The following is a 68,422-nucleotide window of genomic DNA, read 5'->3' as shown; positions in this document are numbered from 1 at the left end:
TAGACTGTTGCCTGGATGAATCTGTTTGTGGCTGCATGGGCTTTTATCTCCACTGCTTCTGGGTTTGGAATTGTTCAACTTCAATGCATCAAGAGTTTCAATGTGCTTCTGGACTCTCCCCACCTTTAAGATGTCAATTCCAGAGTTAATGACTTTACCTTATTGGCTTTACGAGGAATGAGAATCTCTAAAATGTGTTACTAAAGCTAAAGAGGAAATTAAAAATCCAAAAATACCTGCACCCTTCTCGGCATTTTTAGGTCTCCCTCAGCAACAATTCCATCCAACTTAACTAATTTTTCCATGAACATTTCAGTCAAATTGTCTACATTCCATTTCCGAGACTTTCCCGCCTCTAGAAGCTGTTTCCAAAGCAGTGAGCTAGCGAATTACAGTAAAAGAACAGTTTATCAAAATCTTCAACTCTCAATTCCTCGATGAAACAATTCTATGTTTTCTTATGAAAAAAATGTACCTGCCCAGCAAGTTTATCCACTTCCAAAACTGATTTCCGCCAATGATTTTGAGGCCTTCTCAACTTTCGCATTTTTTAACATCTCTAGACACCTTCTTTCCCTGCTTACAATGTCCTCAACAAGAACTATTTTTGATCCATCTCTAACTCTTTCTGCATCAAGATAGGCTTTGGAACTTCTCTCCTTGTTCTTGAATATCAGCTTCTGATCCTGAGGGTGCAAGCCAGTGGTTCTGCCAACATTCTCTTCAATTCCCCTGCAAAATAAAAAAAATAAAAATCAACTTCCATTAGAAAATTCGACTCCTCTCCATTACTTGAAAACTCGGAATCAAATTCTTAATTGAAGAAAGACTAGAAGTATCAATAATTCTAATTACCAAAGCTGGCTTGGGAAACTAATACGAATATCGTGGAACGAAGAGCCATACTTCACTCGAACTTTAATGGTCTGTATTGATACAGAATTTTGATTCAAATCCCGCTTCTGAACCAACATTCCTCCTGGCCTAATTTCCAATTTTGCAACACTCTGTCCGGCTCCATCACCTACAGAATTCTTTTTGGACAGCGAAAAACATGCTGCTAATCTTTGAATTTTTCGGATTCATGTATTCTTGGTTCTGATTCCAAATGGCTCAAGATAATGAAAATCAGCAAGAGAAAAAAAAAGGCAACAAAAGTTGCTTCAAAGTTCTTCCCTTGGAGTAGGGGAAACCCGGAAGTGAAGAAAGAACCTTTGGCCTTTCAAAAGATCTCTTCTGGGAGAAATGGAATGGAACCCAGTTGTGACCCACTGAGATGGAAGAACATGGTGTGGAAAGGACTAAACATTAGACAAAGTCCCATCACAAGCAACTATAGACTTTTGTTTATGTGAGAGTAAAGCAAATAGTTTTAAATCATTGTTTGCATGCCTAGAAAAGAAAATAATTGTTTGCATAATCTAACAGTGATTAAGAAAAGAACGATGAGAAACGAAACAACAAAACTAACAACGAATCGTTTAATAATAGAAACAACAGAGAGAGAGAGAGAGAGAAAGAGAGAGAGTACGGGAGAACTGAGATCTCCAAAAAAGCATTGGGAAGAGGGAGGAAAAAGAAGAAAGAAAATGAAAGGAAACCAGTGGCCAGCGAGAAAGAGTGAGTGAGTGAGAGAGAAAAATGCGCAAGGAAAATATTGCGTGAAGAAGGTCCAGAGGGAGATGGATGATATCTCTGGCTTCTCAATAAGGAAATGAGAGGACATGAATGGAAATAAAATGGGCTTTCATTTTCTCCAACTGGAAAGTCTGTTCTACACATGCTCAAAAGGACAGCTCTACTTGGAAAAATCTATGGCCAGTTGGCACCACCTGTCTGGTTGCCTAATGGTTCGCTCAGAGGGACACTGCTGTCATTTTGTTACAAGAAAAAAAAATATATTAATACGTGAAATGTAATTATTGTGAAATTAATCTTCATAATTTCCTGGATTTGAATTCCCATCATTTTTGCAGCTATGCCTAAAATAAATGCGCTGTGTACCTCGCCTCTGTTTAATGTGAGAATGGTGGACCCAATTGCATCGAGGCATAAGTTAATTATGATTTTATCATTGCATATAATAAAATATTTATATAATATAATTAAATTTTTTTATTTAAATAACGTGAATGATATACTCTACACAACTTAAATATTGTTATTCCTAATCATATCCTATGAAGTGACACATTATAACTAGTTATCATTTAAATAGTCGGTAGAAAAAGCTTCTTCAAAATGCGTCACAATATCAACTATGACGGAGAATGACAACTTGAAAAATACCATTCCTCCTTAGTTAAGATTTAAGATTATATATCATGTCTTATTTTATATCAATACTAAAATCGAAGTTTAATTGAGGGTACAAGTTAGAATTTGATGGTTCAGTCAATAATTAGTTTTCGTGTTTTCAAGTATAGATTGAATAAAAAAGAAAAAAAATCGATGTTTTGAGATATAATTGAAAAGTGCTGAACAGATACTTTTAACTGTATTTGAATTTATATGCACGTAAGTGGGGACATGATGGCTTCATTAGGGATAGAGATAAACTGCCGACCGGTCAGGCTTGTTTTAAGCAAATAACAGCCCAGGAATAAAGTTGTGACACGTAACGTTCTACTCAATGTACTGTGTGAAATCCCTCCATCAGATTTATTTCCCTATATTTTTCCTCCCCACTTTTTAGATATAAACAAGTTAAGATTGTCTTTAAATGTTGAAATTAGTTGTGTTGAATTGAGTTAAAATGATAAAATATTATTAAAATATTATTTTTTTAATATTATTATTATTTTAAAATTTAAAAAAATTAAATTATTTATTATATTTTGTATTAAAATTTAAAAAAATTATAATGATGAATTGAGATAGATTGATAATCCAAACGAAGCCTAAGTCGTCTATCTGTCCACGTCAACATTTTGTCACTCATTGGACATATATGGTCACGTGATCCACAATTTAACATGTCCAAAAACATACGTGTCGAATGATGAATATATCAAAATTAATTTTTTTTTTTTTTAAAAACACTTGGGTTTTAAAGTCAAAAGGTGGAAATCTCTAAACGCCCAACCAAGTGGTTGGAATTTAAACAATTTAAAGCAAAAATCTTGAACACTGAAGTCAAAGTGAAGAGGCTCCACAGCTGAAAACAGAGGTTACATTCTTCCATCATCGATATAGCCAAGATGAAGGTGAAACCATGGACAGCAGTGCTCTTCCAATCTCCTAATCTCATCTACCGCATTGTAAAGAGAAGAAAATGCCCTTTCTACCTCACTGTTCTTTCCCAGTTTTAGATCTGATTGGCTTTGCAGGTCTAATTATGTTACCAAGGAGGATCAATACTATGGGAAGAATGGTTCCAACAAAGTATACACTTCCATATGATGCAAGTGTTTCGTGCAGGCTTAATACCTGTCCAATAAAAGCACATAGGCATAAGAAACTCGAAAGCGACAAGCTTTACTTTAAATCCCCAACAAATTGTTCGGGTGGCTGTGCTTGTGTGTTGTGTGTGTGTGTAGAGAGAGAGAGAGAGAGAGAGAGAGAGAGAGGAGAAGAAGAAGAAGTTACCATGAAACCAACACAGGAGTAGTTCAGAACCAAAAGTGTGCAAGCAAAGTTTAAAAACACCATTAGCTTCTTAATCAGACCAGACACAGCTTGCTGCCACCTGAAAATGACTGTTTGGATAGAAACAAAATAGTACATGAAAACAAAGAGTCAGTTAATTATCTCAACAAATGACAAGGAGATAAGTGGTGACTTATCAATACCTCTTGAACCAGCAATCATCAATGCTGACTGAACAAAGAAGATGATGTACCCAGGATATAATCCCTGTAATTTGCACAGACAAGGAAATGACAGAGTCACAGAGGTTAATTGGTGTAGAATTTGAAATTGAAGACGAAAAATGCTTTCACACTTCCATTGATAAACCTGAGATGGCAACTTGATCAAATAAAAGGAAAGTTTCAAAATGAAACATGAAAAATTTCTTAAGGAAACAAAGTATGAAAACTAGTCAATGACTGAAACAAGATTATGGCACAACATTTACCATAGAATTACGTTAATTTGCAATCATATGCTTACTGCTACATCTACCATATAAGGATGCCTGGATCAAAGAAGTCATTAATCTAAAACATGCAAAGGTATATGGCAAACAGGAAGCAACAATTGGAACAAGATGAAAATCCCATGAAGAGAACAGCTGTTGAAATGACTCGATAAGGTGAAAATGTTTTGTACAAGAAACATAAATGTTCCAACATAGAAGTATATTCAATTGTTTGAAAGACCTGAAAAATATTGGCCCAAATATAAATGTGAGATAGAGCCAGATTGGCAAGGATTTGTTTTTAATATGTAAAACAAGAATGGCAAGGAAATTGAATTGTCTGACCTCAAAAACAAGGGCAGGAGATAAACAAGATATTAAGGAGAATCAGGATAGCATAAGGCTGAAATTGTACTCACATGCCAAACAGCACTGACAGTCTGTGTAGCCAGCAACTGAAAGAAACCAGGCTTTTTCCCCTTCTGAACGAGTCTCTCATAAACATCTACATAAGCACACACATTAGATATTCTCTTTAAAGTCCTCTCTTTGTTTGATGTTCTGATTCTTTATCCCAAAAAAAATGTTCTGCATGCCCATATTAAAGGGAATAACACTTACGAGAAAAACTTACAATGACGCAGCCAGGTGCTGACTTGTATATTCCACACAAGTGGCAGCTCCACTGCACTCTTTGCCAACTCAACACCTAGAATGTCAACATTTATGGCACGATCCCAGCGTGGCTTTGGCGGAGATGATTCGGTCCAGCCACTGAAACCCAGGCCAGAAATAATGATAGAGGCCTCTGAAATTGACCAGATGAAGTAGTATTTCCAGCGTGCTGTAAAGCCAGACATGTACTGGTAAAACATCCGTTTCCAGAATCCCCATTCTTGGTATATGGGATCGGTAAACCGGGACAAAGGAAACTGAGGTACCAGGTACAGATACAAGGCCATGCAAAAAGCAGCTTGAACAAGGGCTCTAACTGTGGCCCAATATGGTGATGGCGACGGTCCTTTCTCTGAATGGCTCCAAATCTGGAAATATATAAGAAAAGTGAGAAAAGAGAGAATAGAGAAGCTAAGAGAAGCTATTCTCTATAACAAGAAATACAGAAACACTTGGAACATGATAGACCTACCCCCTTTCCTTCGGTCCAGTCAAGATAATCCTTTATTTCATATACTGGACCAGCAAAGTGACTACCACAGCAGAGGCAGTAACCGAAGTACTCGATCAATGAGGGCAACTCAATCAACCTATTTTTCTTCTGAGCCTCACGCAAGCCTTCCTCTTTTAACAGCCCGTCATTGTAATTTATTGCACACGAAATGGCTTTTAGAGTTAACACCATCAATGCTCCTAATTTCAGCCGACATATACATGCAGCACAGATGAGTTTTTATGCAGGTGAAAAAAAAAAAAAAAAAATTTGAAGTTGATCAACATATGCCGGTGTGCAATTCAGAAATCAAGAGAAGGTTGGTAAATTTAATAAGCACCAAAAAGGATCTTGAAGTTATCAGTCACTACTCAGATAACTTCTAGTTTTCAACAGAAGGCAATAACACTAGTCACAACCCAGGAAAAAAGCAGGAAAGAAAAGATGTTATTTAGGTGACAGTTATGTGTCATATAAATGAACCGGATGCTTATAAATCACATTTATCAAAACAGATCGTATTTACCATAGCAATGTAACGTGATAATACATAGATTATCGTCTTTTCACCTCTAAGGAGAAAACGAGAGACAAAAGACTGAAATTGGGCTTACCAGTGCCATCAATACCTCCTTCCTTCCATGCATCACCGCTCATATAATACACGTGGCTACACACGTATACGACCAGTCAATAATTCCGAGATAAAGAATCATATCTTGAAGAATTTGGATTCTAAGTAAATGAATTAAAAGATATTTTTAACCATCCCTCATCAATAAGTGAAAGTCAAAATCAATTAAGCAAAACAAAAAGAAAAGGCAACAATATTTTTCAGTTGATAATCTTCAGCAAAACTGAAATAAGATCTAGCAGGCAGACAATAAATCTTGTCTCACTAGGTATGTGTGTAGTCCATAGATTCATGCACGTGGAACTGACAGCTCGATTGTCAAACATCAATAAAAGACATGAAACTTATGCAAGCATCTAAGTAAGTTTTACAACAACAAACACAAAACTGTTGTAGGTCATATGCATGCAAAAAATCATGTGTGTGGACAATCCTTCATCTTTTTTCAGATATGATGTTAGATAATAGATACCATGCCTCTCATGGCTTCCATGATTGGCAAGGTAACTCGACGAGTTGAACAACTTGAGCAATAAGTCTGAGATGACTACAATAAGAGCGCCCCCCCCCCCCCCCCCCCCCCCCAAAAAAAAAAAAAAAAAAAAAAAAAACCCAAAGAAATGACATATTCCAGTTACATTCCGCACAGGAACTGTTATCTTTGCTTGGACAGGAAAATATAAGAATAAAGTTAAGTTTTTTCTTGCATCTCCACATAACAACAAAATCATTAGATGAATTGAATCCAGGAAAATCATTTGCCTTTCTTTTTTTATGTTGAAACAGGACAAATACCATGTCTAGAAATTGAGCCGATGGTTAAAGGATGGAAAAACCAAAAAAAGTGATGCTATATACTACACCATTATCCTAAACTCATCCCATTTTGTAAATGTGGCACTTTTCATTACCATTGGATCATCAATTATATTTTATTTAAAAAATATATCAAAAGTTGATGGACAATACCACTTCGTGATAGTGGGATAATTACGTGGTAAGTAGAATTTTCCTTCCATAAAATCTACCTCACCATCTAGGAAGCAAGCATTGTCGATTCAAAACAAGTCCGACCAATTCATAATTCAATAGAATACCAACCAATCAAGCAACCAAATTCTCAAATTAAACATCAATAAAATTTTGCATCGAAATTTCCAATAAATGCATGCTAACCAGAGCAACTAAAACGCCATAATATACCAAAATCTGCGAAAGTAGCGTCATGGACAAAGAAAAGAGCTTCTGATGCTTCCATAAACTAATGTCAAATTCTGTCCTTCGACGAGCCGTGGAAATTACAAGAAAAAAAGGCTTTTGAATGACATTGCAAATCGAAGTTTCAAATATTTCCGGACTTAAGAATCATTTGAAGGCAAATTTAAGCAAAATAATAAGTACCAGCCAATAAGATAGCCGAATCCCAGGAAGAACGTGATGATGCCACACCGGGAGCGAAATAGGACCATGGAAGCGTAACCCAACAGCATGGGGACCAAAAAATGCAGATTGGAAGAGAATCCGAATGAAAGGTAGGAGAGCACAGCGCCGGAGAAGGCCGAGTAAAGGTGCTTGCCTACTCGACCCGGGACGAACCTGCAGAGAAAGCTGACGGGTATGGTGACCGCGAAGCAGAGGAGGAACCGGAGCACCGAGACCGACACCCCGATCGCGGCAGCCATGGATCCCATGTCCAGGTCCATGGCTAATCAAGTCCACTAGGTTTGGGCCGGAGTCTGAGCGTGACTCAAATTCGGGTTCCTAATCAAATCTCTGTGCTTGGATTTTGTGGAGGGACGACTCTAGAAAAGTACGAACAAATATATAGCAGCAACTATATGGTTTGATCCGTATACTACAACTGTCCGAAACTACCGCAATAACCCTGAGCGTTTGTCCACATCGGAGTTCGATTGGTGGCCAGTCGAGGATGAGGATCTCACGGGCAGTATATGCGAGTGGGGAATGTCGCTTTCGTCTTGATGAAACTTCGAAATCGTCGAAAATTCGCTCTCAAAAACCAAAAACAAAAGAGAGTGCCTTGTCGCCACTCCCTCGTCCTAGCCCAGGATTATCGCCGGCAATTCATTCTCACGTCGAAGAACTAGAGCCAGGGCTATATTCCCGAGAAGCCGTTAAAGTGATGGTCCCTCCACCGCCGCCCGCTCCTCAATGGTGAGCTACTCACGTTCGGCCCACCGTACAAAACTGTAGAATTCTTGATGCTACAGCTACTGAGCAACTACTCTACTCTACGGATCTTTTCCTTCGCTAAGACTGTTCTGGCTCTCCAACTACCTCCACTCTCCATTAAGGCCTTTTTTGCATTAACTCGTATCTAATTATCTCATTTAATTATTATAATTTTTTAAAATTTTTAAATAAAATATAATAAATAATTTATTTTTTTAAATTTTTAAATAATAATAATATTAAAAATAATTTTTTATTCAATTTCTTTAAAATAATATTTCAACTCTAAATCCAAACAATGGTAACTATGATAAAAACAGCCATCTCTGTTCAAAACCACACTGATAATTAGAATGCAAATTAACGGTTTGAAAATTGTGAATTTAAAATAAACCATAATTTCTTTAAAGGACTCTTATAACCTAATAGTATTTCTTTACGGTGTCGGTCACAGATATTTTCTGGGTCACAGTAGATCAGTTTACATGTTAATTCATACGCACAAATATCAGTATAACCAAAAAGAAAATTACTATATTTAGATTCAAAATTCATATCAATTCATCTTATTTTATTATTATAAATTTTTTAAATTTTTATATAAAATTTAATAAATAATTTAATTTTTTTAAACTCTAAAATAATATTAATATTAAAAAATAGTGTTATAAAAATATTTTATTTTATTATTCACAAACAATTTCAACTCATTTTTTAATCCAAACGGGGAGAGAAGTGCTGAGATGTAAAAAAAAAAAAATCTTATAAAAATAAATGCGTAAAATAATATGATTTCATATAATATATTAGATTCATTTTAAGATTAAAAATAATAATTTTACAATTTGACGTATAAAGTATTACAGTTTATAAGATAACTTTTATATAATTTATTTATAAATAAAGCATTTGTCTCTCAACCTTGCAGGATTGACAACCTTAAACCCTAAATATTGAAGTAGAATCGCAGATGATGTTTAGCCTCCGGACGACGGATTAGAACAAGCTTAAGAAAGACATAGTTAATGTGTTAGGAATTTGGACCTATCAAATTCACCCCCAGGATCTACTTTTTAGTGAAATATGCAGAAAATTAGAGAAATAATAACAACACAATAATTTACGTGAAAACTCCCAAAAACAGGAGAAAAACCACCAGACCCAAAGAAGAAAATACACTATGTGAAAAATTATTACAATCACAAAATTTTTCTCCTCACCCCAAATGACACCCACAAAGCTTTCTCACTAGTAAAACTTTAACTCTCACCTCTTTCCTTTTTACAAGAAAAGGCTAATAGAGGATTTTTCTTATAATCACAAGTTACTAATTAAGCTTATGACTTTGTGTAATTAACTAAGAGGCTAAACCTCCTTTTTATAGGCCATGGGGCCCCCTCCTTATTTTTCTCCCACCGATGTGGGACTCCAAAGGAGCATAAACCCAACAATCTCCACCTTACGACTTTGACCGATCCCACAGTCACGCTCCACCGCAATGAAGATCTTCATAACTTCTGTTGTGATGCTCCACCATAAAAGCATACACACTCAGAATAAATCAATTCCAAGCATTTCAATTTCGGCCCATGTCGAAAATAACCTTACTGAAAAATTATGGTGCAACTTCCACGTTTGGCTTTCCTGGAAGTTCATCAGCCATCGACATAAATTTCCACCACACACTCTGCATTAATGCCAAACCAATGCCTGTGTGCAAACTTGTGAACCCACTAACATTAACACATCCTCTATCATGGCAACTTTGGGAATTAGCGGCATGCCATGAGGATGTACATGTCCCTTTAACAGACATCGTCTTCCATGGAGAGAGACACAACGTTAGTTTCATTATTAGTATCTCCATTTACTGACTTGGAGCCACTTGCCGAACCTGCTCCTGCTCTTGGACAATTTTTCTTGACGTGCCCAGATTGTCCACACCCCCAGCAGATTACTTTCATCTTCATGGAGTTTTTCTTCTTCCCATTACTAGCTACTACCAATGCTAAGTTCTCAGGTGGACCATTTCTTCCACCACCTAGTCTTCTCTATTCAGAAAAGAGTTTACTGGTAACCTCTGAAAAAATTATTTTCTCATTCCCATGTATCAAAATAGGCTTCATATGCTCATAGGAAGGTGAAAGAGACTAGATGAGTCTCAAGGCTTGATCTTCATCATCAATTTTAACTCTAATAGATTCTAACTCAGAGACAATGCCACTGAGAACACTTAAATGATCTGAAATAGTTTTACCTTCACTCATATGCAGTGTATGAAACTGCTCCTTCAGGTACACCCGATTTGAGACGCCCTTCGTCTGATACAACTCTTCGAGCTTTTCCCAGAGTTTCTTTGCCGTTGATATTTCATGCACATTTACAAGAACATTCTTGGCCAGGCATAGACGTATCGCACTTGCTGCTCTCAAATCCAGATCCTCCCAATCTTCATCGCTCATTACAGATCTGCTCTTTGTTTCATCAGTCGCGCTAGTATCACTGCTGACTTCAAGGATTGGTCTGCCCTTCAACGCCTTGTGTAATCCTGATTGAATCAAAATATCCTTGACTTGAACTTGCCACAAGCCAAAATTGATTCTCCCATCAAATTTCTCCACCTCATATCTGATAGAATTTGAAGCCTTACTTCCTGACATTGCTTCGATGAATTTTTACCGTAGAAATGAATAGTACTCACTAAGTAAGTTCCCAGGAAATATTGGAGGGTCACACTGAACCACTTAAATACCAATCTCCTAGACAGAACCTCCTTAGACTGTACGTATTCACACTACCACACCAAAGCTCCACCCACCAAAAAGAACCTAGTGTCTCTGATACCACTTGTTAGGAATTTGGACCTACCAAATTCACCTTCAGATCTACTTTTTGGTGAAATATGAAGAAAACCAGTGAAATAATAACAACAAAAGAATTTATGTGGAAACTCCCAAAAACAGGAGAAAAACTACCAGACTCAGAGAAGAAAATATACTATATGAAAAATTATTACAATCACAAAATTTTTCTCCTCACCCCAAATGACACCCACAAAGCTTTCCCACTAATAAAAATTTAACTCTCATCTCTTTCCTTTTTACAAGAAAAGGTTAATAGAGGATTTTTCTTAGAGTCACAAGTTACTAATTAAGCTTATGACTTGATGTAATTAACTAGGAGGCTAAACCTCCTTTTTATAGGCCATGGGGCCTCCTTCTTATTTTTCTCCCACCGAAGTGGGACTTTAAAGGAGCATAAACCCAACGTAATGTCAGCTCAATTGATGGGGCTAAGAAGATGAAATCGTATGAAGATCAACATTGCTTTAAAACTTGTTCCCTGAGATTTTATTTTTTATTTTTTATTTCTCTACATACTCTTTATTTATGTTTCTGCCATCTGGGATATGATTTCTGTATCGTTTTTCTATTCTTTTTTTTTCTTAATCTATTTTACAATCTTTTTAATGTATTTTCTAATTCGATGGCAATAGAAGAAAAGGACTACTTGTGGTTTGAAATAAAAGTTATCCCAATTACAAAGAATGATTTTTCAAAATTATAAGATTATATACAACAAAAAGTTAAGGATTATTATTATAAAATTAACTTTCAAATAAGGGACTTCGTTTAAGCCATATGGGTATAGCGTTAGAGGAATGAGTTTTGCTGCTCATCATTCTCATATACTATATACTATATTTATTTTTATTTATTTTTAATTATTTTTAATTTTATTATTTTTAAACTAATTGAATTATTCTACTCTTCATCCATAAATCACATATTTTGTAAGAGAAAAAAATAAAAAATAAAAATTGTGATATGTGATGTGAGGATGATGAGTACAATTTTTTCTAATGGAATACTTCTCTCAAGTTTAAATTTGAACATTTAAGACATGTTTAGATATTATTAGAATTTTTAAAACTTTTCATAGTTTTATTCTCAAACATTATTTAAATATAAAATACCTTTTAATTTCAAATTTGTAACATTTTAATCTAATCATTACTCAATCGTTATTCAAACAAAAAGTTAATATAAATTTTACAAACTTCAAAACAAAAGATAAGATTCAATACTGCCAACTTCAAAATAAAAATAATATTAAAAATTTATATTCAAATAACATTTTAGTTTTACAATATTTTTATTCAATATGTTCTCTCCCATTTTCAGAAATCCAATAAAACATTTTCAATCAAATCATTTTATTACTATTTACAAAATTCTAATATAGTAAAGTGTCCAAACATGTCTTAATTAGATCTAAACAATTTATATTTATCGGTCAAAAGTCACAAACTTAGGCTCCGTTTGGAAACATAATTATTCTCAAATATTTTATTTATTTACTTCCTAAATATCACTCAAATACAATATACTTTCAAATTCAAATTTTCATCTAATTATTATAAATTTCACAAATTCCAAAAAAACAAATTAAAAGCAATACTATTTTTCAAAATAAAAATTGGGCTCGTGCTACTTTTTATCTATCATTTTTTATAACTCAATAAAATATCTTATTTCAAATAATTTTACTATTATTTACAAATATATTAAGATATTTTAAATATCTAAACGAGTCCTTGTACGACAACACCGCCCGTTCGAGGTCCAACCCAAGAGCATAACCCGGCCTGCCGCTTAAAAAAAATGAAAACTGAGAGTATCAAACGGTGCATTTTGTTGTTTAAGCCCTAACCTGTAAGGCCAACTTAAAAGTTAAAATAAACAATAATAAGTGGTAGGGTTTTTTTTTTTTTTTTTTAAAGGAAAAAATAACGATACTCAAATTTTATTGATTACCCTCACTTGTGACAAAAGAAAACCTTGGTAACAATAAGACACTTGGGGATACATATAATCAAAAAACCAAAACGCATTTATCAAAATTATTAAGACGTCCGGTTACATAACAAAATATCAATGAAGTACAAGATAAACCAAAACTAGACATTATAGAACAAACCATAGACAAAACAACTATGGCTGCGTTTGGATATTAAATTGAGTTGAGTTGAGTTGAGTCGAGATGATAAAATATTGTTAGAATATTATTTTTTAATATTATTATTATTTTAGAATTTGAAAAAGTTAAATTGTTTATTATATTTTGTGTTGGGATTTGAAAAAGTTGTAATGATGAGTTGAGATGATTTTAGTTACCAAACAAAGTCTAAAATCTGCAAGAAAAAATACATGCAACTGAGAATAAGATAAACAAATAAACCAAAAAACTTCTTACCAGGAACAGCATTACGAGATCCGCAAATAAATGAGACTAATTCTGTCTACGCGAAGAAGATCTCTGAAACTACTAGGTAACATATGATTACCAGGCCAATCCGAATTTAAACCACCAACTCTCCACTTGGCAAGAAAATCAACCACGACATTACAATCCTGAAAAACATGACTCACTCTATATTAGCTTTGCCGCTCCCCACGCCTCGAATTGTAATTAACTCCAAAATTTTCAAACTAGTAATGAAAATCATGAACCGTAATGTTAGACACAGTCATAAAATGTGCATATACTATATAATCATTTTGAAAAAAATCAGATCTATTATTAAGAAATTAGTATTTTTTATGTGATTTTCGTATTTACTTAATTTTCTTTTTTCAAAAAATTAGGAAATAACTTGGACTCTCAACAGACTTCCGAAACATGGGCCGTCAAGTAAGCAACAGAACCTAATATAAGCTGGACCTCCCTAATGACTCGACCAACATGGCCCACGACACTACAAGACCATTAGGCTAACATGGCCCATGATACTGCAAAGCAAATAACAGCACAGGGAAACATATTAAAAAAAGAAAAGAACAGGGACACGTGCAATCAGCATATACCATTAGATCACTTGGAGGATGGTGATTCAACCGAGCTTCCCAGGGTCATGGCATAACTCCCTCTTTGTTCTCTGCATATTGGCTCTGCCGCCCCCCACGCCTCTCTCTCTCTCTCTCTCTCTCTCTCTCTCCACTCTTGAGTTTCCGTTGCCGCCGCAATCCCCTGCCGTCTCTGGTTGCAGCTTCGTCACGCCTGCCGCCCTTCCCCACGCCGTTCGTCCAGCTCCTCTGCCTCGTCCGTGGCATGCCTTCGCCCACACCGTTTCCAGCCCTCGTTCTCTACCCTACCGTTGCCTCGTACTTCGTCCGTCCAGGGCACGTTGCCGCCAATCACGTCGTACCCCAGTGCCGGTAAGTCCCCGTCCACTTCTCCATTGACTCTCTATCTGTCTCTCTCTCAGTCGTTCTCTATCTCTCTGTTTTACTCTCTCTGTCTCCGTTTATTTGCTCTCCGTCTCACTGTTAGTTCCTTCCCCTACACTTTGCCACAGCCTCCGCCACACCCTACTTGGAGTACCTCGCACCACACGCACCACAGGTAAGATATGTGATTAGTTGGAAAATTTCGTTGCTGTTATGGCGCTTGTTCAGTCGGTAGGTTGAGGTTTGTTGGATGTTAAGATCAGGGTGGAAATTGGTAATGAGTTCGAATTTGGAAAATCGGGTTTGTGGTGGATTTGTACTGTTTGGCCATTGTGGAGTATATTGGGCGTGGTTTTGACAGTGAGTTTTGTGTAGTTATTATGAACATGAGTATTTTTGAAATGGTGAGGATTTGGTTTGTACAATGGTTGTGTTACCTTTGGGCTAAGTGAAAGTATTCAGAACAAATAGATTTGAATAGATGGGTTTGGCTAAACCCGGGTTATAGGTGAATTGGTCTTTTAAGTGTATTTAAGTGAGTTGGTCTTTATTTCACTTGTGCCCTCATAGAATCTCAAGTTTAATCTCAAATTATAAAAATACAAAAGTTATACATTCCTGAATCCGATTATTCCTTGAAACAGCAATTCAACTTTAGGGACGAACAAATCTGTTTGATTCAGATGTCGATGATGAAGAAACCTGATAATCTGGTCTCCCATTCAAGCAAGACGAATTTCGAGGACAGCGATGAACACAAATCGTCCTCTTCTGAATACGTGGGTATCCCAGGCCCAGGACTGCATCATTTTTATTTATTGGTTATGAATTTTAGAATTTTTAGTTAAATTTTTGGGCTTTTTTCATATAAATCTTTTTAAATAATGAAAATTTTGATTTTTAATTTTTGAATAGGAGGAAGAGGAGGAGGAGGAGATAGAGCGTGAGCTCGCCGATGCTACATTCGAAGAATTGCAACGAGCGCTTTCGGATGGGTCGCATTTGGAGTATAAAAAGCATTCGCTGAATAAAAAGCACCATGAGGAAAAGAAACCTGGGAGGGCCAACAAGAATAGGTAATGGTTGGCTTGTGGTTTGGTGAGCTTATTAGTGCTTTTAAATTATGCAAAAATAACTGATTTTGTGGAATTGTGTGAAGGCCAATGGAGGCGAGTAGCAAGAAGCCGGTTCGTAGGTTTAGAGAGGTGGTTCAAGCTCCTAAGAGGGTGAGTTTGATTGAGCAAATATAAGATATTGTTTTTGCAGAGAATTCTGTTGGGATAGTGTTCAATATTGTGGTTTTTTTTGTTATGAAACTGAAGGAGTCAGATGCCTACTGATTTATAATTTTTTTGGGCTTTGTAGAATGAGTATTTTCTTCTTTAGTGCTCTGTAATATTTTTTGTCGAGAAGGTTTTATGCACAATAAGGGTGGGGTAGTTTCAGAGTTTAAACCAAGCAACCATGATATGCTGCTTGCACTCGAGGTTTTATTATGTTTCACCTGTGAATCCTGAGTAGTAGACAGGGCATCAAATCCTTGTTATGAAAAAGAGTTTTTTCTTAAAGAAACAACTTTAGGAAGGACAGGGCATGGATTTTGCATATACTTAAATGGAAAATGAATGGCCAACTTGCTTTAACGATATTGGATTTTTATGCAGGGTCTAATTCTCAAAATCCAAATACTATTGCATGTCAATAATGATACATATTTTGCTATTGTATTTCTAAAAGGTTCTTTTAATCCTCATTGCTATGGTGGGACTGGTCAAATTTTGTGATCTTGGTGTCTGAGATGGAAATCACATTGAAACAAAACATTATTCACTCGATAACTTTTTTAATTGGAAATTCATAAATGCATCAAGTTTCTTGAATCCACTACATGATTTTATTGGTAAAAGACCACCAATAAAAATCTTATTTAGTTATCGTAGAAGGTTTTTTTACCTGCGCTAGCAATCTTTGTGGTTGTTTCTATAAGCTCTTTTATAGCTGCATGCCGGATGACATTAACTTTTGTCATGTACACAGGTCATACGTGACCCCCGTTTTGAATCTTTATGTGGTTCATTTGATGCCAAACAGTAAGTCTCCTGCTCTCTCTGTCTCCATCCCTCCTTCCCACCCTCTGTGTGTGCGCGCTGGTGGGCTTTTGTTAAGCATATGATGCTGTCTTCTTTTTCCACTATCTTTTGTACAACTACCTTTTTTCAATTATTTTTGTTGTTGTATGTGTAATATGTATATATTGGATCTTACAGGTTTAGGAGCAAATATAATTTTCTCTTTAAGAAATATGATCCTGATATAATAGAGGTATCCATGCAATTTATGAGGTGTAAAATTTGTTTTCAATATTTTTACTTGTTAGTTAGTTTCTCTTACATGAACTTTGTTTTGGACATGACAGAAAGAACGGAAGAAGTTAGACAAATCCAAGGATCCAGATGCCATAAGCAGATTTCAAAACAGCATATCTTGGATGGTAAGTTCCTGCCCTCTGGGAAAGTAACACATTCTCCGTAGAGAAATGATATTTGCAATCATAGAGTGCGCAAGTGCCATACACTTCTTTTGAAAAAAGTGAGTAAACATGAGACTCACATGGAAAAATTAATTTTTTAATAGTGGAACTCACTCTTTTTCAAAAAGAGTGTGCGGCGCTTGCACAACCCATGACTGTATGTGGCATTACTCCTCTCTGCAATATTTGAACTCATGGCCTTACCCAGCACCCCAAGACCTGATGACCATTGACCTGGTCTTTGTCTTGCCATGTTATATTTTTCTCTTAAGTTTTGTCTCTGAAATTTAAGTGTATCTCTACTGATCAATTTTCCTACTGTTGTCACCTACTGAAAGAGGGGTAATCTTCCTGCTGAAAGAGAGGTGAGGTTCTGAATTAATGAACTGTGTGAAATATGTTTTCTATTTTTTCTTCTCATGTATTAATTTCTTCTCTATGAACTCTACTTTGGATATAACAGAAACTACGGAAGCAATTAGCAAAATCAAATAACCCAGAAGTCATTGGTGAATTAAAGAGCCACATAACTTGGATTGTAAGTGCTGGACTTCTTGGAAAGAAACGTGACATTGGTTGTGGTCATTTATCTTAAAATGTTATAAATTCGTCTAAATTCGTTCCAGTCTCTCTGAAATGTTAATGGATTTAAATATCATTTTTTTCCTGTGGTTCACCTTCTTTTCAGGAAAAGCAGTTGAAGTCTGAGTCAGGTCAGCGTACTGATGCAGCAATTCTGGCTGAACACAAGAAGAAAGAGAGAGAAGCAGCAAAGAGAGGAAAACAACCATTTTATCTCTCAAAAAGTAATGTTACCTTCATCTATGTGTGTGCGTGTGTGTGGAGCTGAGTGCTGCTATTTTACCACGGTCTGATGTTGGTAATTCAAGCTTCTGAATCAAAGTGATGAGGCTGGAAATCTCCACTCTAATGTTTTCTGTTGCCTAGTAAAATATATTTGGTTAAAATACATGGGCATGAGATTAATTAGCGGCGGCAGCAGCGGCACTCTGTTAATGCTAGTGTGGGGCTCTGTCCCATAATTGATAGTGATGGTGGAGATATGGTGGTTGCTCTGTGTTGCATGATTAAATAAATGGATGAGCTCACCCAGTCGCTTCTGTTTTTTTGCAGGTGCACTCCAGAAGCAAAGGCTAGTTGAGAAATATGAAGATCTCAAGGTATGGTTTCTTTTATAAAGGAGGGTGTATATTCAACTTCTATTCTGATGTGAAAAATTTCACGTGTAACAACAACCATTGGGTTGAGTTCTCTAATATATTTTTTCCCCTCATTTGCTCAGGCCTCTGGTAAGCTCGATGCCTTTATCGAGAAAAGAAGAAGGAAGAATGCTGCAAAGGACCATAGATACATGCCATACCGCAGGCCCAACAACCATGAACAACCAAATTAATGGCCTCACAAGTTTTGGTTTCTTGCATCATTGGAGATCTATAGCCCCATGGAGTTTTTTCTTTGATAGGAAAAGAGGAACTTGTTTTACATTTTGGGTTAGTTTGTGAGTTTGACTTTTAGTGGATGTAACAGAATGCTGGGAAGTAGCTAGCATAGCTTGTATTGAGCCTTCTGCTGTTCTTACCTGAAGCTAAATGCTACATATTGTTGTTAGTTTTCCAGCTTGATCAGTGACATTTGCTATGCAAGTGTAAATTGATATCCTCGCAATCTTTTTTTTTTTTTTTCCTTTTTTTTTGGGGGAGAGATATCCTCGCAATCTTCTTTTGAATGGCCTTGATGACGTCTGTTTTTAACAACACTGCTCTTGGAATATTTCTCATCACTTGAATTTGTATTAAATCTGTTTGCTTGTGCTTGTGATGAATGATTGAGTAGGGGATTATTGATGGTCTGAGTCGGGTCAAAATACAGACATTAACAAGGAAAATGACATTTCATAAATTGGCCTCGTTTGTTATATGCACGGCCTTTGACCAATATGGTAATTTCTCGATCCTGCTCGACTCCAGCATCTCTAGGTTGCAGTACTGTTGCAAAACCAGAAACACAAGTTGGAGCAGTACGATGCTGCTCAAGGCTAAGAAAAAAACGATACACATAATATCAGGGCACTCAAACTTCAGCTAGCCTTTATTATACAAAATCCATGCCAGAAGCCCTTTTCAGGAGATGTTAAACCGTTGAAGTGCACATCTTTACACTCTGATTAGACCAATTGAACACATAAATATACACATCGCCTCGCCTAATAAACAAACAAACAAACTCAAGGCTTATAAAAATCACCTGGTATCTGTAGAACTCTTCTTTTCCTACCTCTTTATGACACAACTTCATACCTACAGAGGTTAATTTAAAAACGCTTCAACCTCTCCCTAAATTCACTTGGGTATATAACTACAGAATCTAAACAGAGACCACCTTTGGTGTGCGTGCAATCAATCTGGGTCATAGAGAACTTAATTTTAGTTGCTGCGTTGGACTTATCTACGACAAAATCCCCAACGTGATAGTATTTCCATTTTGTTACATTCAGAAGGCACTTTGATGCGGCATGCTGACCATCTGAAGTCCATAGCTGAAACTGCACTGGCTTTATGTCCCATCCGTGAACATGCTCGGTGTTACAAATTTGGCGACCAAACCACTTGGATGTCTGTCCCAGCTGCAGCCTGAAGAATAGGCTATATGTCCCCGTTGGAAATGGGAACTCTACCTCGCCATCAACTTCAAACCACCAAATTTGCTGGACGTATGCAACCGTGCGAAATCTACATGTAAAGGAAGAGGAGCTCTAAATCAATTCCAGTACTCCATTGCCCACATAGATAAAAGAAATATGAGCATATTCAACTGATACGACCTCCATTACCCACGTAGATAAAGAAATAAGCAGCATATTCACCAGCACAGAAGAAAGCATCGCCATCACAAGTAAGAAATTGTGGCTATATCACTCACCAACAGAAGTTGTGCAGCAGATTATGAAACCTTTACCACCTCAAGTTCCAACATAAGCTTTTAATTGCTGAAAGATTTTCTAATCAATCTAAAGATGCACAAAGTTGAGCGAAAAAAGTTAACATCTTACCATAGACTTTAAGAATGCCCTTGCTTAGAATAATGGTTGACAGGCTATGAATATCTACTTTGAGCAACAGTGCAAGAAAAAGGAAAAGGGAAAGAGAGACAATCAATTTGAATATCTGATAAAGCTTTCAATCTGACAGGTGAAATCCAATTTTAGACCAGAGATCTCAATTTGTTTGTGTGTGACATTAAAACTCTGTTAGTCTTTCTTCACTTCTCCCCAAAGCTCTCCTCAATCGCAGTCAAGTAACCGGCCTGCTATGTAGCGTCTGATTTTCATAGAGTCTAGGTGTAATAAACTCTCTTACCCTTGGTATCATTCATGTGCTGCTAACGTTTCGGCATAATCTGGAATTCCATATTTAAATTTAGCTCACTTCTCTAGTAGTTTTCTTAGTAATTCTGCTCTTCTCGTCTTAACATGACCAGCTCCTAATCATAGTTACTTTGATCTGTTAGTGGCGAGGGTAAACTCAACGGTATACGAAATTCTTCAAATGACCTGAATGTAATAACTTGTGGTTGTACAGAAGCCAATAATTATTTTCCAAGAACTGTTTTCCTGAAATTATGCTGAGAAGGAGGGTTTACAAGGTGCGGTGTATCAACTTCCCCTAAGCTAATAAAGTCCTTACGAAACCAAATACATAATTTTTAAAGAGCCGATAATTTTCTTTTTTCAAGCATTATTGATGAAAAACCTACTTTGATGTGCAGTCCACAGACAAACCCAAACCGGAAATAAGCTATCTGAATTTGAAACCAAAAACAAAAAATGAATATCTTTTCGAATTCAGCTAATAAAATCCTTCTGAAATCAAATACCTACTTTGACAAACTCCAGCAAGAGAATTCTTGGAATGGTTGGAGTATCCATCATCCATCTAAAAGATTTTTTTTGGGGCAAGTACCACCTAAAACTTGACAAAAAACATACAAATTTTCCCAATGCAATAAATTCTCGAAATTTCAAGCATTATTGATGAGAAGAAACCTACTTTGACACATTCCAGCAATGGAATTCCCCGAACGACTAGAGTTTCCATCATCCATCTAAGAGAACTTTTTCTTTTTTTCAGAAAAGCAGTCTAAAAGATATAGGACAGAAACATATAATGTTTCCCATTTCCGTCAAAATCATCACATAAAAATAAAAAAAAAGAGTGCATGAATCTCACCCAGATTCTTCCGTTGGGATATGACTCCAATATCTTCGATCATCAATCCCAGTGATCGATAACCCTTTTGAAGCAATGGACAAACAAACACCACCGGTACTTTTATGCATCCAAAATTTCTGCCAAAATTCCAATTTTTATACCAACTTATCAGATCCAAATCAAGAAGAAGAGCTCATGATTGGCCACCAAGAAAGTAGAAGAAAATAAAAATCCGAATCTTATTCTACATGTTCTTGTGATTATATTTAAAACCAATTCCCATCAAGTCAGAGAGTAAAACTTCTGCCCTAAAATTATGAGAAACGTGATCTTAATATAAAGAGATGTTCATTTTGCATTTTCGTCACGGGCTTACTCCAGATCCAAACCTAAAAAAAATGTCACTACTAAAACAAATAATTTCATCCCCGCTCAATTAATTAAAAAATTCTAAGAATTCCAAAGTTCATTTTATTTTCTTACCTTGTTTCTCATTACCCAAACAGAGTAAGACTCTTAAACGAATTCGATACAAACGAACCAAAACAAACACTAAACAAATTCCCAATCCTATGAATTAACCGTATTAGTTCCCGAGGAAAAATCCTTATTTACTTCCACATGAACAACAGCCCCCCCACACCGATCAAAAAATTGCTCAAGATGGGGCATTGTTCAATCATTCCAAACTTCCTCGGCACGCAAACAGAGGACAACCAAAAAGAACCAAAAAGAACAATACCTTGGTATCACAATCGAAACTATTAGCCTGACAAAGCCTCGCGTATATCTCCCGCTTACCCAAATCCCCCGGCAACTCACCGAACACTTTCCTAACAAGAACTTGATAATTCGACGGCAACTTCGATTCCCACAGAAAATCGGCCCACGAAGCCCCACGAAAAGCCCGATTCAGCCTCGCCAATTTGCAAATCTCTGGCGGGTCCAAGGAGGCCAGAACCAGGGCTACACAGCTCTCAGGTAAGTCTCCCAAACTGGGTTTCGATTGCAAAGACAAAGACCCATTGGAACAATTAGACCCAGTTATGCCCGAGAAGAAAACAGATAAATCGGCACCCATGATACGAAGAAACTACGATGATCCCCTAAAGGATTGATTTTTTAATTTTAAGAACAGAGAATCCTATAGAAACAGAGAGCGGTTGTGGGGTGGCAACATGAGGTATTTGAGGAAGGACGCGCAACAGTTAGCCCCCGGGAGGGGAGGGGGAGGGAGTTAGGTTTGTTTTGGTTGTTTTTGTTTGTTTCCCAAGAAACAGCGGGAGACAGCAGAGAACAATTTGGACGGAAAGGCAGGAGATGAGGTGGGTAAAAGTCGAATAAAATTCTAGGATATAATATTTTAATATAATTTTTATTTTGAAAATTAAAAAAATATAATTATTTATTATATTTTATATAAAAATTTAAAAAGATTATAATAATTAGATTGAATGAAATAGATGAAATAACGTGTAACCCCTAAAATATCATCCATAAATACAAATAGCTAGTGTATTGTTTGCATTTTTTTATATAAAAGAATGAAAGAAGATGCTTTTCCATTTTGTTGCTTTTTTTTTTATTATTCGATTATGTAGGATGGAGTAAAAAAAAAAAACTAGGAAAATCAGGTCAACAACAACATTGTGGTTATGTAGGTAGGACGACCTTTTTCTTTTTTTGGTTACTGGGAATTACATTTGCTACAGGTCAACAACGATATAATTAATCAGTTGATTGGGTCTTAAGATATTTTTTATATAAAAAAATAAAATTAATTTATAAAATTTCCTTTATTGTTACATGAAAAAATAAGTAAAAACAGGAACATAACGAGGCAACAACTTTATAATATGACGATGAAGGTTACGCAAAATTCTTATATATAAGCTGTTAAGAAAAAAGAATTCTCATAAAGTGTTTATACAATATAATTTAATTTCAAAAATTTAAATTTTATAGATCAAATTTTATCATTTAATTTATCAAAAAAATTTTATACCTAAGTGACGTGGAGGATATAAGTAAAAAATATGCAATGAAGATTGAGTAATTTCGCTTATTTATTTAAGAAGAATATCTAATGGCAGATTTCTGTTCACATTATCTTATATTAAGCTTTTTTGTCATTCATATTAATATAAACAAGTGGAGCGTAGTCCGCACGCGCGGGAGGAAGTTCCGAATCTCATTGGCAAGTAGCTTTCACGCGTCACCGAGGAGCCCTCTATCAATGCTACATTCAGCTTCTCTGGAATCCCTAACTTCGAGACTTCCAAGATTGACCGGCGATTTTCCTCCCAGATTGACCAGTGTCCTGCACGCGCCACTGGCGTTGCATTGTGCATTGTTCATTCGTTTTATTTCAGTGTTTTTGATTTTTTGTTTCTTGTTGTTCCGTTTTCAGTGTTTTATTTTTTGTTTGTTTCGTTATTTTCTTGTTGACTCGAGTGAGGTGTTGAGTTTTTTGGATTGGACGTAATCTGGGACAAGGGCTGTTCGAGAGTGGCGGGTGATGTTACGGCCAGTGGTCGTATAGCCAGTGCTCGTGCGTAGGTGCCGCCTGTGCAATGAAGGCTATTTTGCCTGTGCATGAGCTGGATGCTCGTGCCGTCAGGACTGAGATACCGATGCTTGCAGAGGGCGTGACGTCTAGGGTCACACCGGTGCTTGTGGTTATGTAGTTGTTAGTGTGTTTAATTTGTAATTTTTTTATTATTGCAGTCATTAATAAATTAGAAATAGGCTATTGAATTTAGTGTTCATATTAGTATCCTGTACTCTTCATTCTTGAGAGGATAGAGGGGGCTTTTAAGTTCTTTTTTACAGAACTCCTTTCTCTATTAGGAGAAAGTTTGTTGTGAAGTTAAGATAATGTCTGCTATAAAGAAATTTGTGTATAGAGATGTTCCAAAAATGATGCGTAATTGACTTATAATCTAAATTTTTTATATATTTATAATTTACAGTTATAACTTTATATCATTGATAAAATGAGTTGTTTCCTTAAAATAAAATTAAAAAAAAAAATGGATCCGGTCGTGTCTTTTTTTATTAGATTAAGAAAAGTACAGCCTCCTCCATGTGGATCTGGCTCGGCACCACGACATGCCAGTCGTGGTTTTAGCCATCTTTGAACACGTGCCATCGAGTCAGCATAGGTCTTTCCAGATGGATTAGGAAACCAAGATCAAGAAAAAAGAAAAAAGAAAAAACCTATTTTTTATTTTTTTTAAATTTTATTTCTATTAAATTAATTGAGTTGTTGTGCTGACTACTGAACACAAAACGACACATAAAGAGAAAATCAATTCCCAGGATCTTGGTGTTTTCATCTCGGACAATATAATAATCCGGTGACAACCTGGATCAGCCAGCCCCTGGACAGCCAAGACATATTCGTAATTGGAAGTGATCCCTGTAAATACTCCCGTCATCAAACACTCGTGCCATTCTGTGCAGAAACTAGAGCTAGCATCACATCTCTAGTATCATTTATCAACATGTCTACTTCTCATTCCATCCTAAATTACTAAAGAAAGAATTAGACTGCATTTATATGTTGAATTGTGTTAAGTAGAAATAATAAAATATTATTAAAATATTATTTTTTAATAATATTATTATTTTGAGATTTAAAAAAATTGAAATATTTATTATATTTTGTGTTAAAATTAAAAAAATTTATAATAATGAGTTGAGGTGAGTTGAGTTTAGTTTAATTTCTAAAAAGTAATCTCCTCTCTCCATTACTAGGATTTGGAGTTATCAATATATTATCTGATTGAGATCCGTGGTACCTTTGCAAATGGAAGAGACCTGAAACTCAAATCCTGGAGTGCGACTGCAATAACTGCTAACTCACCCATATTATAAATCTTGATTTGGTAATTCCAGCAGCAGCCCATGATGGGTACTCTTTTACTTTCCGTATTATTATGGTTACTCTTTGATGAGAGTTACAGCCATAAAAAAAAAAATTCTATAAATATTTATAAATTGACGTGAATTTATATGATATGTAAACTCAAAGAGTACCCAGGATGGATACTCTTTTTCAGTACATGATACGTGATCTAAGTACAAAAAGTATATACACAAGTGAGAACCATCTCCACGGTGATGACTCACTCCCACACATATATAGATAGCAGTACTAGGCCAGATATTATTGAAATTGGCAACTTGCAAATCAATGAAATCATTTCATATATGACAATCGAGTGTCCTACATGGTTTATGAGACCCTCCAACAGAGACTATAATAAATTATAATGACTGACTTACAAAGAATTTGAGCATACATAAAGAATTAATGAATAAACACAAATTGACTCAAAATACTGGTGTCTGAAATCTAGGGAATCTGGACTGCAACCACTGAAATCAGTATCGCCCCCTACTGTATTACTACAAATAATTCTTACACTATTGAATGACAATGTTATCTGCAACAAAAGAATGAAAGAATGACAATAGTTTTCCTACCTACAAAGAATTGTGTATCCTTTTCTGTATGCAAGACTAGTAGAATGCATAAGAAACCAAAACCCGAAGCAATCAACTTGGCTGAGAATAAGAGGACGAACAGCCTACAACATCAAGGGGTGCCCATGCCGAGATTGTGTAAAGAGGTTGATCTAGCCAACTTAAAGTAAGCGCCGCTCCATCTTGCCCTTGCTTCTTAACGCTGAAGTTCTCACAGGAGTACATTTTTAACAACAATTGGCTCTGAAGCATTTCCCTCTCGTTTATTCCCATGCATCGGAATCCTCCTTGCTCTATCAACTTCCTCCACTTCTCAAAACTTTCGTGCCTTTCATGCCTGTCCCTTCCCTCACAAGCAATAATGTTCTTAATTTCGCGTGCAAACATCTCCTCTATCTTTAGCCTGACCGAGCTGTCCAAGGGAAGACTATAATCAATAGAGTCAAATATGGCAGAGTAGTGTTTTAGTGAGTTGGAAGCTCTTGTTTCCAACCTGGGGTCGTTGTGTTCAGCCTCTTGCTCTGCCATAATGACAACTTTGGGGTTTGTGCTTCGGATAAGTCCCAAAAAATCCCTTAGTGCTCCTCCATTCCCATCGTAAAGAGTCTTGTGCATTTGAAAAATACAATTCACGGCCACACACTCTTGCTCCTTCACATGAAGCATCCACAGCCTCACATCTTCCAACCTGTCCACCACTGGATGAAATTCGAAAGGTAGATTCAATGCCTCAGCGAATCCGGCAAGCCTATCCCCCGTTTCATTCAGTTCTTGCTTGGACTCACCAATACCTGTGATTCTAACATGGGTTGGAGGATTAGTCCTAGAAGCTAAACTCTGGAACAAACTCGGCCACTGAAGCCCTTGCTTGATGTCGAAATCTATAATGTGAACCCTGTCTTTCCCTTCAAAAGCTCTCAATAATATCTCATTTGATGTAAAATGAAGAAACTTTGGAATTGGGCTCACCTGGTTCAAAAGCCTCAGTGTAGTGCTAGAGTCTTCATCCGCCCGATCAAGCTCCCGAGGAGTGGTAATATGAAAAATATGAGGCCAAAGCCTTGTGACTCGTATGGCCAAAGCTTCAGTGTAGTATGCAGATAGACGGCTAATAGGGCTTCCTTTGGGCGAAGCAATCTCACCCAACTTAGCTATAAAATGATTGATCACAGCGATATTCCGGAATCCAATCGCTTCAACACATGCTGTAAGTAAGCTGACAAGCTCAAACCCTTGATGCTCCCCTTGGTTGTCCTCCTCCCTACCCTCGACTTCATTCTCCTCATGGGAATAAGGATTCCTAGACCCATTTCCCACTTCTTGTTCCGAGACATTCTCATTTAGCCTATGGCCCAAGCTTTGGCTATCTGATGAAGTACTTGATCCCGAGGCCTCCTTCACCAGCCTGTAGCTGGTCTCACCGTCCTTCTCGCCAAGGTCTGTGATCTCAGTCACCACGGATCCCACCCATGGATTGTTCGACAATGGCAAAGGTGGTGAAATCACTTCACCGGGCACGTAACAGTTCCTTTCGTCGTCCCCTGAACATGTCGTCAGAGAGAACGGAACTCGGGGAGGGTTAAGGCCCGTGATCCCAGGAACTGAGCGAGACGCCTCGATACTGGGCTGAAACCAAAAGTTCCCAGCACCCAGTTGGCCTAAACTCAAACTATCACGTCCACTTCCCAGAATGTCATCGGGTTTCCCATTATCACCGCCGCCCTTTTTCCTCTTGGCTTTACTAATGCATGAATCATCAACAGAGCCCTGCTCCGCTAACCTCTTCAAGCTCTTTCCTTGCTCCCAAAACTCACCTTTGATCTCTCTCTTCGCTTCGATAAATGTCGTCTGAGCACTTGTCTTCTGAGTGCTTGTCGCTAAAGGTGGAAGTCGGACACTCTGCTTAAGAGAACAGCTGCTAGTCTTCGATTCAATTTGCTTCTCCACCGAAAGGCCAACTGGCCTAATGGGCTGCGAGCGCGAGGTGTCTTTGCGGGAGAAACTACATGGTAAGTCCAATCTCTGTGTGCTCATTGAAGGCAGCTGGAAATGGCAGGCTTGCAACTGTGCAGGTGCTTCGCTCAATCTATGTCTTGGTGACAGCAATGTAGAACTAGAACACCCAGCCAACATCCTCTATAACCTTCCTATTTTCTTTCTTGGTTTTCTTAACTTCAGTTCACTCACCTGTTTTGTTCTTTCTCCCCCCCTATCTCTTTTTGTTTCTATAAACTCTTTTGAAGTATGGAACGTATGCTTTTTCTGTATGAATTATATGGATTTGTATGAACTCTGAATGTATGTTTGAAAAGAGAAATCCGGAGAGAAAAACTGTGAGTGTGTGTGAATTTTTTAGAAACCAAAAAAGTTGTATATAGGAATCCGATGAATAACAAAAATTTTCACAAATTTAGTGTTCCTATATATATGAGCTAGAGATATATGAGTATGCAATAAATAGCAGAATATATATGCAAAACCTACCCCCAAAAAGAATGAAAGAGTTGATAACTAATTTAGCGAACTACCAGAAAACGATCATCGGATTCCGTAATGTTCAGAGAAAACTCATTGGAAAAGAATATGCTGTTGCTTCTCATTGGAACTCACTCCACGAAAGGAAATGCGGAAACATACTTGCACAAATTGATGGATGAGATAGTGAGAGATTTTGAGACCCCGACCAGCATTTGAAAAATCCATGAAGAACTCCACCATAGCTGAAACTGAATCAGAAGCAAAACCCAGAAAAGCCGGCGCTTCGAGAACCCCTCAAACAAGCATTGAAAATGTATCTACAAAGACAAATACTTCTTCTCAGCGCTCACTACCGAAAAAGAAAACCATACACCATAAGAGACTCGAGCTTTCATAGAACGAGGTAAATTTCTTCTACTAACATTTAATCTACAACTAAACTATACTATACTATAATACTATACTGCTACACCACCACCACTCTCATGGCCGTCTCTCTCGTGGCTTTTTTCTCCCTTTTCCCCTGACTCTTACGACTGATTTGATTTACCAGCAACGTTGAGGAAAAAAATGTATGGCTGCGTGAAAAGGATGTCGGCGGACACACGGTATTGTAACCGTTGGATAGAGATCCGACGGTGAAGGGTGGTAGTCTATATGACCGTTGGAAGGTGTCGGTGAAATATAACCGTTGGGAGGGGTTAACGTACGGAGATAATGTGTTCGGGATTATATATTCGACATTGGGGTAAAATAAATGTTGGAGGCTGGGGTGGGTGTTTGGGCCTGGGGAGGTTGTCTGGTGTCAGTCATGCCACGAAGCCCGCACGTGCCTGTCTGCTGTCCATTAACTTGACCGTTGGGCTACATTATCATCATTTTGCTATGTAGTAGTACTTTTGTTTTCTCGACTAGGACGGTTTTTTTAAGGGACACATTATACAGACAACAAACCGCCTAATCAAGTATATAAACTTAACTATATGCGTGCGTAAATTTTATTAATTATTTTTAATAAAAAGATCTAAAATTCATTTTCATTTTAATAATATACCTACCTTAAAATTATATACAACATTACTTTTAAGCATTTATGTCACTGTTTTGTAAGTTTGATAGGTGAAAAAACTGTTTATTATGGATAAGTCAAAATAATAATAATGTTTTTTATTATTTATAAGATCCACTATACCAAAGTGTGGGATGTTTTAAAAAACAGGTTCACAAGTAATTTTTTTCTTTTTGTAAACTTATTATGGGATCACATTAGTAATTAATAAAAATAAAATAAAATACAAATATATTTTACATTAATGAGAATTTTAACTTTTTTAAATTACTAATAAATTTTATATTTAGTACTGTACTAATTTGAAAAAAAATAAATATAATTTTTGTTGCATTCTTATTTCTTACTAGATTATCTGTAAATTATGTCGTATTACCTATCCAGAATCCAATTCCTTCGCCTTCGGTACCTGAGGACAGCCTAAGTCGTAGACTAGCCATTAGGCAACGTTATTTGACAAAGAAAATTTGTAGTCCAAGTAGACGGGGCCCACAGGTGCTTGAAAATTGCCATGATGACTGGACAGAGATAGCACTACGCATTCACTACGGACGGTTAAATAGAGCAAATGTACCAGCTTTTCATTTAACAAAGCACTGCACAATCACATTCGGGTTTTTTTTAGGAAAAAAAACATATTCCTTTTCATTTTTATCCTCAATTTATAACATAAATCAAAATTGATCTTTATTTTTTTATTTTTTATTTTTATCTTTTTTCCAGTTCTTTCTCCAAGATCTGAAGAAGTCGTGATGATGGGTCACAAAACCACACCGTAACACTGCCAGGCATCATATTCGCCATGATAGACCCATCAACTAAGGCTTCGTCTATTTTTACAATAGATAAATTGAAATTAAAATTAAAAATTAAATAAAATATTAATAAAATATATTTTTTAATATTATTTTTATTTTAAAATTTTAAAAAATTAAATTATTTATTTTATTTTGTGTAAAAATTTAAGAAAATTATAATGATTATATGAAATAAAATGAGATGAGTTGCAAGGGATCGTGAAAAACAAAAAAAAAAATACTGACAAGGTTTGTTCTTCTGACCTGTATGATCAAGAATAATTGTTGTTCATCTCCCCAAATTCAATGTATCTCACCCCAGCACCAAACCAAAATGGAATCCCATATTTCATGCATCTTCTACATATTTTTATAAACTAAATAATATTCATGTGATTAATTTTCTACATTTTGGGGCTAAATCGACTCCAGATACAAAGCTTCTTGTTTGCTGGTCAGCCCGAGTTCATTCAGTGTCAAAGCACTCTCCTCATCACTGAAAGCCCGCCTAGGGTATGGCCTCACCTGTACCCTCAACGCAATTAGAACAGGTACACTATAATTTTAGTTCAATTTCTGAAAGATCTAGCTTGCATAAACAAGTTATTGTGGATTTCGTTTTCTCATTTCAGGAACATAACCTTATATGCTTTTAAGGTGTAGTCAGTATGAGCATAGGGCTTACTCGCAGAAGTCAGAAGCTATAGAAAATAACAGTGTACTTACCAATCTGTAAGTGCCAGGTTTGACCCCTTTACCAATATCTATGAAGTCAAAAAGAAACTGCAAGGCAAATAAGAATGCATGTTTAGCAACGACCCAAGTGATGAAGCAAAACAATCATTCCTCCAAATAGCATATGCATACCTGTAGCTTGTCAGACTTAAGAAATCGGCGCCCACGGCGGATACCATCCGGCATCCGTACCAGAAGGGTTACAGCATTTTCATCATCCGATCCTGGTTCCTCTGGAAGAGAAGCTTCTTTTGCAGCCAGTTGTCTCTCCAATTCCTGGCAGTAAGAAATCATAAAGATCGTGGCAGTTAACAACTTCAAAAAAAATATTCATTTCATGTCTGTCTTGTCCAGTAAGCGGCATAAACCAATATTAAGGTATAATTTCTGTCACGTAAAAAAAAAAAAAAATTAGGTGGGATGCAATGATGTAAAACAAGCAGGGTATGCATCGTATATCCAATTATGAGGAGATAATTGAGAGCATAATAATGAAGAAAAAACCACCTGGAAGAAAAATGTTAAAAGAGTATTGAAGCTCATTTCAGATCACGTAGTAAATACCATCTTGCCATCATTCTTCTAATCAAATTCCGAAATTCACAAGAATTTTGAAACAAGGTTTTTAGCTCCAAACCATAACTTGAGCAGAAATGATAAAACTTTCCAACTTATCAAAAGTTTCTGTTTCCAAGTGCAATCACTTCTTATATGAAATGAGAACTTGTAATCTATAAACTTATAATTAATTTCAAAAATCAAGTCAATACTAATGTATAATTATTCAAATCGCAGATTAAAAAGAGAAGTCATTAAAAAAATTAGTGAAAAACAAATACAAATGGCTGTGTTTCAAGCTTCATTTGCCAAACATACAAGATACTGACCATTCCAGCATTCAATGGCAAAAGCATGCATGTAGTTTGGATCTCCCCCTAACTAAGAGCACCAGATGCATCTAAAAGCTACCGAGAACTGGGAAAGAAGAGGGATTTATATTTTTGGATTTTTCTAGTTGCAAAGGGAACCTCATATCCATGTTGTGGCACACCTCTGCCAACCAAATATCAATTAACAGTACCTGTTCTTCCTCCAGTTTCCTGCGAGATTCTTCCTCTTTTCGTCTGTCTTCTTCACGAGTTTTTTCTCTAGCCGCTTCCTCTTCTAAGCGATGAGCTTCGGCTTCCTCCAGGGCCTTTAATTCTTTTTCTTTGTCAGCCAGCAAAGACGCATGGTATTCATCATCCTGCAAGTGTCAGACAAATCATAGAAACACTGAAAGTTAAATCACATCATGTTTGATAATTAAAGTATTAAATCATTATGAAAGGTCAAAACCAAAAGCAGAACCTGTTGTTCCCGAATCATGCGCTGTGCGGCCAGTGAGGGTGATGGAGGGCGTTGTGGCCACTGGGGATAATGACCCCCAGCTTGCATGAAATGATGAGGTGCATAGGCAGAACGATATCCAGGCCCTTCAGGAATTCCACCAAACATTGCAGCCTCCAGCATGACAGCTTCATCGTGCTCCACAGAAGAAATCCCTCCCCACTACAATTTCGGGAAAAAGAAATTAAAAAGCGAAAAAAAAAAAAAGGTGGAGAATACTTGACAAGCTATTGACGATAAACTGCCACAAGGAATTTGCATCAAGATTTAATAACGGGAACTAATGTTTCATAACTTACCTCATCAGATTGGAAGGCATTTCCATTGTTCTGTGGATGATTACCCATACCATGCCATACAGGACTTGATGGTGAGCTATCCTCAACTATTAAAACATCTTTGGCAGAGTCCACAGAGCCAGAAGGCATATGTTGGGACCTATGCCTGGCAAGAGGCTGCTCCTCCACATCTTCAGCTTTCTCTTGGATGGATGAGCTTCGAGGCTCCAACCTAGATTGATCACAATACCCTCATCATCTTTCCTCATCCCAACAGTAGAAATCACATATCAGGAATTAAGAATTCTATGACCACGACCCTTGTGGCAGGTACAAGACAAGGCACAGGCGTAGCCATAACAAGAAACCATGCAGGAAAAGACATGTACGGATGTACCTCACATTTGATGCAGCTAACTTTCCTGGCTCCCCCTCAGCTGGCTCAGAATCTCCAACATTTGATGCTCCAGCACTTTCCCCTCGCTCACGCAATACTTTCTCTTGCTCTGCCGTCTGAATTTATTTTACGTTAAATGGGACCCAGATTCCATTTTAAATTTGAAGACACATATGTGCAGAGTGTAAAATAACAGACCTTCAGGGACAATGAAACTGCATGTGCAAGTTCAGCATCATCTGAGTGAGATTGCCTTTGCTGAGGCTCCAGGTCAGCTAAGTCCTGCGTCAAGATAGGCATGCATTTAGTACCTACAGAGAACTTGGTGGACATGCTTGCAGGCATTGAAGGTTAGCGTCACATACATTGTGTGCCCCCTCAACCTCCCGCTTTGAAGCCTCAATAGCAGCTAGAATCATTTCTTCTTCTATGTCATCGCTATCATCAGGCAACCTCTCAAATCCAGAAGCATTGGGTCTAATGTTCCTGTCGTGAGAATGATCACCCAAAATATGATCTTCTCCATCATGCACTATAGCCTGAGCAGTTGCAGCAGCTGAAATGTTCTGATCAACATCTTCATCAATTGGAACACTCCCATGAGTATCCGAGCCGTGTGCATGCATAGATTCAGTGACATCCCCAATAATAGGAGCTTGGCCAGACCAACCAGATGGCTGATTGCTATCCTTTACATCTAGGGGAACTTCCCTAACTTCTTTTGGATGTGTCACAAAGGGTGTGGAGCTCGTAAAATCAGAACTACTCTCCAAAAAACTTCCACTAAAGTTTGGACCAAGAGGAGAAAATGGACTCGTATTTCTATCTGTAGCTAGAAGTGATAAAGGAGGTGCCCGGGGTTCCACTTGATCAATATCCATGGAATCATCTTGTAGAGCAGCAGCATAGGTCGTGTGCATGCTGAACATGAAAGAAATAAGTAAGATAATAACAATAAAGAAGGAAGTATGAAAATTTGGGGGAATAAAAAGTCAATTTATAGGGGAATCAAAAATACTTTTCAAGGATAAATAAGAGATAAATAGCAAATACCATACTTTGCAGATGTGTTTCTATCTCCTTCACTAAAATGTGCATTCACAGCTTCATTTAGATCCCCGCCACACTCCTGATTGCAAGCAAGATAACAGGTGAATAGAAATGTAAAAACTAAAAACCTAAGTTCACTGCAACTCTCAAAGTTGGTCAGGCACTTGGTTCTATAATATATAAAGTAAACCTTCTTAAAGCATCATAAATCAAGTAGATCAAAACTACTACTGTTACAAGCTCATTAGTCCATTTGCCTGAGGGGTATGTCTTAAAAATTTCATCACAGGCGGTGGGACTCCCTTTCAAGCATCGACTCTTGTTAAAGCACAGAAAATAGCTAGAGAGATATGCCCCACTTATACTCCATTATCTTACTGAGTATAACATGTTCAATACTTTTTAAGTGCAATGCTTTGATTGCTATTCCCAACATATATAATCCTCGATATGTGTGGAAAAATCATGTACCATACAAAACCCAATAGTTTATCTACCCACAAAATCCATTTGTCACAAAAGATCCAATAGCTTATCTATCCTTGACCGTATGATATTTCCAATCCCAATCCATATAAAACTAAAATGTATAATATCTATTGGAAGGAAATTCATGAATGACATCTACGTCAATCGAATAACAATAATTTACAGAAAAAAATTGTTTATTTCCACCCTCTAAATTGACCTAATTACCTCAGGTCAATCATCATAAATTAAAACTGAATACCATCCAAAAAAACACCAAGCCCAATAAGCCATACACACAAAAAATATCAATCAAATGATCAAGACTCAAATAGCAACGAACTACCAAACTGAATACGCAACGAAGAGAACCCCTAATCAAAGACAAACTTCAACATTAGCGAATTTTTCAACATTTAGAAAACGCAAAATTGAGCAATAATTTGAAGCCTGTAAATTATCTATACAAAAAAAGAAAAAAAAAAGAGTTGTCCAAGAAACCCATCCCAAATTTGATCGGTGTTTACTGAGCAGAAGGAAAGTTACCTCGAGTTTTTGAGCGGCGATGACTTCGGATGCGCCGGTGATGCTCATAAAGGTATCGATGGCTTCTTGATTAGGTCTCGCCATTAAAGAAACCTTCACTGTTTCGTGAGGGTTTTCTTTTCCTCAGGGAAGAAAGAGAGATTTTTGCGGAAAAATATTATTACAGGACATTATATACTTTCGAAGTTCAAAAATAAACGTAAAAGACTAAATAATATATAAAAAAAGAAAAGAAAAAAAGAATAGTACTATTTCAGACTGTCCTCTTAACGATATCATATAATTTATTAAAAAAAAATTAAAAAATACAAACGTAAAGAGGAAACTTAGACTTTTAATATTCATATTTTTATATTTTCGAATTTGTTTGAATATTTTTTTTTACATTTTTTTTGTTTTTAACAAATCACTTGATACTACGTGATGACATCACATTAAGAAGATCTGAGTGGTAAGTTTCGAATATTCCAATATCAATACTCAAAAAGAATAAACATTAACTTGTTGAAATCGGTATTTTCCTCTGTTTATATAAAAATGCATAAATACTTTTTATAGAAATAATTATTCTAAAAAAAAAAAGGAAGAGAAACAAAAAATTAAAAAAAAACTCAAAAAATAAAAAATATTTAAAAACATATATTGACTATTATTGAGAAATAATCTTTGAACAATAATGAAAAATAAAAAATGTTTTAAAAAATGCATATTTCATTATTTTTCTGATCACTTGTGGTTTGGCACAGCTGCAATGGCGATGCTTTTGGATTGCCGTGAAACGGGCCCTTTTTGTTTGTCCTAGCCTGGACTAGGGTGGGTTGGGTTTCAAAGCCCACTAATTAGGTTGGGAACTTTCTCAATTTTGAAGTGACTCTTATCTCATTGTTCTACGTGAGATAAATGATTTAAAAGAGATAAAAATAAATGTATAAATTAAAGTAACTACGTTATATTATAAACTTATTTTTATTAAATATGTTATATCATAAACTTATTTTTATTATAAACTAAATTCAACGTATCATATGAAATTTAAATTTAATTTTATAATATTTATTTGAGATGGTAATACTTCTCACGATTTGGAAGACTTCAATTATATCGGTGCTGTTGTATCATATATATGATGAGAAGGATATATATAGTAATCATGACAGGTAAGACTGCCCAAGCATGAGTGAATTTTGCATGTTATATATATTATAGGAACCTTTGTTTATTCTATTCAAAGGCCAAATTGAAAGGAAAAACCTTATCATTAAGGGTTTACAGAACATAAAGCTTGACGTTGATCTTGGCAACAACTTGATACGTTATTGATTGAAATACAGTGCAGTAGTACTGCTCTATATTGAGCTGTCAGTAGTGTGCATGTGTACCCCATCAAGGAGACCTTTCCAAGGCCATGCCAAGCAGTTGAGAAATCTTTGCCATCATCTCCCTGCCGGGGAAAAAGCACTTCAGCTATTCTAAACTCTGAGATCGACTATGAAATTCAGGTAAATATATATGGTGTAAATTACATATGAAGCTGTTGTTGATCTCCAGCTGCTTGTTGCATTCTCGGATTGTCACAGCTATCATCATGACAAGATGTTTAAAGGAATAAAAAAACCCTAATCAGACAAACTTTTAGGATTCCAATCGGCCTCTATCTCTCTCTGGCTTTCACGTGAAATCCTCAAATATATATGTGGTGGTGAAAAATAGTAACAATTAGAGGGTAATGTAATTGGGAACTGCAGATAGTGGAGGGTCATAATTCATGACATTGACGAGGGACTTACCTAGCTAGCTAGCTACCTACTTGGTGATGGTCGAGTGCGTGGCTCAAAGTGGGCGGTGCTTTTTGTGTTGAATGGCTTACTACTGCTAGTGAAAGTTTTCACCAAGGAATAAGAACAAAATTAGCATACACAGAGTACTACATATATATGTATATGTTGGCATGCATTTCTAGAACACCCTTGAAATCGCTCATGTACAGCTAAAGAAGATCTTATAAGAACAGATATGATTCTGTAAAAGAAAAAGGAAAAAAGAGGCCGATCGAGTGAATCACGAGAAAGAATGAAGTGTGGCATATTTCATGGCGTCATCTTCATTACATGATATAGATACTGTAGTATTCATGAGCGTACGTGGATACTGGGAAGATTGCGAAAGTTGGTGAAAACTGAAAGAGCATAAAATTATAGACCATTCAATGGACAGTTGAAGAATGGTTTTCCATACTTGGCTAATGTGTCAGACAGATCCTGAAAACGTCTTCCCAAATCTTGGTACGTACTGCTCCTCTGTTCCTGCAAAATCTCCTTAAAAAAGGCCATAATTATGCCTCGTGCTTCTTTTGTTTAGAGTAGTCTATTAGTATTATATAGATGTTCCTGGTGTTTGTGTGCGTGACTAAAGTAGACATTCTGGGATGTTCCTGTTTCTTCAACTAGGGATCAGCAATCGCAGCTCATCCGTTGCACACCTCATCATGTGGCTTTAAATTTTTTTTTTTAAAACAAAATGCACGTTTTGCATCGTGAGATTTTACATTTCTAAAAGTCATTTGAATTTTGACTCATATCCTGCGCCCATCCTCCTCCCTCGCTAGGACCCATGTCAGCTTCCTCTTCCCAACGGCATTCTACGACATCGCGTAAGTGGACTGAGGGTGGCTTCGAGTCTGTGAACTAAGGGCGACTTCTGTCGAATGGATTGATCAGGGCTTCACATTGGTGGACTTAGGGACCGAGGGCTTGGAGACTAATCTCCTCGGGAGGGCTGAGGTAGTGGTGGGGAGGGCTGAGGTCGGTGGTTGTGCTTGGCTTCAAGAGCTGAGATCGAAGAAGATGGAGGAGGTTCGGGAGGGGGAATTGATGGGCTCGGGAGAAAAATCGGAGGAGGAGATCGAAGAAGACTAAGGGCTGAAAGACATGCGTTTAGTGAAACCGGTTCAGTGCATTTAGTGAACCTGGTCCACACGTCAGGTTTGTTATGGCCGCTACCAACAGTTGGCTGATGCGAAGATTATTTCTTTAACGATATATAACCTCGTAACAACTCTGGATGAATTGACGTGACTATTTTAAATTTTATTATTTTTAATTATATATAGCAATCATATATCATATTTTAAGTAATTTTTTTATTAATTAATTAAGTGACACCTAGTTAAAATAGAAAAATTATATTATTGTATAGAATATATATAGTAAAGTGTTGATATAATTTAATTTAAAAATATATATATATATATTTTAAAACTTGAATCTTACAAATCAAATCTTATCATTTAAGTAACGTGGATTGTGTACTCCACACACCGGCTTGAGAATAAAATAACTATTTAAAATATGATACCTCATCAAATATAACTGAAGATGACAAAAATTAAGATTAAAAAAAAAATTTACTCTTCAATTTTATATGAAAATCACAATTGACACTTTCTATAAAGAGTACAAAGATCCTCTTAAGGAAATAATTGAACATTATTAATGTATAGATATTTTAGCATAACAAAACTTAATTAATTATTTTAAAAAACTTCAACTATTTAATTGATTTTCAAAAAGAGTCAAACTATTAATGTATAGATCATATCTTAGCATGAAAAAACTATACGTGTTGTATATATTTTGGTAGATTCTGCTACGTACACAGTAGTAGCTTTTGGAGGAAAATCCATGATGTGTATGCTTTTGTTCGTCCTCCGGCCCATGATTAAAACACCGACATTTTTTTGCCTTTTTGTCTCTTTTTTATTCACGTCGTTCACATATGGGATTCCTGCACACCGAACATCTCTAGTAGTGGCCGGGGATTTCTGTGCAAGTACGTTCCCCATATGCAGGTTTTTTTTTGTTTTTTTGCAAGTTGATATTGATATATATTAAACCATAGCCAATAAATACAAAGTTTAGAAGTATATAGTAGTTATACAGATATAGAAGGTGGATGTTTTCCACTATAGAATTGCAACAAAGATTGATGAATTTGGATTAAAGAGATGATACCAAAGGCTTGCGCTGCCACTGCCCAATGTGCCAGATTATACGCATATCAATTTTGAGATCGATGGATTTTTCTCACTATCCATTCCTTGAATGAATTTAAATGGGGTTTGATGTCATTGATGATGGAGCTTAGGATTCATTCTAGGATGGGAGAGGAGTTTGAAATTGTTTGAATAGTTATGTTTGAGTCCCCTTTGAGAGTTATTTTTTCTAGACACAGTCTTTCCGCTTCTTTAATGGCCATTAAGGCTATTGTTGCTTCTCCTAGATTCAGACTTACGCTACTGATGAAATCAGTTTTTGCAAATAAAATTTCTCCAGTGTCTTTTCGACATATGGATGCTAGGATGCTACTCTATTTTTTTATCGTAATGAGGTGATGACCAACTGGGTGTCTTTCTTCATTTTCACCTATCTGCTTGCTTTTCATAGACCATGCTCTTGAATGCTGTTGAAAAGTTTTGTGGACAGACTCAACAAAAACAGAGGGGAAGGTATCATCTGGTTATGTTCCAGTTTGTTTCTAATGAACTAAAGGTTATCCATGGCAATGGTGGCAAAAATTTGAAAGGATTTGTGCTCTTCCTCAGGGATTTTGAGGATCTTTGATGGGTTGAGAATGTTTTTGATCCAATTGGAGATTGGTTGACTTGCAAAGAGGGTGGTGTCAATATGCCAATTTGAATGCCTCCACATTATTCTAGAATAAATGCAATTGAGGAACAGATGTGAGAGGTCTTTTGGTGCAGTTTTACACAAAGGACAGCTAAGTTGATCCTCATCAAAAGGGATGACAGTGTTGATCAGAGTTTTGTGGGGAGTATGTTATGGCTTATTTTCCAGAGAAGCAATTTTAATCTATCTTGTAGTTTTAGTTTCCATAATCTTTTCCAATTGATGGAATCATGCATTATTGAGAGTGGAGGAATATTTTTCAATAATAAGAGCTGCATACGCTGATTTGGCAGAGAAAATACCTGATGAATGATGAGACATTTGATTTTATCAGGGATAAAGTGGAAATTATGGTTGGCCAAGGGGATTTTTTGAATTTTTCTTGATGTATTTTCTGAGAAAATGGTGTTTAGAAGTAATGTGTTCCAACGCCTTGGTTCTTCAAGAGTGAGCTCGGAAACTGTCATGGTTTGATCAAAGACTGGATTATTTGGGTTTGGATGTGGCATGAAAGATGGGATGGTAGGAATCCAGGGGTCAGTCCAGACTTTAGTGGATGTGCCATTGTTTATTTGAAAACAAACACTAGACCTCATAAACTCTCTTTGTTTAAGAAGACTCTTCCAGAACTAAGAATCAGAGGGCTTAGGGAGAACTTATAGGAAAGATTTGGATCCTAAGTATGTCTTTGATATGACTTCTTTCCAAAAACTGGCAGACCCATTGAGGAAAGACTAAGCATGTTTAGTGACAAGAGTGGAGTTGAAGGTGAACATTTGTTTGAGACCAAGTCCTCCCATAGACTTTGGTAAGCAAATGGTTTTCCAAGATTTTGGGGTAAATTTTTTTTTTTTCAAAATCCTCAAAGCCCTACCAAAATCTTTAGAAGAGGGTATCCAAATTTTTTGCCATAGTTTTTGGAATTAGGGAAGTGGACATGACATAAGATGGAATTGTACTTACAACAATTCTGATAAGGACAGTTTTTGCTGCTTGAAAAAGAATTTTTGTTTTCCAATCCTGAAACTTGGTTTGTATCTTTTCCATTATTATAGTGAGGAATTTTTTCTTATCTATTCCATTTGAGAGAGGTAAACCCAGATATTTTGAGTTTGGAGGTGAAACTCTAAAATTGAAAGAGTTTTTGACTTCATTTATTGAGGCATGAGTGATATTCTTACTAAAATGGAGAGAAGATTTCATCTGATTGATGCATTGTTCAGACCAAGAGTTATAGAGCTCTAGATATTCTGTAAAAGCTTGAGCAGCTTGGGTTGTGGCCGAGCCAAAGAAAAACAAATCATCAGCGAAAAGGATATGGGAGATGGAGGGCCTTCCTCTTGATAGTTTTATGCCCTTTATGCAATTGAGATTTTCCTTTTTGTTAATGAGTTTAGACATGACTTCAGTTCCAAAAATGAAAAGGAAATTAGATAAGAGGTCTCCTTGCTTGAAACCTCTGGAAGGCTGAAAGAAACCATGAGGCACCATTGATAATGGCTGAATAGGACACTGTAAAGATACATCCGTTGATCCATTGTTGTCTAAAACTAGGGGTGTAAATTTAAACCGAGAAACCGGAAAACCGGTCCGGACCGGACCGAATCGGACCAGTTTGTCCGGTTTTGAACCGGTCCGGTCCTGAACCGATTCCTATATTATGAAACCCGACCGAATCCGGTCCGGTTTCGGTTTCGTAGTTTCCGAGACCGGACCGAACCGAACCGGACCGGTTGAAAAAAATATATATATATAAATTAATTTTATATATTATACAAAATATTTATATATATAAGTTTTATATATAATATATAATTATATATTAAAATTTTTTATATATAATTATATATCATATATGAAATAATTTCATATTATAATTTATAAATTATAACATAAAATGTTAATTTTAAATATGAACATTTGTAATTTGTTTGATCATATGTTATTAATATAATTATATATAAGATAATGTTATTATAATTTATAAAATAAAAGTTTAATCTTTAAGATGAAAATTTAATTGATCATATGCTTTAAACATAATATATATATTAAATTATTAATAACATTTTATCATAAGAAATAATACTTTATTATATATTTTTTACATTTAAAAAAAAAGGAAAAAACCGGACCGAAAATCAGTAAAACCGGAGGTACCGGTTTAGGAGGGTAACCGGGGCGTAATCAGTTTTGAAAAATACAAAACTGGTACATACCGGTTCGGTCCTAGATTTTATCCAAAACCGGACCGAACCGGACCGGTTACACCCCTATCTAAAACTGGTTTGATGAAAAACAAAAAGGAGGAATGATCATTCCATAGAATCAAAGGCATTTGTTATGTCAATTTTAATGGCCATTTGGCCTACTCTGCCACTTCTTTTTTCCATTTGGTGAAAAACTTCTTGGGCCAGGATGACGTTTTCTTGGATGAGTCGTCTAGGAATGAAAATGGATTGATAAGGGGAGATGATATTTGGGAGAATGGATTTGAACCTATTAGTAAGGAATTTTGCTATTATTTTCTAGCAAACATTTGAGAGGCTAATATGTCTGAATTGATTTACTTCATTTGGATTGTCAACTTTTGAAATTAAGACCAGGTTGGTGTGGTTGAGTTCTTTAAGAAGCTCTTAACAACATCAATCAAGTCAGTTTTGATGACTTCCTAAAAAGTTTTGTAAAAAAGACTCGTAAAGCTATCAGGTCCTGGAGCCTTTGAAATGAAAAGTTTTTTCACAATGAGAGTAATTTCTTCTTCAATTGGAATTTTGCATAGAAAATCATTCTCAATATCAGTAATCTTTATGGGAAATAGATTTTCAAATCGAACAGGGGAGACAAGATGAGAAGAGGTGAAGATGTTTTGGAAGTGGTCTTGGATCTTGGCTATAATTATTGAGTGATTTGTCATCCATTGATTCCTACATATTTTGAGGCACTCAATATTGTTGCATCTACGTCTGATTGAAGTGGAAGCATGAAAGAATTTTGTGTTTAAATCAGTGGAGGGAAGCTAAGTCACTCTGGATTTTTGCCTCCAAAAGGATTCTTCCCTTATGAGCAATTCATTGATGTTTTCTTTAAGTCGGCTTCCAAGGTGCTAGAGGAAGGTGATGAGTCTTGGTCCTGGAGTGAGGAAAGGATAGTGGTCAAATTTTTTTATTTGAGTTTGGATGTGACCAAAGCTTTTGAGATTCCATACACGAAGAGCTTTTTTTGTTGCTTTGAGCTTTTTTGAAAGAATGAAAGATGGGGTTCCAATGAAATTGGAGTTTCAATCATCTTTTATGGTCTTGAAGATGGACGGGTCTCTAATCCGGAATTATTCAAATTTGAAAGATTTGGAAAAAAAATTTCCTATTCGAAGTTTCTAAGAGGATCGGTGTATGGTCAGATGAGACACGAGTAAGGGTTGTTAGAGAGGCTTGAGGAAAGAGTGCCAAGGGAGGTTTGCAATTCCTCTATCGAGTCTTTCTTTTATCAAATTGTGACCATGACTGTTGTTGGTCCAAGTAAACATTGGACCAAAGGATCCAAGATCAATAAGACCAAACCTATCCATGAACAAGTGAAGACCTTTTGGATTTGATGACTGAGCAACCGATTTACCTCCTAGCCTGTCATACTGAGTGTGGATTAAATTGAAGTCTCTTATAGCTAGAGAAGGGCTAGTGAAAGAATATGTAATGTTGCTAAGATGGTCCCAAAATTTTTGCTTTTTACTATAAAGAGCAGGGCAGTACACCAGATTTAAGAGCCACGATATGTGGGTAGGATCATAATACACCAACATAGATATCACATTACTAGAGATATTTACAAGGTCTACATTGAAGCCGGGCTAATCCAAGAGCAAAATCCCCCCCCCCTCATTTCCCAGTAGGAGGGGCTTGCACAAAATAAGAGAAACTCAACATATTAACAATACGAACAATGTTATTAGTAGATAGTAAAGTTTCTGAAAGGAAAATAGCCTCAGGGTTATGGACCCTAATAATTGCCCTAAAGGATCTGATTGCATGAGGTCGGACAATACCTCAGCAATTTCATGCTAGTAGCCGCATGGAATCTTTGGTGGCAGTGAGGACCCTGCCACCTCAATTCTTGGATTCATGGGGAAGAGATTCAAAGTTTGAGTCTAAACTTTGTTACCTGAGGCCTTCAATTCTTGGTTCTGATATGGTGCATATCAGACTATGGTGGAGCTATTCTTTAAACTTTTTCTTTGCATCCTTTCCTTCTTAGCCTTTTGAGATGCCTTGATTTTTGCTGGAGTACCTCGAGAAGTTTCTGTCGCAGCCCCGATCACATGTGCTCCGGTTCCTTCCTCTCCGCTTTCAGTTTCTTCCACAGGTATGGTTGCACTAAGATAATGCAAAGGCCATCTTTTTCTTGTTTAGGGATTGTAGAGGAAAACCCTTTCAGGGAGAGAGTGTCTTGATGGGGGGCCTGGTAGGCTCGGGAGAAGGTTTGGATAGGGCTCAACTGAAATGTGTTAAAGGCACTACAAGCCTTGCCCGAGGGACTGACCAGGAGAGAAAGATTATGGTTGGGCTTAGGGTAGTCTGATGGGCCATTCTTGGTCTTGAGTTGAGAGATGATTTGTTTGAATAAAGATGAAGTGGGCTTGGGTCCATCTAAAAGGGGCTCAATTGGTTCATTTGGTTGGGTCGAAAAGGGGTAGGTATCATTGATGATGGGTGGGGTCAGATGAGACTTTGCTTCAGCAGACCAGATTGTTGTATTGGCTCTGTTGGTCCTGAAGGGGACACTAGGAAGGAAGGGGATCTTTTGTCTTGTGTCAAAATGGTTGGGATAAATGAGACATGTTTATTGATGGCGATTGTTTTACTGCTTTCAATTAATGGTACAGTTAATTTTTCCTGAAAGCTTTGATCGATGCCACATGAAGGTGAAATGGAATTGCATGGTTCATTTATCCCTGCTTCTAAGGGTTGACTCTCGGTATGGTGAACCGTGTCTTGTAAGTTTACCTTACTGCTGCTTGTTACTTCAGAAAAAAGTTGTTTGATGCAGAATTCTTTCTTGTTGCCCTTTTCAAATTGATGATAACTGTTTTACCTTTTTCGAGGTGCCCTATCTGGACATTCTTCCCTATTGCTTTGGTAATTCTTGGACGAACCTTTATGGAGGTTTCAGACGTTTCTCTGATTCTCACCAATGGAAGAGTGGGAGGGATTTGTTCTAGCTGTGGGACGAACTGTGGTTGTTCTCTCGGTGGTTCCTCTGGTCACGCCATGCGCCTTAGTTCTTAGAGGTATGCTCTCATCCAATGACAGAACCATGTCTCCTCAGCTGAACTGATGTAGATGGGGCAGGCCTGTTGAAGAGGGCACAATCTTCCACAACCGTAGCAAAATTCGGATAAACGCTCATATTTGAAGCTAATTTTAGCATGACTTTTATTAATTCTAGGCAAAGTGAATCCTTCATAAAGGGGTTTATCTGTGTTAATCTCCATCGTAATTCTTAAGAAAGGCCTTACACACATGTTGGGAAGATAAGATTGATCAATGTCAATTAAACGCCTTAGGACTCAGCATATTTTCTCAGCGTTATCTTCAGCGATCATTTCGAGGGGTAGCCCATAGATATGGATCCAAAAAGCAGAGTGTGAAAGGTCTATTTCCTGGAGACTAAGACTTGGAGGCCAATCTTTGAGCACCATATGATATCCTTTAAAATTCCAAGGTCTTTGGTGAAACACTCTATTCTTTTCTAGTGGGGAAGGAAAAGTGAAAATGAAAGTATTGGTTCCAAGGTCTTCGATGATGAGCCCAGGTACAAAACTCCAAACCGCACGTATAGTAGAATGAAAAGTATATTTGTTAAGAGCTTTGGTTGAGACCAACTTACCAATGAGAGCATGGTTTGAGATCTTTGTAACAGTCTTAGATGCCGGTACCAAGATGATGCCATCCCATATTAAAGCTTTCGTTTGTTCAATGAGCAGGTCGATGTTCGATTTGTCTTTTGTCATTACTAAGATGGGGTGGTTGAAAGTCGCAGAGGATTGGTTGGTGGAAGATGCTGGAGGGTGGATTAGAGAGAAGGTTAAAGGGAGGTTAGCTGGGGTTCATAAAGGTATAGACTACTAGAGGAGAGAAAGAACTCATCTTCAGAGAGAGAGAGGTGGTTGTTAGAGCCTAGTGAGTAAGAAGTGTGACTTATATTGTTTCCCATATGCAAGTTGTTACTTGCTTCCAATCCATTTGTGAGCAGTGATAATGTGCTATATATATGAGCTTGTCTACCAATATTATTTCAAAATAATAATATCATTAAGAAAGACACAAAAATCATCTAGTCCAAACTCCACTTAATATTGACGTACCAATCTCCTCCCAAAGACCTCATTGTCTAGATCACCGTGTTGCATAGAGAATGCTAATCTATCCTATGATATTCAGTATTAGATGATAAGAATAAATAATGTATAGGATCTCACATTTTTTTAAAATGAGAAAATTCTTATTCTTTTTTAATGGTTTTAGTGGAATTTCAATTGTATTATTGACTACTCAATATAGGTTCGTATGTGACTTGAGTCTTCTTTAAAAATTCAATTGTATCAGTGATTGATCTGTCCAATCCATGTTGTTTCTTTTTCTATTTTTTTAAATTATGTTCATTTTTTTAAATAATTAGTTTGCACCTATCTTTATTTTGAAAACTACTTGATCACTGATCAACTAGAAAAATTATAAAACTTAATTTGAAATTTATTTTATCATAGAATAAAATTAATATATCACATAAAGTAGCATTAATTTATTTTATACGATGGACTGTTTTGTTTAGAAAGATAATAAGAAAAAGTAAAATGAAAAATGATATCACACGAATACAAAATTTATGTGATTTGATAAAGTGCCTACGTTTATAAAATTGTAAAGAATTTTATTCTCTTTAAGTCGAATACACATTGTGACAATGCAATGAGCAGCCTACGGAATAGTATTATATATATATTTGAAATTTTTCAGGGGTTGATACCCAGGACCCTTAGCTTTATTAAAAATCTATTAAATATTACAATAAATTATTATTAGATGGGATCATTAAATCAAACTACCACGTAACAAAATGGGGCTCACACAAAAAGTCGAAAATCTTTTTCAGTTGATTTAACGACGTAACGTATCTCAATTGATTTTATATTAATGATCTGTGTCTTATCTAACCTAATTATTATAAATTTTTTAAATTTTAATATAAAATATAATTTTTATTTTAAAATTATTTTAAAAATATTTTATTAACTTTTAATTTTTATTTCACCTAACTTCGTCTCTGGTATGACATGTCACATATCCCATGCAAAGTTGTTTACGGGTTACAGGCTTACAGCTGCCACGTACTGACGCACAAGAGATAGTAAATTTTCATTTTCCTCCCATGCTTTATAATCCACCGGTTCATCTCTCACTCTCACTCTCACTCTCTCTCTCTCTCCTGCAAATGCAAGCTCCAAACCCCCTTGCTGATCTTCACCGTCATTGACCAAATGGGCAAAGCGTCACAGTGGTTTCGGGGTATCCTTGGCATGAAGAAGCAGGACTCCTGCTCTCCAGCTCCTACAGCTCCAAAACCTCCCAAAGAAAAACGAAGATGGAGCTTCGTAAAGTCACACAGAGAGAAAGACGACCAGCGCCAGTACCATACTACCAAACAACACAGCTACGAAACGACGTCAACAGCGGCAACAGGAAGAAGAAATTCGTGCGGACTGATGATCCCCGTCCATCAGGAGTTTGGCGCGGTGGATCCCAACAAGCACGCGATCGCTGTGGCGGCCGCGACAGCCGCCGTGGCGGAGGCTGCTCAGGCGGCAGCTCAGGCTGCTGCGGCGGTGGTCAGGCTGACCAGCAGCGGGAGGTGCGCCAGCAACACCTCGGCTTACGGTGGCGGGAGCCAGCTTATTGGGGCTCGTAAAGATCAGTGGGCTGCTGTGAAGATTCAGGCTGCTTTTCGAGGGTGTTTGGTCAGTATTCGTTTCTTCTTCTCATTAATTCTCGTTTCATATTATTATTCCGTTATTCTTTTCTTCCTCGAATGCTCATTCTCATCTACATGATTGGCCGATGAATTCACGGGATTAGTTCGAAGGATTTACGTTCAATTAATGCCTGCCGTAATCGATAAAAGATAAACAGTACGTGTCTATCATCGTGGCTTCGTCCGACCACTTGGGCTTTGCATCGAAAGGACGTTTCTTTCAGCAAAAAAAAAAAAGGTTGTCGAGCAAAACAAAAAAGGCGTTCTCAAGCACGTAGCTTTTGCTAGTGATTTCAATTCCTTCAAGATTCGAGTTTACTCTGAAGAAAAGAAACTAATGACTCCTGCATGCCACGTCGTTTCTATGGACCAGAGAGAACCGTTTTATTTTTTGGGGTATCTGAGGGTACCAGTTACCTTGCAGGGTAAAATGTCGCTTCCAAAACGGTTGTCGTCTTCCTCTTTGTCCGCTGCGAAGCCTGCACTATTCCAAATTCCAATTCACCCGAGAGCTCTCGTTATTTTTGTCGTTTTTCCCAAAACCTTATTACCTACAAAACCTTGCGCTTGTAAATGTAGCGTTCGCGTTTTCCTAATACATGCAACAGCTGGGGTGGGGCCGTACCCTTAACCGATCTCCTCGATTTTTGCTGCAAGTTTTCTGCATTTCATACCCAGAGTCACCCCTCTATACTTTCAAATTAATGTTTTTTGTTGGGTAACTATGATTCTTAGGTTATCTTGGAGTGAAAGGCAGTGTTTAACATTTCCAGACACGCGACGCACGCATAAGCACGTAACCTTTGGTCCTACAATGTGTTACCTTAATGCCTAGGGGCTTCATCATGACTTTCTCGGCATAAAAGTTGGGTTTGTTGGGCACTTTAATGTTTCATTAGAAGTGCAGAAACCATGGTCAGAGAGTGCATGGACTTTTTTGTTTCTGACTATTCGAGCGTGATCGATGCGGCTAGTGAGATGTCCTTGTCTTCTACATGTCATGGCTTTGAAAATTATTTCCTTTGGCGCCTGTTTTACGTTTGAATGTTCACGTGACTCGTGTTAGAATATTTTAAATATGAGCTTCATTTGATTGCACATTTTATAAAACAGGTTAGACATATATATAGCTCACAATGATATTTTGTTTTAACCCACTAAGTTGAGTGATCATTTGGGGTTTGTTGCACCTTAGTAATATAGGATTATATCCTATTTATATTGTGGTATAATTACGTATGTAGGCCTGGAAAATCAAGGGTCTTGATTATGGAATTTTTATAGACCCATATTAATTTGAGTCTTTAATGGGTGGACTCCATTAGTTTTCTTTTATAAGAGGCTAGGTCCCTCTTCCTCTCCATATGTCCATTAGCTTGCCCCATTGATAGCTGATAATTTGTGAGGAGCAAGGAGGAGAAGATCTACCTATATGCATTCTGCAAACATGGCTTCCGCAGGTATATTTTCACCATTTTCGCTTTCAGCATTGCTATCTTAGATTTTGATTTCTAGCATGTATTTTCGTGTGTTTTTACATATGGTATCAGAGCATCCATGCTAGAATTAGAATCTCAGTTTTTGTTGTTCTGTTTTCGGTTTTATTTTCTTTATACAAATCGATCGCTCAAAATGAAATGTGTAGGATTTATTTGTCGTAAATCTTCAATCTGGTTGGGTTTTTATTTTCTCTTCATTGCTTCCGCAACTTTACTGTTATGGTTTCACCATTTATATTTTTGTTTTAATTTTCGAAACCAATTTTGGGCAAGAAAATCGTATTTCATAATCGATTGATCAAACTCATATCAAGATCGGTTTTTTGGAATGCTATTTACTTGTTTTAGATGTGTTTAATCGATGCTTAGTTTTGGTTTTGAGTTTTTACAAAACTAGGGTTAATACCCATTTCAAAATTTGATTAATCTTCCTTAAATATAGATACCCATTATTTTAAAACATCATATATGTGTTTTTCGGGCACTATATATTGTTTCCCCTAAATTAATTTTAGTTTTTGATCCAAGAATTGCAAGAAATTGAGAAAAATCCGTTTAAAAACCCGTAGACCAGGTTTTCAGACCCGCGACCCGCTTGCAGACCCGGCTGGAGGTTGAAGATGAATTCACCTCCAGCCAGAACGTTACCCACGCGCAGCAGGCGGCGCGTGCGGCGCGTGTAGCACAGTGAACAATGTTTTTTCTGGTTTTCTTTTTCCAGTATTTATGTACTCGCCCTAGTATATCTATATATATTTTTTGAAAATTTTTTGTAACATCATAAGACACTGTTTTATATTTTTGAATATTATTTACACATTTTTCTGTGGGCTACAGTGTACTGAATATTATAATATTTTTTGTGGTGAATAGTCAGTATCTTATATGATCTGTGCATATGTGTACTCTCTCTCTCAACATGTTTTAGATGCATGTTAATTTTGTGACTTGTTATAAGTATTTTGTATATATATGCTTTCAAAATTCATATTTAATTTTAGACATATCTATTGTCTTATATGTTTGATCTATTCACACTGTTTTAGTATCACAATCACATTTGAATTCTAACTTTGATTGTATCAAGTTGATGATTATTATTATCATTTTGAGATTGTAATTCATGGGCATTCAGATTATCCTTATTTTTCCTTTAAATAAAATTTTTGAAATATTTGTGGGTGGTAGCCGCCAAAGTGGCACACTCATTGATATTTAAAAAAAAAAAAAAAAAAAAAGGATATCTTTGTTTTTCCTAATTTATTGCACATAATATCTTGCCCAAAGGTGTTATTGTGTGTGACATTTTAGAAAATGGTGTAAATTAGTTAATGAGATTACATTAGTCTAGAAATTTCCTTCTGCCTAAAGGTGATGGTATTTTGAAACTGATGTGATTTTATTAATTAGTTTTGTGATATGTTTTAAGAGTACCTTATAGCATGTTGTTTAGTCAGCTCAAAGGTGACTTTACAATGATGCACCAAGGCTCTTACCGTAATGAAGCTCATATGGTTCCGAGCTTAATTATGGATTGTCTAATTAATAGCTCATATTAATTAGAAAGATTTGATATCATCTATTGACTGCATGCTATCTATTTGGATGATAATTAAATGAAATGTACTATTTCATGTTTCCACAGTTTTGAGTGCCTCCTCTATTTCAAGTCAATTATCTGCTATTGAAACTTTGACTGGGAATAATTATGTGAGATGGAAACGAGACGTAGAAATTGCTCTTGGTCTTTTGGGATTGGATTTTGCCCTGGAAGACGAACTTTCAAAACCTACTGATAAGAGCACTACTGAATATGTGGCTGAATATCAAAAGTGGGATAGAGCAAACAGACTTTGTTTAAAGATTATCAAACGTTCTATATCAGATTCCATTATGGGAGCTATTCCTGACAATGATAGTGCTAAGAAATTTTTGGGTGCCATAGGATAAAGGTTTGTTGAATCCGATAAAGCTGAAACTGGAGACCTGATGGATAGACTGATGAGTATGAAATATGATGGTTCTAGTGGAGTTAGGGAGTACATTATGAAAATGATACATATATCCTCTAAGCTAGAAGCCCTCAAAATTCTCATTGCTGAGCCTTTTCTTGTTTATCATGTTCTTAATAGTCTTCCTAGCCAATTTAATCAGCTAAAGGTAGCTTACAATGCTCAGCGAGATAAATGGGATTTAAATGATTTGATAGTAGTATGTGCCCAAGAGGAGTGTAGGATGCGTCATGAGACTGTTGAAACTGTGCAATTAGCTTTTCAGCCACAACAAAACAAAGGGTCCTTTCATAATCATAAGTCCAAGTTCCATAAGGGAAATAAGTCACATCGAAATCAGCACAGTAAAAGGTTTAAAGGTCAGACTTCTGGTGGTCCTAAAGAAACTATGAAGAAAAATGATCAATGTAAGTTTTGTAAGAGGAAGGGTCATTGGTAAAAGGATTGTTTTAAATTTAAAACTTGGTTGGAGAAGAAGAAGAAGAACTCGGCAGGTACCTCCTTGGCCTTAGTTTGTTTTGAGTCTTCTTTAGTAGATATGCCTTTAAATTCTTGGTGGATAGACTCAGGTGCAAGTATTCATATTGCGAATTCCTTGCAGGGGTTCGTAAGCAAACGGAGGCCAAGTGAGAATGAAGTGAGCTTATGTGTTGGGAATGGAGTTCAAGTGAAGGTCGAGTTTATAGGAGTAGTAAAGTTATCTTTGGAGCCTGGTTTTTCTTTTGTTTTGGAGAACACATTTTATGTACCGTCAATGTGACGGAATTTCATTTCTATATCAAAACTTGATGAATCTGGTTTTTCTTTGAAGTTTGGCAATGGAAAAGTTGAATTGTTCTATGATTCTCGTTTGGTTGGAAATGATCTTTTGTGTGATGGTTTATATAGAATGTCTTTGGCTTCTTTTGGTGAAGTTTCTTGTGTTACCAATGTAGCGAAGAAAAGGTCTTTAATCCGTGAATCATCTTCTATGTTGTGGCATAAGAGATTAGGACATATTTCAAAAGAAAGAATGGAGAGATTGGTAAAAGTTGAGATACTTCCCTCTCTTGATTTTTCAGATTTTAACACATGTGTGGACTGTATAAGAGGAAAGTTGACTAAATCCACAAGAAAGGGTTCTACTAGGAGTGACGGTATTTTGGACTTAATACATACCGACATTAGTGGACCTTTATCTTCTACCATATGTGGGAATAAATACTTCATAACTTTTATTGATGATTTCTCACGCTATGGATATGTTTACCTGATTAATGATAAATCTCTAGCTCTTGAGAAATTTAAGATATTCAAAATGGAAGTAGAAAATCAATGTGGGAAAAGTATTAAAGTTGTAAGATCTGATCGAGGCGGCGAGTATTATGGGAAATATGATGAGTCTGGTCAAAACATGGGCGATTTTGTAAAATTTTTACAAGGGTGTGGAATAGTGCCTCAATACACCATGCCAGGAACACCTGAGCAGAATGGTGTCTCTGAAAGACGAAATCGAACTCTAAAGGACATGGTTAGGAGTATGATGAGCAGAACAAATTTGCCAGAATCTCTATGGGGTAAAGCTTTGAAAACTGCTATGTATATTTTAAACAGGGTTCCTAGTAAAGCTGTTTCAAAAACTCCTTTTGAATTGTGGACAGGCCGTAAGCCAAGTTTGGCTCATTTCAGAGTTTGGAGGTGTCCAGCTGAGATTAGGATTTATAATCCGCTTGAAAAGAAACTAGACCCAAAATCTACTCCTGGTTATTTTCTTGGGTACCCAGATAGATCAAAAGGATATAAGTTCTATTGTCCTAATCGTGGCACCAGAATTGTTGAGTCCATTACTGCAAAATTTTTGGAAAATGATGTTGGTGTCAGTGGGAGTTCTGTATTGAAGGAGTTATTTGCTGATCCTAATCCAGTTGTTGTTCCAGTTCCCGTTGTACAGGAAAGAGCTGTTTCTCTGCCAATTGAGATTGTTAGTGAAGAACCTGAACAACAAGAAGAAATTCCAACAATAGTAGAGTCATTTTCTGAGCCACAAGTCAGAAGATCTCAAAGAGAAAGAAGGTCTGCATTGCCTAATGATTACATTGTCTATTTGTTAGAAAGTGATTTTAATATTGGACATGTAGTTGATCCTGTTACTTTTAAGCAAGCCTTGACATGTCTTGAGTCAGATAAGTGGTTTAGTGCTATGGAAGATGAAATGAATTCTATAGAAAAGAATAGAGTTTGGGAACTTGTTGAACTTCCTCCAGATGCTAAAACCATTGACAACAAATGGATTTTTAAAAGTAAATTAGACTCGAAAGGGAATGTTGAACGAAAGAAGGCAAGATTAGTTGCAAAAGGGTTCACTCAGCGGGAAGGCATTGACTATAATGAAACATTTTCACCAGTTTCGTCTAAAGATTCTTTTAGAATTATCCTGGCACTTGTGGCACACTATGATTTGGAGCTTCATCAGATGGATGTAAAGACAGCATTTTTGAATGGAGATCTTTATGAAGAAGTTTATATGAGACAACCTGAAGGTTTTGTTGAGAAGGGAAAAGAGAACTTGGTTTGTAAGTTAAATAAATCCTTATATGGCCTGAAGCAAGCATCTCGACAGTGGTATTTAAAGTTTGATGAGGTTGTAACTTCACTTGGTTTTGTTGAAAATGTAGTGGACCAGTGTATATATCGCAAGACCAGTGGGAGAAATTTTATTTTTCTTATTCTGTACGTAGATGACATTTTGTTTGCCAGCAGTGACTTGGGATTACTTCATGAAACAAAGAAAATGTTATCTGCTAATTTTGAGATGAAAGATCTGGGAGAAACTTCTTTTGTCCTTGGCATTGAAATATGTCGTGATAGAGCTCGTGGTTTGTTGGGACTTTCTCAGAAAGCTTATATACGACGTGTACTGCAAAGATTTGAAATGCATAATTGTGCACCTGGTGATGTACCCATCATAAAAGGAGATAAGTTTAACAAAACTCAATGTCCCAGAAATGAACTTGAAAGGGAATCTGTAAAGAACATACCATATGCTAGTGCTGTGGGGAGTTTGATGTATGCTCAAGTTTGCACTAGACCAGATATTGCCTATGCAGCTAGTGTTCTTAGCAGGTTTCAGTCGAATCCAGGGCAAGAGCATTGGAAAGCAGCTAAGAAAGTTATGAGATACTTGAAGAAAACTGAAGGTTACATGCTCACATTCCAGCGTTCAAATCACCTTGAGGTGGTAGGCTACTCAGATTCTGATTTTGCTGGATGTCAAGATGATTTGAAATCGACCTCAGGTTATGTTTTTATGCTTGCTGGGGGTGCTATTTCTTGTAAGAGTGTTAAGCAAACTTTGGTGGCATCTTCTACTATGCAAGCTGAATTTGTGGCGTGTTATGGAGCTACTATCCAAGCTGTTTGGTTAAGGAACTTTATTTCTGAACTGAAAGTTGTTGATTTCATCTCGAGGCCAATTACTATTTATTGTGATAATAGTACAGCGGTATTCTTTTCAAAGAATAATAAAAGTTCTAGTGGATCCAAGTACATTGACATCAAGTATTTGGTGGTCAGAGATAGAGTTAAAGAAGGGCAGACAAAGATAGAGCAAATTAATACAGAGGCGATGATTGCAGATCCTTTGACTAAGGGACTCGCTCCTAAAGTTTTTAAAACACATGTTACTACTATGGGTATTGTGGAAACTTTTGATGTTTTTGGTTAGTGGGAGTTACTTATGTAAAAGGAACTACGTTTTGGCTTGATCCCTTTACAGGGTACGTAGGCAACCCATTTGTTTTAGTGTGCAGCCCTTTTCCAATAAAAAAATAAATAAATAAATCTCCCCTATTCATATACTAATTTTTGAGCATGCATTTGGCTTATGTCTTTTATTATAATATCATTATGATCTCGAGATATATGGGCAAAAGACATAAGATGAGTCTCTTTTAGAGACATATGGCTTCATTTTGAAGCATTATGAGGACTGATATGAATTAGCACAGTTTTTGATCACATTGGTGCTAAGTTCATACTACATACTACCACATTGGTCGGAGGATGGGGATCCATGTCAATAAGGATATTAGCATTTGTAGCTGTGGAGTAGTCTTACATCGTTTAAGTGGTGTAACGATTTCCATGTTCGATGTTGATATTCTTGTTGGACCGGATCATGTTTTCTAAGGTGCTATCATTTGAGCTATGTATTTGTGTGGCCACCTATGTAGTCTAACCCGAGAGTCATTTTTCAAACAAGTTTTATTTTATAGCAATCAATATTTGCCCAAGTGGGAGAATGTTAGAATATTTTAAATATGGGCTTCATTTGATTGCACATTTTATAAAACGGGTTAGACATATATATAGCTCACAATGATATTTTGTTTTAACCCACTAAGTTGATTGATCATTTGGGGTTTGTTGCACCTTAGTAATATAGGATTATATCCTATTTATATTGTGGTATAATTACGTATGTAGGCCTGGAAAATCAAGGGTCTTGATTATGGAATTTTTATAGACCCATATTAATTTGAGTCTTTAATGGGTGGACTCCATTAGTTTTCTTTTATAAGAGGCTAGGTCCCTCCTCCTCTCCATATGTCCATTAGCTTGCCCCATTGATAGCTGATAATTTGTGAGGAGCAAGGAGGAGAAGATCTACCTATATGCATTCTGCAAACATGGCTTCCGCAGGTATATTTTCACCATTTTCGTTTTCAGCATTGCTATCTTAGATTTTGATTTATAGTATGTATTTTCGTGTGTTTTTACAACTCGATCTACCCCAAAGCTATTATTTGGCGCCATAACTTTGAAGATCAGTGCCTCAATTTTGAAGTTCTTCGGTGAACCAATGTGGTTCTATAAAATAAAATTGTTCATTCTTTATAAACATGCACAAGATCTTCTCTACAAGCAATGTGAGAATTACTCCTCAACATCTTCCCTTACATGCAGGCCAGTATTTTTCCTAATCCTTGTCACGAGATAAGTAGTGTGGGCCCTTATTTGTCTTGTAACATGCTCTGATACCATGAAAAAATTCATGGGCCTAACTCATCTCACAAAACCTATTTTATAAAAGATGATTGTTTATTCCTTATAAATATGTCCGAAACCTTCTTCACATGCAATATGAGAATTACTCCTCAACAGTTTTCAATTGTCGCCACCTTTGATTTTAATGATGTGCTCAATTATTCAATAATGGTTAATTTGCTGAGTCGCTTGCCCTGATGTTTTGAAGGCTAGGAGAGCGTTGAGAGCATTGAAAGGATTGGTGAAGCTTCAGGCACTGGTTAGAGGTCACATTGAGAGGAAACGGACAGCAGAGTGGTTACAGAGGATGCAAGCATTGCTGCGAGCCAAGGCACGTGTGCGTGCCAGTCGGGCTGGCCAAATTTCAGAGTCGTTGCATTTGAGTAGCAAGTCTTCTCACCTCCAATATCACATTGTAAGAAAAAGTCACGTTTTTCTCTAATACATGAGTTTTACACTTCGGTTCATTGGATTCTTCTGTTTTGCTCCTCTCAACGTTTCTTTAACTTAATGCTCCTCAAAAAGTTACTTTTATGAGTGTCGCTTTAAAGGTTCAATTTAATTTAATTTAATTTTTTTTAGTAAAGTTGTAATGTGCTTGGGCTGGTGGAAAGTGAAGAACTTCACTTCAAAGCTTTAACACTTTTTCACCTTTTAATAATAACTTCCTTGAGACAGGTGGTTTTTGCCTCCTCTAGACACTCTGCCTCCTACGCTATTGATCATAAAAGTTTGATTACTAGATCAAGTTAATTGCTACGTGGTCATTGGCATGCCGAGCACTATGGTGTCGTACAATTTCTCAGTGCAATCTAAAAATTTACACACTTTCTAATATCTTTTGTGAATTGAGAACAACATGTGACCAGACACCTTCCCGTGCGTGGTTGATTTCTCTTAAAGTATCTTATATTGATACTTGCATCAGTTGTTCATGTTTACTGTAATTATATATACAGGGTCCAGCAACCCCTGAAAAAACTGAGCATGTAATCAGACGCAAGAGTACTACAAAGTATGATCAGCCACCAACACTCAAGGTATGTTCTCGGTCCCTCTTTTTGTCTTTTTCTTTCAAAACTCCACACATGGCCTATGTACTGATGTGTCATCCCTACAAATGCAGAGAAATGGCTCAAAATTAAACAGTCGGCTTGTTGGAGATCAAGACAAGGCACTATTGGGTCGGAATAGGTCTGACAGCCAGAGTGATGAACAGTCATGTGATCGGCGGGGTTGTTCAATGAGGACTGGCACCATGGATGATGAAAAGACTGATAAAATCCTTCAGATTGATATGGGAAAGTCTCACTTCACAACCAAACGCAACAGCCTCTTCCACTCTTCTCATAATGTTATGGCCTCTGATCAACACAGCCATAGCTTTACGATTTCGAAGGACTCAACTGCCCATCAAACTGTTTCAAGTCCATCTTCTTTTGAAGTCCAATCTTTAAGCCCGTTGAAATTCTCTCTGCAGGAAACTGATCAAGACAGCTCTTTCCACACTGCTAATAATAGCCCACAAGTCAATTCTGCATCATCTAGAGGTGGTGGTTCAACAAGAAGCCCCTTCACTCGCACAAAGAGAACTGATGTCTCAAGAAGCTGCTTAAGTGGTTACTTGGACCACCCGAACTACATGGCTTATACAGAATCCTCGAGGGGCAAGGCAAGATCCCTCAGTGCTCCTAAACAAAGACCACAGTATGAGAGGTCTAGTTCAACAAAGAGACATTATGTTCATCATGCCTTTGGTGAATCAAGACTAATGAGTGCACCAAAGGACCCTAATTCGCATGCAGACTTCGCAAGTAAAGCTCATCCAGGATCTGGTCGCTTGGACAAGCTTGGGATGGCAATGGGTCACAAATACTAATGTGTCTATATAGATTTGTTTTCTTGGCCTTTCATCTAATTTGGCTAACTGTTGTCTTTAATTAGTACGATATTCTGAATGTCAAGTGCTCAAGTGATCTTTCATGTTTGGGTTTTCCTGATTTGTTTTAAAAATCTAAATGAAACACTAATTAAGGGCTCGTTTGTTTTTAAAAAATATCTCATCATTACAACTTTCTCAACTTTTAATATAAAATAAAATAAACAATTTAACATTTTTAAATTTTAAAATAAAAATAATACTAAAAAATATATTTTAATAATATTTTATTTAACTCTTTAACTTTAATAGCAACCCATCTTAAAAAAAAAAAAGAGCCGACGTCCATGAGTATCTTGCAGCAAATGCACGCGACTTGACAAGTCAAGCAAGTAATGCTAATTTTTTTCAATGCAATATACTAAATAACCCGATCGTTAGGATACCAAGATGGTGTCGTGGTGTAGTTGGTTATCACGTCAGTCTAACACACTGAAGGTCTCCGGTTCGAACCCGGGCGACGCCAACTTTTTCATTATCTTTTTTTAGAGAGATTTTGAATGATTTCTAGCCCATTATTTAGTGGGCCCTCTCCTTCTTCTCAAGAAAAATAATGGTCAAATTTCGGCTACTACGCTCAAAGCCCACGAATGATCTTGGAAGTCCAAGTCTGTGTTAAGGATTGTTATTGGATTTTTTTTTTTATTTTTTTGGGATTTACTATGCAATGCTACCCATGAAAGTTGAAACCACCAATGTGAGACATATGTAAGGTTATAATTTTTTTTTTTAATTTGTTATTATTAATACAAATTCAAAATCTTCTTATGATTAATGTGGGTCTGCCACGTCCGTGATATTACTAGGCAAACGACGATATAAGTAGTATCAAACTAATTGATTTATTTGATTCATTATCCATATACTACATATTTGTTATAAAAAAAAAATTAAAAGAGATGTTTGCGATGTGTAGAATGATGAATAGAATTTTTCATTAAACTGTCATACATATCCCCTTCTTCCCAATGGATCTCTCCTCCAAATTATGGGTCTGTCTTAATTTTTTTTTTGCTTTTTGACAGAAAAGGTGTTTGGATGGCATGGATGGGCAGGATCACGTCTTTTAATAATTTTCTCCTTTTATTGTGATTGTTTCGTGAAAAATCCAGCAAAAACAAACACAGCATTAGCCACAAAAGATTTGAGAGAGAGAGAGACAGACAGACAGAGAGAGAAACAAATAAAATTCATTCTCTAATGACTCAATACTCAATAGCTTGTGTACAATACGAGTAACTGTATAAACTGTACCCAACTTCACTTTCTTGATGTCCAGGGAAGGGAACCACGAAAATATGCATGTACATGAGTGAAAGTAACAAATGAAAAATTAAAATAGTTGGGGGAAAGAAAAAGAATTTGCGACGGGAAGATGCTAAGACATGGAGAATTAAAATACTTTAAAGAAAGAGCAAACTTTCATCAGTTATCACATTTCCACTTCGAGGTAGGCACACAACTAAGATAATGGCACCAGCTGCAGTGATCGTTTCCATTCTCTCCTTTAAACAGCATCACTAATCCCACTGTAAATCTGCAAAATTCATCAATAATTGTAAAGATTATTTATCGTTTCTCATAAAAGTGCATCATGCATGTTGTTGATTACCATGAAACTCGCAACTCAAGAGTATTAAAAGATATGAAAATTAGAAGGGTATTTGGAAAAATAGACAACTCTTATTGATCAGAAACTTGGGATGATAAGCTTACCCAACAATCAGTAAGATCAGGGAAACCACCACGAGGACATATTGGTAAGACTTGTGCTTGGAACGGACACGGGCATCAGCTGGAAGATACTGTCTTTCCACCCACCCAAATTGAGGTCGAAGTAGCAAAACAAATCCAAGCAGAAGACCTGCCAAGAATCCTCCGATGTGGGCAAAGTTATCGACGTGAGGAAGAATTCCAACTGCCAAGTTGATGGCAATGATGACAACAAGGGTGAATAGAGCAGCAACCTACAATTGCAAAAGAGGCAAGGTTAATGGTTAGAAACCTCACCCAATAAAGCAGAAAATACAAAAGCAACCCGTTAAGACAGAAAAATGCCATTTTCCAACTATCAACTCCATTTTTTCTCAGTTTTTGCCCAAAAGTTTCTTTCTCACAACAGTTTGTGTGCTCTTGGTATCAGGAAAGAGGCAGCCCCACACTATATTTGAAATGGATGTATAAAATTATTCTCTCTGGACCTGCCCCTCATATTGTAACTCAGGGGTGTAAGCCTAACTATTAGATGCATGTAAGAAGTGAGCTTCAGCCAAAAGACAAAGATGTAAGAACGAGAAGCAAACCTTATTGCTATAAATGCTCCAATTAGTTATAAGCTCCGATAACATTGCTCCAAGAAGGCCAAATAAAGCACCAGAAGCACCAACAGAGATATTTTTCTGAATAAAGAGGGAAGATAATATGCTCCCACCAAATCCAGACAACATATAGAGTATACCAACTCGCACTGCAAGATAATAACAAAAGTTCACGTTAAAATGCTTGAAACTCTCAAGGAAGGCATCAGAACAATGAAGTGAATGAATAAGGACTTCATAAGCGGCCAACCGTGGGTTAGGGCCTGTACATGATCGTCAGCAGTGACAATTCAAAAAATGTTTTATTTTGGTTTTGTAGCATTTTAATGAAAAATCTTAGTCATGTCTATCTTGAAATTTCCATTTTAATGAAACTAAGTGGCCAATATATTAATTCACCTGTTTTTTCAAACTTGCACCAATTTGATGGACGTATAGGTTAAAATTCAAGTCACATGAATAAAAACACAACATACCAAAACCAAATTGCTGTTCTAGGCGGATCCCAATAAAGACCAAGCTCAACATGTTTGCAAGCAGGTGAATAACACCTGCATGCAACCAGATACAGCTGACAAGTCTCCATGCTTGATGCCCGTGGACTACCTTGTACCACTCCAGACCTCCTAATTTATCCAATCTGCAATGTTGAAGTACAATGAAGGTTACGACATTACCACAACTGTACTGCCTGATGTTATCACCTACTTATCACACAGAGAGAGAGAGAGAGAGAGAGATTGAATGGCACTTCCAACTTCAAGCCTTCCCAATCATACCAATAGTGGCATACTGTAGAATGTGTACTAGTACGATCACATACTAATTTGTAGTATAAATGACGAAACAAACTACAAAAAGTATTTCCCATATGCGTCTCTTGCTGTGAATTAATCAAGACACTTTCTCCAAAGCATCTAGTTGAAGTTGTTCCCCACCACTCCTCTTAGCACAAATAAAAGCAGACCATGCCTAACTACAGCTACAATTTACTCTTGTATTATGAACGTTAACACTATTGATGGCTCATTGTATCTAGAGAGGCAGATCACAAGAACAGGAAACTATAAACAGGAGATTAAGGTGCCGTTTTGACAGTGAGTTGATATGAAAATTAAATTGTTCGAATATTAATTTTTAATATCATTATTGTTTTGAGATTTAAAAAAGTTGAATTGTTTATTATATTTTGTGTGGAAATTTGAAAAAAATGTAATAGATAAAATACTTTCACTATCCAAACGGGTTTAAATAAACCAAATGAATAGATGAGGTAAGTTAAATCCCTGGGCAAAACAAGAAGAACGAACAAACTACCCCAGCTAACGACTCATGAGATAATTGACTACGATATTTGAACTTTAAGACGGAATATCACATCCATTTGACCACCTCGAACCTGCTTATGATAAAGTAATAACGTTGACTCGCGGAAGTACGACAAACAAGGATCATTTACATGTATCTGTTTCAACTCCTCATTAGGATAGATGGTGAATCGGTGATCCATAAAGTGAGTTCAAAATTCCAGTCCACATAAACATCGTAAAGTTGAATAATAAGCAAACCACAGAATCTTATAGTTCCAGGAGCCTAGACCCGAGAAGAAGATCTCCAACCAAAGAATTAAAACACAGGCTGACATAGAACAAGAAATTACCTCAAGAACAAATACTGAGACACTCAAAAAGAAAAAAGACTTCATAAACTCCCAAAGCACTCATTGATATTAGACAAAACTCAACATCCCAAACAAGCCCAATATCCTAATCAGCGAGACAAAACACAAAATTTCCTTTCCAAACACATATAAAGACGCAGCAAACCTACAAATCAAATTCAACCCACTTCATAACAAACGGGTAAAACACAGGAAATTGATACGCCAGAAAACTCACGTAGAAGAAGAAGGTCCAAAGAGAGGGTTCTCCTTGAGAGGCTGGAACGAGAGCCTGCCAAGAAACTTGGCCACGCAACCCCCTTCAAAACCCAGATTGTTATTTGGGCAGTTGTTGACGTACATGACCACAACGAAGACAGCAACATTGGCCACCACAAAGATTGGTATCAACCAAGAAGTCCATTCGTGATCCGAGTTATCAACATAGAAATTGTCGTTCGCCCTCCTGGCCTTTGCCCCTCCTCTCTCCAGATCAGCGCTGGCCATTGTGTATCTCTTTCTTTCTCTCCCTCTCTTTCTCCAAAACTCTTCTCGATACGGGAAGTGTGCAGATATGGAATGTTACAGAGGATGCGTTTATATTATTTAGCAGAGATTCGAGTACCAAATAATAATAAGTAGGACCAGAGAGATTGAGAAGTGGCTTGGAAGGAAGTGAAACGCGGTATTGGAGTCCGAAGAGGGAGTAGTTTTTCTAAGAAATGGTTCCAGATTTAACCGTTGCTTCGTTCTGTCTCTCTGCCTGTCTGCACGCGTGTTGCTATCATGCTTAGGTGGTTTGTAAGGGGGCAGATAAAAATAAAAGAAAATTAGCCACCGCAATTACATATATAGCCCTGAACCTCACCAAAATACTTGAAATGAAAATATTAATAGCTATTTATTTTTAAAAAATAAGTGACAAAATATAAGCATATTAAGCATTTGCAAGCATCTAAGTTGGCTTTAATTATTAGACATTGACTAAAGATTAATGATTCGTTGTTATTATTTAAATTTTGTAAGTAGTCTTGTGATTATTTATTGGGAGGGTGAATATATAATATGGTCGCTACATTCAACTTTGATGACTTCAAAAATGTTACTTTGCCGTGGCCTCTAATTTGAAGGGCTCATCATTCTTAAAAAAAATATACCATATGCTTGCTTAGTAAATCAATAAATATTTTCATTTATTTAAAAAATAAATTTTAAAATTTAAATATTATTTTATCATTTAAATAATATGAATGATCTACCAACTTAATAATAGAATAACTACATCATCAATTTACAAAATTGCCAGTCAAAGTTGATTGTTTAATCAATCGCCCAAACTTTTTTGGCTGCATAAATTAAAATGTTCAGATAGTAAAAGTATTTTAACTTATCTCATTATTATAATTTTATAATTTATAATATATAATAAATAAATTTATTTTTTTAAATTTTTAAAATAATAATAATATTAAAAAATAATATTTTATTCAACTTATATCTCAACCCATTTTATCCAAACTGTACATAAATTTAATTTATTCGCTTTTCAGGTTAATAGAAGTCAAATTGTAAAGAACGTGGACAAAATGGGTAAGTCCAAGAACGTGAATTTAAGAGACGAAATGATTTCAACGTCTACTAGTGTAGCTTTATCTTCACAAACTCTGCCTTTTTTTTTTTTTTTTTTTTTTTTTTTTTTTTTTTTTTTATCTCTTGGGTGCAAAACGTTAAACTGGAGCAACGACCCTTTCTCCAACAACCAACTTGACGATCGCAGCTTTGCCAACATCTCAAACGAAAACGACATCCCGCAATAGTACATTTTTACGAGCCTTTCAACAGCATTCAATTTACAACATCGCATGAATCCATGCCAACCCAGATCCCCGTACATTAATGTCCTCGATTCGGCAATTATACATTAAACATAAATATATCTTTTTAAGTAATTAATGGGATTTATTTTTAAATAAATAAAAATAATAATATTTATAATTTTAAGATATATAAAATTTATATATTTTTAAAAAAAATGAATAAATTTGACATTCACTTAAAAAAATAATTTTTGTAATAATAAATATTGTATTTTTAAAGAGAGTATATGAGATTTATCACTTAAGTTTACGTTAAACGTCCGAGTGATTGTTTATTGAGAAAAGACGTTAAAACCAGATGAAGATAAACACGTCGAGATAGGCCGTGGGGAGATGGGGGACTGAAAATGGGAACGTGAATATTTATTGAATATGGCGAGGATGAGCTGACACCGTGAAAAAAGACGTTAAAGCTGAGTTGACGCGTATACTGCGTGTGCGTGACTGCGTGTGCTTTTTGTGGAGGTGGAACCGTCCGTCACAGCAAATACCACGCTGCCCCAAAAAAAAGGGGTCGTGTGTGAGCGTGAGTTGGCGGTTTTTTGTTGATAGAGGGGTCGAGGCAGTTGGATCTTGGATATACATGTTGCTTAGAAGCAAGTAACTGTCTGTTCGTTTGACATCTGGACGGGTTGTGCCTATCTCTTTGCAGTCATGTCAGCCACCCATAAACAAAATGAACAAATTGACAGCAGACGGCAGGCTTAATGTTTTGGCAACGTTGTTTACCGTCTTCCCAGATAACTTAATACCAATTGAAAACGACAAGAAACTAAAAACGAGATAAGTAACAACATGGAATCAAAGCTGTGATCCACCCAACAGTGTCAACCTGACTTGTTCAATTGCCCAGAAATTAATAACTGCAAAAATTTCTGAGCGTGGACTTGCTCCACATTCCTCCCTATCTATTTTTGCAGTCTGTTTTGGGACAAGAAGCGACACAGGATGGTTTAGGATTCTTGGTAACAAGTAACTTGTCCTGGCTACATTGTTTTTGTTTTTTTTTTTGTTTTTATATATATGTATATTGGGAGAGGGGTCGAAGTCAAGACTTCTATTTTAAAGACTTTGAATGTTATGCAATCAGGCGATAGCTCTTGTTATTCGCATCCAATCTTTCCCTTTCTCTCATAATTGAACAGTGACAAACCCAAAAGATGCAGACTTTTTCATCAAATCATGTCTTCCTGACCCTTTATCCAATTGCTTTGCCCCTCGTTATGAACAGACAAAATCATTGGATTCTCCCTACACTAATAAATAGTATTATTTATCCTCAGCAAGGTCAATAGCTTTTTCTATTTATTTATGGCGCCACCTTACTCCCTTAAAAATCATTTTTTTCCCGATAAATGAACTCAATTGGAACTAAACTAATGAAACTGACAACTAATAATATTGTTTTTTTGTTTTTTTCAAGCCATATCATTCGTTACTTGAAAATCATCGATACAATTCGGTCTGAATGCAACTATCAGAGCTATGTTGAGATTAGGAAGAGGCTGCAGTTCGATTGAATTTACATTGTTTGCTTCACACTTATGGGCTTTAGCCCACATAAGAAACTTTTATGTGGGCTCGGTCGAATAACACCAATTTATTGGTTTTGCCAGCTCCAACTTCTGTTAGTAAATAGACGACAAAACAAAAAAGGAATACTTTAGCAAAGGGATTATATAAATTATGTAAAGACGAGACTTGATATCATCCGTTAATTTATAAAATTATTTTTATTATAAAATAGATCTAATAAATTATATATATATATATATTTTTTTGATAGGTAAGAAGTAACTTTATTGATGCGAATATAAATAGGCATAGTACAAATACACGGAGAATATACAAAAGAAAACGCTTAAATACATTCTAAGAGCTCTAAATTAAAGATAAGAAATCATGCACATTGCTTCCATTAGGTACAATAGCAGATAACCATAATAATAAAGTATGCTGAAAAAAATTATGAAGCTCCACCATTGTTCGCTCTCTATTTTGAGGCGGGATGGGAATTGTAATTCTTTCCACTTCTCGGGGTATAATAACGGACAAAGCACCGCGTATTCCTTTCAGACCAAATGCACCATATAATCCACAATGAAATCATCTTTCATGTTGCTACCACCTGTGGGCAGCGTGTATGCCCTTCCAGCGTGCAAGCAGCTCAGCTACCTTCGTCGGCATAATCCAAGCAACAAATTACATAAAATTACGTGAATTTGTGGATTTTGCTTTTACATAATTACTTTCTGTTTGTAATACTAGTCAAACAAAAATCATCCAAGCAAGCTTTAGGGGTAAAAAAGCCAACTAGAACTTGTGCTGGAACTAGATGAGCAAACCAAGAACCATCCAGGCAAGCTTTAGGGAAGGGGGGGAAAAAGGAATGATCCGCGCAAGCTCACAAAAACTAAAATTGAGTCAATAGCTGACACTATGGGATTGCTGAATTTCAAAAAAATAATTATAGAAGTGCCCTTCTTCCAACAAAATGTCAAGGGAAAAGTAATTAAAGCAGCTTTGCCGGCAAGGCAATCGAATCCATCCATAAAATACAGAAAGATGAACACTTGTTACAGGCCTGATTGAAAAACACGGATATAAAAAGGAGATCAACGCTTTCCACCACCACCTCCTAGCTTGGGGCCCTTTGGTGCAGCACCCTTAGGAACGTTACCCTTGCTTTGTGTCTTCTGTGTCTTAGCCGTCAGCTCTGCTTTCTTTGCCTTCTTTTCGTCTTTGGTCTTCTTAATCCTCTCTTTGATCTCACTGAAATTTTCGAAAGTTATCAAGCACAAGGGGAGAGATTAAAAACTAAACCCATTGTGCCAAAATTTAAGTACAGATTGAAACTAATACCGGAGAGCAGCTTCACGTGCAGCATCCCTGACTTCTGGCTTCTCAGCTCGTTTCTTTTGTATGACTTCCAGGGTGGCACCTACAATGGACCTTGAATATGGCTTCTTGGCAGCACGGCGCTTCTTCTTCACAGCCTCAGCAGCGATATCCTATTGAGGAACAAAACCCATATGATTGAATCAATAACCAGAGCATCAAAAGCCTTGCACCCAAGACTCAAAAATGAAATGGTTCAAAATGTTGGACGAGGAAAATCTCATCAAATTCACCTTCTTATGTTGTTTCCTGTACATGGCTGTCCATGTAAGCTTCGATGGCTTCAGGCGGTTGTGGAAATACCTCTTGCATTTTGAATTGGCAAAGAGAAAAACCTTCAACAATCAACAAAGACCTTGTTTCAGTACAAATACATCTTAGGAGACAGAAAATTAGAACTGCAAATAAAACAAATCAAAGATTTAGAACTTAGAAAACCAAAGCTAAAGACCACCGAAATAAACTTGCCTGAGAATCAGAACGGACAAATCTGATACCCTTACCAGGGTATATCTTAGCACCACTGAAGCGGCAAAGTTCAGTCCTAAAATGCCAAAATCACATACTGAATCACCACACGTTGAAAAATTTAGAAATGATGCATCCGTGACATACTCGATTGAATAAAAGCATATATTCAATTCATATTAAGTAACCCTCGAATATGAAACAATTAGCATAGGCCACACGAAGTGAACATGAGTCACAACCAACCACCAAGTACAGAAGGCTTCACGGAAATGGGTTTCATAGGGCAACACCTTTACAGCACAATTGCAACTTTTGCAAGTCGCTGGCCTCCACAGAAAAGCGACCTTATTAAATTAAAAATTGAAAGATCACTACAAGCCTATCTTTTCTATTTCAGCTTCTATAGCTTGATTGATAAGTGACTTTTCGTTAATAGCATTCCGAAGGAATTTACAATTTCCGTCCAATTCTTCATTTTCTAGTTCTTTATTTTTTTTCTAAGGTCAGGAATTTTAACGGGTTCAATATTCTACAATATTTCCGCGTATAGAGCTGTTATCGAGTTGTAAAGTTTCCAATTTTTCAGATCTGGAAGGTTCAAGGGACATTAAATTTCGGATACAAGACTCATTCATTTGAATAAAGCCATGAATAGAATCGTAAAAAATCACAATTAGTCGAGAGGGCAAGAGAGAGACGTACTTGAGAACCATGGCGGCAGCTTGACAAACCCTGTTGAGTTGCAGAAACCCTAGCAGCAAGCAGCAAGCACCAATTTAAAGGGAGAGAATTCTCAAATGATCAAAACGACGACGGCTTTAGTTGTGAGACCTTTTCTAGTAGTTTTTCGGTTCTTTGGTAAGAAGAAAAAACCATTTGGGCTCATGGGCCCATTTAGGTAATGAACTTAAATGTATTTTGTTTAAAATAATGATACCCACGCACACGTGTTATAAAATAAAAGTATTTTTATAAAATGATATTGATTTTATAAGATATTTTATAAAAATGTCTCTCCTTTTAAAATATTATTGTATAAAATATTGTGTTTATCATTTTTCTTTTTTTCTTTTTTTATAGAAAGTCAAATGTATTTTTGTATATATATATAGAGTAATGATTTGTATATGCCTGCATAAGTTTTGTGGAGGCTTTTTTTAAAAAAAGGGAATTTTTTTAAAATAATGTTAAGTATAAATTTTAAAAAGACAAGTCTCATATAAGTCGTTTATAAAAAAATAAGACCTACT

General features: G+C 36.5%; 9 protein-coding genes, 1 long non-coding RNA gene, 1 other non-coding gene and 1 pseudogene across 17 annotated transcripts; 5 read left to right on the top strand and 7 right to left on the bottom strand.

Moving 5' to 3' along the window:
- Positions 1–1,777, bottom strand: part of LOC121237649 — a 2,302-nt pseudogene extending 525 nt beyond the window's left edge.
- Positions 1,778–3,007: 1,230 nt separating this feature from the next.
- On the bottom strand, positions 3,008–8,197 carry LOC121237570 (lysophospholipid acyltransferase 1-like). The gene is made up of 8 exons (XM_041134371.1): positions 7,285–8,197; positions 5,864–5,919; positions 5,229–5,449; positions 4,716–5,124; positions 4,501–4,586; positions 3,792–3,855; positions 3,589–3,698; positions 3,008–3,429 (listed from the first exon to the last, which is right to left on the bottom strand). Exons 1-8 carry the CDS (start codon positions 7,584–7,586, stop codon positions 3,289–3,291), a joined length of 1,389 nt encoding a protein of 462 aa, XP_040990305.1. The 5' UTR covers positions 7,587–8,197; the 3' UTR covers positions 3,008–3,288.
- A 5,753-nt stretch (positions 8,198–13,950) lies between these two features.
- LOC121237577 (ribosomal RNA processing protein 36 homolog) lies at positions 13,951–18,654 on the top strand. Of its 5 annotated transcripts, none has more exons than XM_041134384.1 (14): positions 14,150–14,294; positions 14,435–14,472; positions 14,951–15,089; positions 15,222–15,382; positions 15,466–15,532; positions 16,344–16,396; positions 16,574–16,628; positions 16,723–16,797; positions 17,175–17,201; positions 17,300–17,374; positions 17,525–17,642; positions 17,971–18,017; positions 18,140–18,465; positions 18,502–18,654. In XM_041134384.1, the coding sequence occupies exons 3-13, from the start codon at positions 15,057–15,059 to the stop codon at positions 18,248–18,250; spliced, it is 822 nt and encodes a 273-aa protein (XP_040990318.1). In that variant the 5' UTR covers positions 14,150–14,294; positions 14,435–14,472; positions 14,951–15,056; the 3' UTR covers positions 18,251–18,465; positions 18,502–18,654. The 5 variants fall into 5 exon arrangements, with proteins under 5 accessions (XP_040990316.1, XP_040990320.1, XP_040990318.1 ...); XM_041134383.1 differs by having other exon boundaries at positions 14,156–14,294; positions 14,951–15,085; XM_041134382.1 differs by lacking the exon at positions 14,435–14,472 and having other exon boundaries at positions 13,951–14,294; positions 14,951–15,085.
- A 266-nt stretch (positions 18,655–18,920) lies between these two features.
- LOC121237605 (F-box protein PP2-A12-like) lies at positions 18,921–22,402 on the bottom strand. Its single transcript, XM_041134433.1, has 3 exons — positions 21,808–22,402; positions 21,084–21,202; positions 18,921–19,586 (listed from the first exon to the last, which is right to left on the bottom strand). The coding sequence occupies exons 1-3, from the start codon at positions 22,144–22,146 to the stop codon at positions 19,169–19,171; spliced, it is 876 nt and encodes a 291-aa protein (XP_040990367.1). The 5' UTR covers positions 22,147–22,402; the 3' UTR covers positions 18,921–19,168.
- A 2,858-nt stretch (positions 22,403–25,260) lies between these two features.
- LOC121237531 (scarecrow-like protein 28) lies at positions 25,261–28,697 on the bottom strand. 2 transcript variants are annotated; one of them, XM_041134301.1, is made up of 2 exons: positions 26,050–28,697; positions 25,261–25,968 (listed from the first exon to the last, which is right to left on the bottom strand). In XM_041134301.1, the coding sequence occupies exons 1-2, from the start codon at positions 27,687–27,689 to the stop codon at positions 25,629–25,631; spliced, it is 1,980 nt and encodes a 659-aa protein (XP_040990235.1). In that variant the 5' UTR covers positions 27,690–28,697; the 3' UTR covers positions 25,261–25,628. The 2 variants fall into 2 exon arrangements, with proteins under 2 accessions (XP_040990235.1, XP_040990234.1); XM_041134300.1 differs by having other exon boundaries at positions 25,261–28,689.
- Positions 28,698–30,139: 1,442 nt separating this feature from the next.
- On the bottom strand, positions 30,140–34,959 carry LOC121237542 (plant UBX domain-containing protein 8-like). 2 transcript variants are annotated; one of them, XM_041134327.1, is made up of 11 exons: positions 34,764–34,959; positions 33,758–33,828; positions 33,065–33,620; positions 32,898–32,981; positions 32,700–32,815; positions 32,324–32,534; positions 31,986–32,186; positions 31,717–31,881; positions 30,768–30,911; positions 30,627–30,683; positions 30,140–30,425 (listed from the first exon to the last, which is right to left on the bottom strand). In XM_041134327.1, the coding sequence occupies exons 1-11, from the start codon at positions 34,845–34,847 to the stop codon at positions 30,318–30,320; spliced, it is 1,797 nt and encodes a 598-aa protein (XP_040990261.1). In that variant the 5' UTR covers positions 34,848–34,959; the 3' UTR covers positions 30,140–30,317. The 2 variants fall into 2 exon arrangements, with proteins under 2 accessions (XP_040990261.1, XP_040990262.1); XM_041134328.1 differs by lacking the exon at positions 33,758–33,828 and having other exon boundaries at positions 34,764–34,899.
- An 11,947-nt stretch (positions 34,960–46,906) lies between these two features.
- Positions 46,907–57,992, top strand: LOC121237561. Its single transcript, XM_041134355.1, has 4 exons — positions 46,907–47,459; positions 56,218–56,424; positions 56,969–57,049; positions 57,136–57,992. Exons 1-4 carry the CDS (start codon positions 46,983–46,985, stop codon positions 57,886–57,888), a joined length of 1,518 nt encoding a protein of 505 aa, XP_040990289.1. The 5' UTR covers positions 46,907–46,982; the 3' UTR covers positions 57,889–57,992.
- On the top strand, positions 48,855–51,208 carry LOC121237646. The gene is made up of 2 exons (XM_041134488.1): positions 48,855–48,933; positions 50,618–51,208. The coding sequence occupies exons 1-2, from the start codon at positions 48,906–48,908 to the stop codon at positions 50,920–50,922; spliced, it is 333 nt and encodes a 110-aa protein (XP_040990422.1). The 5' UTR covers positions 48,855–48,905; the 3' UTR covers positions 50,923–51,208.
- Positions 57,993–58,340: 348 nt separating the features above from the next.
- TRNAV-AAC lies at positions 58,341–58,414 on the top strand. Its single transcript has one exon. It is a non-coding gene; the product is annotated as a tRNA-Val (tRNA).
- A 710-nt stretch (positions 58,415–59,124) lies between these two features.
- Positions 59,125–62,680, bottom strand: LOC121237595 (RHOMBOID-like protein 2). The gene is made up of 5 exons (XM_041134415.1): positions 62,165–62,680; positions 60,743–60,906; positions 60,252–60,415; positions 59,665–59,915; positions 59,125–59,485 (listed from the first exon to the last, which is right to left on the bottom strand). Exons 1-5 carry the CDS (start codon positions 62,431–62,433, stop codon positions 59,374–59,376), a joined length of 960 nt encoding a protein of 319 aa, XP_040990349.1. The 5' UTR covers positions 62,434–62,680; the 3' UTR covers positions 59,125–59,373.
- LOC121237655 lies at positions 61,698–61,949 on the top strand. The gene is made up of 2 exons (XR_005934949.1): positions 61,698–61,759; positions 61,818–61,949. It is a non-coding gene; the product is annotated as an uncharacterized LOC121237655 (long non-coding RNA).
- A 3,542-nt stretch (positions 62,681–66,222) lies between the features above and the next one.
- LOC121237638 (60S ribosomal protein L24-like) lies at positions 66,223–68,030 on the bottom strand. The gene is made up of 5 exons (XM_041134478.1): positions 67,875–68,030; positions 67,170–67,245; positions 66,935–67,036; positions 66,666–66,814; positions 66,223–66,575 (listed from the first exon to the last, which is right to left on the bottom strand). The coding sequence occupies exons 1-5, from the start codon at positions 67,883–67,885 to the stop codon at positions 66,419–66,421; spliced, it is 495 nt and encodes a 164-aa protein (XP_040990412.1). The 5' UTR covers positions 67,886–68,030; the 3' UTR covers positions 66,223–66,418.
- Between the last annotated feature and the right edge of the window lie 392 nt (positions 68,031–68,422).

The sequence above is a fragment of the Juglans microcarpa x Juglans regia genome, chromosome 6S (genome assembly GCF_004785595.1).
Source record: "Juglans microcarpa x Juglans regia isolate MS1-56 chromosome 6S, Jm3101_v1.0, whole genome shotgun sequence".
NCBI lineage: Eukaryota > Viridiplantae > Streptophyta > Magnoliopsida > Fagales > Juglandaceae > Juglans > Juglans microcarpa x Juglans regia.
Note: the sequence above shows the minus strand (reverse complement) of the source record. Positions and strands in the feature narration are given on the sequence as shown.

What these genes read in the sequence shown, in the direction of transcription:
- LOC121237570 (XM_041134371.1), bottom strand. Translation starts at nt 7,586, where the DNA reads ATGGACCTGGACATGGGATCCATGGCTGCCGCGATCGGGGTGTCGGTC. An exon ending in CAGCACCTGGCTGCGTCATT is followed by an intron (nt 4,587 to 4,715) that starts GTAAGTTTTTCT and finishes GTGCTTATGTAG; the next exon opens with ATGTTTATGAGAGACTCGTT. An exon ending in GATGATTGCTGGTTCAAGAG is followed by an intron (nt 3,699 to 3,791) that starts GTATTGATAAGT and finishes CTATCCAAACAG; the next exon opens with TCATTTTCAGGTGGCAGCAA.
- LOC121237577 (XM_041134382.1), top strand. Translation starts at nt 13,962, where the DNA reads ATGGTGATTCAACCGAGCTTCCCAGGGTCATGGCATAACTCCCTCTTT. An exon ending in AAAACAGCATATCTTGGATG is followed by an intron (nt 16,798 to 17,174) that starts GTAAGTTCCTGC and finishes ACCTACTGAAAG; the next exon opens with AGGGGTAATCTTCCTGCTGA. An exon ending in ATCTTCCTGCTGAAAGAGAG is followed by an intron (nt 17,202 to 17,299) that starts GTGAGGTTCTGA and finishes TGGATATAACAG; the next exon opens with AAACTACGGAAGCAATTAGC.
- LOC121237605 (XM_041134433.1), bottom strand. Translation starts at nt 22,146, where the DNA reads ATGGGTGCCGATTTATCTGTTTTCTTCTCGGGCATAACTGGGTCTAAT. An exon ending in GTTTCGATTGTGATACCAAG is followed by an intron (nt 21,203 to 21,807) that starts GTATTGTTCTTT and finishes GAATTTTGGCAG; the next exon opens with AAATTTTGGATGCATAAAAG. An exon ending in ATCCCAACGGAAGAATCTGG is followed by an intron (nt 19,587 to 21,083) that starts GTGAGATTCATG and finishes CTTTACATGTAG; the next exon opens with ATTTCGCACGGTTGCATACG.
- LOC121237531 (XM_041134300.1), bottom strand. Translation starts at nt 27,689, where the DNA reads ATGTTGGCTGGGTGTTCTAGTTCTACATTGCTGTCACCAAGACATAGA.
- LOC121237542 (XM_041134327.1), bottom strand. Translation starts at nt 34,847, where the DNA reads ATGGCGAGACCTAATCAAGAAGCCATCGATACCTTTATGAGCATCACC. An exon ending in CAGTTTCATTGTCCCTGAAG is followed by an intron (nt 32,816 to 32,897) that starts GTCTGTTATTTT and finishes AAATAAATTCAG; the next exon opens with ACGGCAGAGCAAGAGAAAGT. An exon ending in GGAAACTGGAGGAAGAACAG is followed by an intron (nt 30,912 to 31,716) that starts GTACTGTTAATT and finishes TCTTACTGCCAG; the next exon opens with GAATTGGAGAGACAACTGGC.
- LOC121237561 (XM_041134355.1), top strand. Translation starts at nt 46,983, where the DNA reads ATGGGCAAAGCGTCACAGTGGTTTCGGGGTATCCTTGGCATGAAGAAG. An exon ending in CTGCTTTTCGAGGGTGTTTG is followed by an intron (nt 47,460 to 56,217) that starts GTCAGTATTCGT and finishes GATGTTTTGAAG; the next exon opens with GCTAGGAGAGCGTTGAGAGC. An exon ending in ATCAGCCACCAACACTCAAG is followed by an intron (nt 57,050 to 57,135) that starts GTATGTTCTCGG and finishes CTACAAATGCAG; the next exon opens with AGAAATGGCTCAAAATTAAA.
- LOC121237646 (XM_041134488.1), top strand. Translation starts at nt 48,906, where the DNA reads ATGCATTCTGCAAACATGGCTTCCGCAG. An exon ending in TGCAAACATGGCTTCCGCAG is followed by an intron (nt 48,934 to 50,617) that starts GTATATTTTCAC and finishes ATGTTTCCACAG; the next exon opens with TTTTGAGTGCCTCCTCTATT.
- LOC121237595 (XM_041134415.1), bottom strand. Translation starts at nt 62,433, where the DNA reads ATGGCCAGCGCTGATCTGGAGAGAGGAGGGGCAAAGGCCAGGAGGGCG. An exon ending in AGAACAGCAATTTGGTTTTG is followed by an intron (nt 60,416 to 60,742) that starts GTATGTTGTGTT and finishes ATTATCTTGCAG; the next exon opens with TGCGAGTTGGTATACTCTAT. An exon ending in CTGATCTTACTGATTGTTGG is followed by an intron (nt 59,486 to 59,664) that starts GTAAGCTTATCA and finishes TGAATTTTGCAG; the next exon opens with ATTTACAGTGGGATTAGTGA.
- LOC121237638 (XM_041134478.1), bottom strand. An exon ending in TTGTCCGTTCTGATTCTCAG is followed by an intron (nt 67,037 to 67,169) that starts GCAAGTTTATTT and finishes TGATTGTTGAAG; the next exon opens with GTTTTTCTCTTTGCCAATTC. An exon ending in ACAGGAAACAACATAAGAAG is followed by an intron (nt 66,815 to 66,934) that starts GTGAATTTGATG and finishes GTTCCTCAATAG; the next exon opens with GATATCGCTGCTGAGGCTGT.